Source organism: Mobula hypostoma, chromosome 12 (assembly GCF_963921235.1).
Source record: "Mobula hypostoma chromosome 12, sMobHyp1.1, whole genome shotgun sequence".
Lineage (NCBI taxonomy): Eukaryota > Metazoa > Chordata > Chondrichthyes > Myliobatiformes > Myliobatidae > Mobula > Mobula hypostoma.
Window position 1 is genome coordinate 33,389,921 of NC_086108.1, and position 72,089 is coordinate 33,462,009.

Genomic DNA, 72,089 nt, shown 5'->3' on the forward strand with positions numbered 1-72,089 from the left:
GAATCTGTTGGGGTCACCTATTGCATCCGGTGCTCCCGGTGCGGCCTCCTCTACATCGGTGAAACCCGACGCAGATTGGGGGTCCACTTTGTCGAGCAGCTCCACTCCGTCCGCCACAACAGACAGGATCTCCCGGTAGACACCCATTTCAACTCTGCTTCCCATTCCCATTCAGATATGTCCATACATGGCCTCCTCTACTGCCATGCTGAGGCTAAACTCAGGTTAGAGGAGCAACACCTCATATACCGTCTAGGTAGTCTCCAGCCCCTTGGTATGAACATAGAATTCTCCAACTTCCGGTAATTCCCTCCGCCTCCCTTCCTCTATCCCTATTTCACTCTACCCCCTCCCCCAGCTCCCTCATGGTTCCGCCTCCTTCTTCAACCACCCATTGTTTTTAGGGCCATGACGTCAATGCTTCCCGTCCCCCACCCCTTTGTCTTTCAAATTACTGGTCTTTCAACTGAAACTACAAGCATTCTTCAAATCCTTCCCCATCTTTCATTCTTCAGTCCTGGCGAAGGGTTCCGGCCCGAAACGTTGACTCATCATTTGTAACTGATGCTGCCCGACCTGCTGAGTTCATCCAGCATACTGAATGTGTTACTCCAAATATTTTAGCTGTTTTAATACTGTGATGTGGATTTTCTGGTTGAGGCTTCCTGTCTACTAAGTTAAATAAGTAATCATCAGGCTACAGACGATTGGAAACAGTTCTTTCAGTTCATCACTAACCCTACTCTAACACATATATCCTCCCAAAATTCCAAACCGACTCCCTTAGATCAGGTGTTCCCCACCTGGCATCCACGGACTCCTCAGGTAATGGTGGGCGTCCATGGTATGAATAAGGTTAGGAACCCCTTCCTTAGATTCTAACGCTTATCCACACACTAGGGCCAATTTACCTGTACTTCTTGGGAATGTGGGAGGAAACTGGAGCGTCCAGGAAAAACTCAAATAGTCACAAGGACAACGTGTAAAATCTATACAGACATCACCCAGGTCAGGATGGAACCGAAGTCACTAGAGCTGCAGGGTAGCAGGCTAACATCTATGGCCTAGAACTTAGATTCAGCTGAGTCCTTGCCAACAAAAAAAAATGGCGCTACTCCTAATTTTTCCTGCAACCGGAAGGCCACCTACTGGGAAATATAAAACAAAATGAAGTCTGAAAAGGAAATTGGGAATAAAGGAAGGAATGCCTTTGCAGATTAAGTAAGAAGTTGAATAGCAAGTTCCATAGAAATGAAACTCCATTGCTTCAGTTGCTTGGTTTCTGGGCTGGAGAGGTTGACTTGCAATCCAGGAAGCATTAAATAATTTGTTAGCACATTCCAGCTCCATCGGTGATGGAGTAATTGGAAATGACTGTGCCAGGCAGCTACTTCATGAAATTTAAAGAATTTTAAAGGTGGAGTTGCTGCTTTCAAAGTGAGGACAGTGACATGGCACAAAAGGTCCAGCAGATTGTGGAGTTTGTAACTCAAAGGACAACCCTTCATTGCAGGGTGTTCCAGATTAAAGGCCTGGGCAGAAAATCTGGGCCAATCCTATTTACGCCTGTGTTGCCTCTCTAGCGGGTTTCTTACTAACTTCCTGAATGACTTTTTGAGTGATTCCACCATTTTCTGTCATTTCAGTTTTCCAGCATCTACAGTTTTTGACTCATATCTATAATTCAGTAAAGAAAATTGAGCCTAACTGTCTGCTGGCAGTTATGCCTGAGGCTGATATAATATTCCAGCAACCAACCTCCACCCATGGGGCTGTGACACACACTGGGAAACCCAGATGCTGCGCCAAATGTGCAGCAGAATCTTAGTGTATTTGTGCTCAGTTTTTAGACATATTTACATGCACTGTCAACTATGATTCCTTCCACACAAACCATAAAAAGCTGAAGGTTTGTCCAATATATTCAAAGAAGGTATGCTGTCTTTGAGCAGGGTACAGAGCAGAACGACCCTGAGCTGTTCTGACTCACCGAACGAAATAATGGATTCTACATGGTTTAATCAACTTGCACTTCTTTCTGTAGCAAGTATTGTTACATGAAACTGTTCTTGTATTTTCACTTGAATACAGGAGGGGTTTTCTGAGTTGTTTAAAATGGTAACAAGTTATGACAGGTTTGAAACCATGTTCCTCTGCACAGCAGTCAGAGATAGGGGAAATAAGATTAGATTAGATTATGAGGACACGCAGTCCTCATTTATTGTCATTTAGTAATGCATGCATAAAGAAATGATACAATATTCCTCCGGTGTGATATCACAGAAACACAGGGCAGACCAAGACCGAAAAACTGACAAAACCACATAATTATAACATATAGTTACAACAGTGCAAGCAATACCGTAACTTGATGAAGAACAGGCCGTGAGTACGGTAAAAAAAAGTTCAAAGTCTCTCGAAAGTCCCACATCTCACATAGATGGGAGAAGGAAGAAAACTCTCCCTGCCATGCCCGACCATAGTCCGACTCTGAGTCGTCCGAAAACCTCGAGTCTCCAACCAGCCCTCCGACACCGAGCACCATCTCTGCCGAGTGCTTCGACCCCAATCCCGGCCTCCAGCAGCAGGGAAAGCTGAGGATTTTGGGGCCTTCCCTCCGGAGATTCTCGATCACACTGTAGCAGCGGCAGCAAACTGGGCATTTCAAAAGTTTCTCCAGATGTTCCTCTGTGCTTCTCACGGCTGTCTCCATCAAATCAGAATTGTGCCCGGTACCCTATTTAACAAATATGATATCATTTCACCGGAGAGGCTGCGCGCGCTGCGTTGCGCTGCCATCTTCTCCTCTAGCTTTTAGATATAATCTAAAAGCTAGAGCCACCCCCCCTCCCTCCGGAGAAACTCAACAAGCCAAGCAGCATCTATGGAAAAGAGTAAACAGTCGACGTTTTGGGCCATGACCCTTCGTCAGGACTCCTGATTAATTAGTGAGTCACGCTGAACGGTTTCAGCCCAAATGTCAACTATACTCTCTTCCATTGACGCTACCTGGCCTGCTGAGTTCCTCCAGCACGTTGTGTGTGTGTTGCTTGGATTTCCAGCATCTGGAGTTTTTCTTGTCTCTGGATAGCTGGAGATTTCGTTTTAGAGTTTGTGAAAGTTAGATGTCTATTAGCAACAGGGATCTTAGACTTAGGGCAAGAACTCTGCGGCCAAGACTTGGTTAGGGACCTGGCAATGAAAAGGAGACTTAAACAATCAATAGGCTGAGAGACAATGTGCTCTCCAGAGCACCATGCTCAGTCCAGGCTTCAGAACTGTATTTTCCTCTAGTTTTCTATCCCATTGCTGGGGTTCAATTAATCAGTCCTGGGATTGGGAAGAGCATCAGTCCTTTTCTATTCAGTGGAACAAAATGGGGGCAAGATGAGTGTGAAGTGAGCTTGTCTGTCCCAAGGTGACCTCCCACTAACCCCCAAACTCTGTTGGGACCCAGTGTCAGAGGGCACAAGAGACATTGGCCCTGGCACAACGATAGGGGTCAAATCTGGTCCTCTGGGGCAAATGTTATCCAAGGTGGATGTAATAAGTGCGGCAACTATTTTCTCTAATTTTTCAGTCAAATTCTGCAATACTTGTTTAATTTGAATCTGCTCCCATGGAGCTGTTGCCCTTGACATTTTTTGCGTCCTTCACTGTGACGCGTTGGATGGACCCATTGCATTTTCTAAAAATGTCACTGATCGGCAATTCCTTCTCACTGTCGGGTTTGTTTCGGTGTCTAATGTACCGTGCTTTCCTTGCTTCCGCGAAGGCCTCAAGAAAACTGGGCATGGTGTGCATGGTTCTGGGCAACCCATCCGGAGCATAGAACTCGGACCCATCGGGGGAGCTTTCCTGTGCTGCTTGGTTTCCCCTTTCGCTGTCCGTGAATGAGATGGCGGGCTTGGTGACAGGCTGCTTCAAGGTTGACGGACTGGCACTCTCAGTCCTCACTTTTGCATTCAGCTTGGGTGGCGTCAGGGCTTGGACCTCTTCTGCCGCAGCGTGCTTATCGGACTTCTCCTGTTCATCGCTGAACCCACTGAGGAACTCGTTGATCTGTGTCTGCAGAGCGTGAGAGACGCTGGGTGGTATCACAATCCTGGCAGCTTTCACCGGGGAGTAGTTCTGCGCTCTACAATTGTAAGAGAAAGCTGTGAGGAGGAGGAGTAGGCCATCCTGCCATTTGGACCTGCTCTAACATGCATTAAAGTCACGAGTAATCATTCTCCTCAGCACCACCTGCCCTTTCCCCACATTCCTTTAATATCTTTAAAAAGACTTAATTTGATGAACCCAATGGATAAGCCCAGGAAAACAAAGAAGTCCTAGGATTCATCATGCCCTAGGGGAGGAAATTTCTCCTCTCAGTCCTAAACAGCATGTCGCTTATTCTGAGATGGGAGTCCTGGTCCTTGTGTCCTCAACCAGGAGGAACATCCTCCCTTCATCTGGCTTGTCAAACAGTGTAAGTCTTGATGAGATCTCTTCTCATTTCTCTAAACTTCAGAGAGTACGGTCCTGGTTCACTCAGTTTTAGATCACACAACATCCGACTCCCCATCTCCCCCACCCAACAATCTCCCCAATCTCTGTCCTCTACTCTCTCTACAGAAAGTATTTCCCATCTTTGGGCAAGCAGAGCAAAACTGTACACAATACTCCAAATGCAGTTCTGTACAAATGCACTTAGGAATCTTTATCTGATCGGTCAGGATTCGGATTTCCAAGTACCAGGTGACACTTTTTTTGCTTGTGCCAATACAAATATGGTACCTTTAAATTCTGCTTGTTCGGCATTTGAAAAGATCAGTTATATAATGTCCTGTGAGAGGAAATACTAAGTAAGTTTAATGCTCCAATTTTCTCCTGCTGGGGTGGGTGAAGGAGAAGATTGCTAATGTAGAGCTTGATGGACTGAAAGATCTCAACTGGAAATATTGGATATGAAAAGTACATAAAAAGTGTTGAGATACAAGAAATTGCAGATCTTGGCCAAAATAAACACAAAGAGCTGCAGGAACTTGGCAGGTCACACATCATCTGATGCAGGATCTCAGCCTTGAAAGTTAGCTTTCCCATACTTAGCTTTTTCATACTTCTCCTGTTGTTAAGGATGTTTTCAAATATTCTGCAATACAAAATGGGGTCCCTAAGGTTTAGTGAGTCCTGCGATCAGAGACAGATATCAAAGTGGCTGCCTAGATTTACCGGGCCTTTTGAGAGACAACTTTTGCCTGGAAATTCAGTTGCAATGCTATTTTTTTTCATACAGCATAGTTGAATTAGATATATTATAATTACCACTCCTATAACTGCACTTTGAAAAGACTAAAAACATCCTAGTCACTTGGAAATGAGACCACTGAAGCTTTGATGGAGTGGGAATGGTAGGTTGTTGTTGTGTATTTAATATTTCAGAAATATTTGAGAAATCTTGTAAGTATATTGTTTCAATGAGCATTCTTTGTTCTGTATACAATTAATTATGGTTATATGTAAAAACAAATGAATTTCATATGTCGTGATGACACCACGTGATATGTACACACCTCATTTAAAGTAAAGAACTAACTAAGCTCGCATCCCTCGGCTCTCTGTTCCCCTTTAAATTAGTTTAATGTTGGAAGATACAGTAGGGATGAGGTATTTTAAAAATGAACCCGAAATGGCTACTGACCTGTTGAAGTGCAGCAAGATATTCAAGTTAAAAGAAAAGCACAGAAAAGAACAGTCAATGAAAAAAAAAACAGTGCTGCGTGTGCAGAGGGAGTTGAGTTAAAAAAAAAAGGTAAAACGTGGAAGAATTGGTGGGTTCATCAAGGGTGAGTACTAGGTGATAATAATCATGCAAATAATTCAGAAATGGCTGGTTACATCGGAAAGATTGACATGTTCATTTGCTCCACAGATAACTGGCTCATGTATAGTGAGCTAATTGAACAGTATATTGAAGGAAATGAAATAGCCAATGAGAAACAAGTACCAATTTTGCTGAATGCATTAGGTTTAAAGACATACAGTTTACTTCGACGTTTAACTGCTTCAACCAAACCAGCCAAAGTGATCTTTGCTGATACTGTGATAGTAACGTAGGAATATTTAAATTCAAAACTATTGTTAATTGCTTAATGGCTTTCGGTTTCATAAGCAGAATTAAAAAGGAGAGACTATTTCAGCATATGTGGCTGAATTGAAGAAATTGTCTGAGCATTGTCAGTTCAGTGATGGGCTTAATAATGCATTGAGAGATCGTTTAGTTTGTGAAATCTTACAAGAAAGCAATCCAAAATGGGTCCTAACTGAAGTGCAACTTACATTTAAAAGAGCAGTTGTAATTGCTGTATCAATGGAAAGAACAGACAGAGACGCAAATGAGTGGAAGTTAGGACTGAAAGTGAGTGTAAACAGAATTACAACATCTAAACAGAAACCAGCCTGGCTGAAGAAATCAGGTTATCACTGCGGCAGGGGCTCACTTTCACCAGATCACTGCAGATTTAAAGGTGAAACTTACAGAAAATGCAACAAGGTAGGACACATTCAAAGAGTATGATGGGCAGACTAAAATAAATAGATTGTGCAAGAAAGGGAAAAAACTAAAACGTCATGTTACAGTTTCAAAAAGAACACTAATCCACATGCTGTTGAAGAAAAATCTGATTAATAATGAGAGTAACAAAGGACTGGCTAGCCTTGAGATTTCCAGTGTGAAAACTAACAATAGACAAGCAATACAGTTTATTTCTGAAGTGAACAGCAAATTACTTAAAATGGAATTGGACACTGCTTTGGCCATTTCAGTCATTTCACAAAATGAGTCTGATCGGTTCTTCAAAGATTCTGAACTGAAAAGGAAAGGTATGTTGCATCTGGAGTTTCTCTGGTTACGGACGATTTCCCTCCACACCTCTCTGACGTAGTGGGGAACCGTGTATGAGGCAAGTTACAGCAGTGGTTTGCCATTGCCTTCTGCCAGGTGAATTTCCAAAGAGATCACCAGCTCATAACCCAGCACGGATGGAAAGCGTGCAGGGGAGCCAGCTGGATTCGAACTCAGGACCTTTCATCCCAAAGTCTGGCACTGATGCCACTACGCCACCAGCCAGGTCACTGAACTGAAGCCTGTGGCTATCCAACTAACTAGTTATATTGGACAAAAGATAACTTCTCTGGGAATGACATTCATAACAGTGAAATACAACAACTAACAAGCCACATTAAGTTTATATGTGGTAAAAACAGAGGACCAGCATTGTGGTCGCATGATTGGCTGAGACAACCACAACTTGATTGGAGATCCGTACACCAATTGCTTGCCAATCCCATGCAATGAAGCCAACTGAAATCGAATTAAGAAAGATGCTGTATGATGCCACACAAGCGCTCAAGGATGCCATTATAAAACTCAAATATATCAAAGGTAAAATAGTCTTAAATGAAAATGTCACATTCAAGTTTTCAATGTCATCCGCAATAAAGTGAGTTAGATCACATGGAGGCTGCAGGAATTCTTTCCAAGCTTGAGTGGAATGCATGGGCAATGCCAGTGGTCCCAGTAGCCAAGAAGAATGGATCTGCCAGGATCTGTTGTGGTTTGAAGGTTACCATTAGCCTGGTACTGAAAGTACATCAATACCCTCTTCCCACGATAGAGGAGATCTTTGCAAACCGTTCTGGAGGGAAGTACTTCAGCAAAGTGGACCTAGCAGAGGCCTACATACAGATGGAGATGGGAGAAGAGTCCAAAGTGTTTCACACCATGAACACTCTCAAAGGGCTTTATCACTGTAATACACTTATTTTTGGAGTATTATCTGAATCTTCACTTTGGCAGAAAGCTATAGACCAGCTGCTACAAAGCTATCTAGGCAGTCAATGTGACCTGGATGATATCATGGTTACCGGTAACGATGATAAGGAACGTTGTCAACACCTCAAGACAGTGTTAAAAAGAGTAGAAGATTGTGGGCTCAGAGCACTATGTGACAAGTGTGAAATCTTTAAACCAAGCATCACTTACTGTGGTCACATTATTAACGCGCAAGAATTACACAAGTGTGCTGAGAAAATTCAAGCAGTGGTGGATGCCCCAAGGCAAATGGATGTGTCACAGTTGCAGTCCCTTTCAGGATTTGTCAACTACTGTAACAGGTACTTGCCAAACTTGGCTACAGTGCTCCACCCCTTGAACTCATTACTGCAGATTGGGAAGAAATGGCAATGAACAAAGCAGTACGATGTGGCTGTCGAAAGCTAAAGAAAATGGCGATGTCAGGCACTATAGTCACACGTTATGATTCACATGTCCAGTGTAGCTTGACTGTGATGCCTCACCTTATGGTATTAGTCGAGTCATGGCATACGTGCAGTCATGAGTGATGGAAGTGAATGCCCCAAAGCCTTTGCATGACATTTCCTTACAGTTGCAGAGAAGAATTACACACAGACTGACAGAGAGGCCTTGAGTCTCGTTTGGGGTGTTAAATGTTTTAACTAGGACTTGCATGGGAGAGAGTTTACCCTCATTACTGATCATCAACTAATAGTGTCCATTTTCAATCCACAGAAGGTGTTCCCCTAAGAGCAGTAGCCCGAATGCAGAGATGTGCTCTTTTTGTCGGAGGACACAATTACAAGATTAAATTCAAGAAGGTGAGAGGCCTAATCATGGAAATGCTGATGGATTGTCCCACTAACCCCTGGAAAAGAAAAGAATGGAAAAATTTACCAAAAAAAAATTCCTCTTGACGTATTTTCCCTTATGCAAGTTGGAAGTCCCTCTGCTAGGGCAGAGATGATCCAGTAGGAAACTAGAAGAGATTCCACACTGCCTCAGGTCTACATGGCCACCCAGAATGGCTGAAATGTGCAGCAGAAACTCCAGTTCCCTCATTTTCATCAGCAACGAGATGAACGTGCCTATGATGGGACTGCCTTATGTGGGGACTGAGACTCGTTACACCATCCAAGCTGAGAGGTAAGGTGCTGGAGGAGCAACCTGCTGGTCATCTAAGCACGTCTAAATTGAAGACATTGGCTCAAAGCTTGCCATGCACAGTTCAGGATACCAGCACATCCAGAAGCTGCCAAGAGCAGTACCATTCCATCCCCGGGAATGGCCCACATTGCCCTGGCAGAGGATTCATGTGGATTTTGCCGGACCATTCATGGGCACAAATTACTGGATGCAGCTACAAAGTGGCCAGTAGTACTCCCAATACCTCCACTACAACCTCACACACTGTTCGTGTGTTGACAAGCCTTTTCACATGCACTGATGTTCCAGAATACTTAATCAGTGACAATAGGCCACTGTCTGTGACGGAACAGTTTCAGGCATTCCTAAAAATGAATGGGATAAGACATATTACATCTGCACTACGTCACCCAGCTACAAATGACTTGGCAGAAAGTCTTTCCTGAGTCTAAAGAATGCCCTGTGAGATATGTCAGTACCGGCACTGAATCAAAAGCCCACCAATTTCCTCCTTGCATATTGCAATGCAGAACACTCCATAACCAACAACTCACCAGCTCTGCTGTTCCCGGCCCATTCCTTGCATTCATGCTTGGATTCTTCAAACTCAGTCTCTAAAGGAGGACGCAGGACAGGACATACAGCCGAGATAAGTTGAAGTCTCCTCTACAAGAAGGTTTGATGTTTCACTCCTGGGTAAGCAGTCCTGGTGAGGGACTACTGAGGTGATCATAAGTGGGGGCTCGGAAAGATTAAGGACAGAATTGGACCACACCTCTACACAGTGGAGATTGCATCTGATATCACTTGGAGGCAGCACATTGATCAGTTGAGGAAAGAGTCGATCATTAGAGAAGAAAGATGGCTACCGCTGTCAGAATCACTTACTGCAGTCTCTTAGTCAACTCCTACAACCACCACGGAGGAGGCCCCAAAATGTGAGATTGCTTCACAGCCACAACTCTCAGTGGCTAAGCAGAGTAATATCCTTGTCAGGAAAGGCAATATCCCACAAAAGTAAGAAATTAAATCTTTAGGGCTGAATGGAACAATTTAGAATTTACTATGCTGTGGATGTCTGTATAGTGGTGGTAATGTATAGAGTATTGTGTATATGGTTGAGATGCATTCTATATTGAGGTCAAGTTTATAACTAAGCAGGGAGGTGTGTTGTGTATTAAATATTTCAGTAATATTTGAATAATCTTGTAAATAGTTTGCTGGATTCAGCATTATTTGTTGTTTACATCATTCATTATGGTCACATGTCAAAGTATATGAATTAAATACATCATGACATTACCAGGTGACCTGTGGACATCTTGCTTAAAGTAAAGAACAAACTAAACCTTGCACCTCTCAGCTCTCTTGTTTCACTTTGAATTAGTTTAAGTTTTAAAGTTACAAAACATGATAGTGCTCCATCTGACAACCACACAAATCCAGCAGCAATCCAATTCCAGACATGCAAATTTTCCTCTAGGATCATGCAGCAGCTGCAATTATTTTGCATGTCTAGAGTACAAACAATAGAAACTGCAGCTGCTTTTCCCATTGGTTAGCTGGTTGGTGTCCAGTTTCAAACATCCTGGGTATATAGAGAGCATATGTGGGAGGTTTCTTCTCTCTTCCTTTGTTTAAGGCAAGCGGTGCACATGACCATTGGGAAGGTATGCTCTGTGTGTGCTTTTAACTATGTATGTTTGTTGAATGTGTGTTTGATAAATATTCAACTTTGCAGTTTCTGTAACTTGGGAAGCATGAATGTTTGTTCAAATTTTTACTGTTTGTAAATAAATTATTAATATATTTATTCACAGTCAGTGTTTTCTGTCTCACTTGCCAGACACCATTCTCTGTAAACTCTAGACACTGTTGTGCATGAAAATCCCAGGAGATCAGTAGTTCCTGGGATACTCAAACCACCCCATCTGGCACAAACAATCATTCCATGGTCAAAATCACTTAGATTACATTTCTCCCCCTTTCTAATGTTTGGTCTGAACAACAAATGAACCCTATGGACATGTCTGTTTGCTTTTATGCATTGAGTTGCTGCCACATGATTGGCTGATTAGATATTTGCATTAACGAGCAGGTGTACATGTGTACCTAATAAAGTGGCCACTGAGTGTAGTTCCCATGTAAGGAGGAACATGCAGAGAGATGATTAAAACTGCAACGATCTTGGAATTACATATATTTGAGGAGATTAGCGTAAAAGAAGCAGGACATTTCATTTCTAAGGTGCCTTTTATTATCATAGAATTAGCTTAATGTGCTGTGTCAGACAGGAAGCCTGTGGTAGGGTGATAGTGTGATAATTGTTTGATGAAGAATCAATAATCAGTGGCAAATACTGAGACCTAGTGTAAAAACTGGGGCAGACTAGAAAGCTTATCTTCCCAGCAACATGCCATTCAGGAAAGAAGAGAAAGGAAAAGAGGTTAGAGAGACAGCAGTATTAATCAAAGAAACTACTGCAGCACTGGGAAGGGATGCTGCAATTACTAGATTCTGTTTGGTTAGGAATCTTGCAGGAACTCTTACGCTGCAGGGTCTCTATGTAAGACCACAGTGGGAAGAAGTGCAAAAATAGTTGGCAAAATTGACAAGTAGAGACTCAGTTTTATAAAGTTACTCACAAAAAAAGAAAGCCAGCAACTTCTAGGGAGATAGGATGAAAGAGAGTATTGAACCGCAGCAGGTCAGATAGTGCCGATGAAAATGAATAAACAGTTGACATTTTGGGCTGAAACCCTTCTTCAGGTCTGGAAAGGAATAGGGAAGATTCCAGAATAAAAATGTGGTGGGAGGGGAAGGAGGTGAGCTACAGAGTGATAGGTGGAGCCCGGGAGGTGGGGGGCGGAGTTGGGGGGAGAAGGTAAAGGGCTGGAGAGGAAGGACTCAAATAGGAGAGGAGAGTGGACCATGAGCAAAAGGGAAGGAGCAGGGGACCCAGGGGGAAGTGATAGGTAGGTGAGAAGAGGTAAAAGGCCAGAGTGGGGAATTGAAGATGGGAGAGAAAGTATTTTTTTACCAGAAGGAGAAGACAATATTCACCTTCCAGTTAAAAGCCTCCAATCTGATGGCATGAATATCAATTTCTCCATCTGGTAAAAAAAAATTCCAGCCTCCTTCCCTCTTCTATTCCCCACTCAGGCCTCTTACCTCTGACCTACCTGCCTATCATCTTTCCCCAGTGCCTCTCCTCTTTCACTTTCTCTTGTGGTCCACTCTCCTCTCCTATCTGATTCCTGGCTTCACCTATTACTGTCTAGCTAACCTCCTTTCCCTCCACCCCTCCCACCATTTTATTCTGACATCTTCACCCATTCCTTTCCAATCCTGACATATCAACTGTTTATTCAATTCCGCAGATGCTGCCTGACCCGCAGAGTTTCTCCAGCATTGTTGTATGTGTTGCTTTGGATGTCCAGCATCTGCAGAATTTCTCGAGTTTAAATACTGAACCTCGTTTAAATCCAATATTCTTTAAGTAGTATGCATTCCTGGTTGCTTTATTCTAAAAAAAATGGTGAGAAGATATCGGAGAAGTTGAAAAGTAGAATGCTGATACCAGAACTAGAAACATGGACTTGTTAGGCTGAGCTGCCTTTGTTTGCTCTGCATTGTACATAGTTCTATGTAAGTCCATGTAATAGAACCTCATTTGTCTAATGAAAGAAGTTTGAGCAAGCTAGGGCTTTTCCCTTTGGAGTGAAGGAGGATGAGAGGTGACTTTATAGAGGTATATAAAATTATAAAAGGCATAGATTAAAGAGATTTTTAAAGATTAGCTTTATTCGTCACATGTCCATTGAAACATACAGTGAACTGCACCCTTTGTGTCAAATCAAATCATGGAGGATTGTGCTGGGCAGCCAGCAAGTGTCACCATGCTTCCAGTGCCAATATAGCATGCCCACAACTCACCGTACATCTTTGGAAAGTGGGAGGAAACCAGAGCACCCGGAGGAAACCCTTGTAGTCACGGGGAGAGTGCACAAACTCCTTGCAGGCAGTAGTGAGAATTGAACCCCGATCAGTGATCGCTGGTGCTTTAAAGCAATGCACTGACACTATGCTACATGCTGCCACACCTTGAATATCAATAGAGTGGACAGCCAGTACCTTGTCCCAGGACAGCAAAGGTGATAACTAGAGGGCTTCCTTTTAATCTGAGTGGAGGAAAGTTCAGAGAAGATGTCAGCGGTAGGTTCTTTACACAGAGTGGTATATGCCTGTAATGCACTGCCAGGTTGTTGGTGGGGCCTGATATATTCTTTCTTTCATTATGTGCTGTGTCGTATGACGTAGGCAATCTTGGTCTTTCCACGACAATGATTGATTTTGGCAAATTTTTCTGCTGAGGTGGTTTGCCATTGCCTTCTACTGGGCAGTGTCTTTACTAGACAGGTGACCCCAGCCATTATCAATACTCTCCAGGGATTGTCTGCCTGGCATCAGTGGTCGCATAACCAGGACTTGTGATATGCACTGGCTGCTCTAAGACCATCCACCACCTCCTCTCATGGCTTCATGTGACCCTAATCGGAGGTCTAAGCAGGTACTGCACCTTCCCCAGTGGTGGCCTGCAGGCTAGCAGAGGGTCGGAACACCTTACACCTCCTTTGTTAGAGATGTATCTCCACCGCACCACCCTCTGACAGATTTGGGGCACTCTTAGATAGCCATATGGATGAAAGAAAACTGGAGGAGTGTAGGCTATGCAAGGGGGAAGGGTTAGAGTGATTCTAGAGCAGAGCAAAGGGTTGGCACAGCTTTGTAAGCCATAGGGCCCATACTGTGCTCTATATTTCTATGTGCTATGCTTCTGTAACTACAAGATATGGTAATGGGGAAATTTAATCATCCTAATTAGGAACAATAGCAGTTTAGTAACAAAAAGGGAATGGAACTCCTGGAAGAAGGAACTCATATTCGATGTGGTTATGTGAAATGAAATGGAACAAATTTTAATGAGAGATCACTTAGGGGACATTGATCATTATATATTTAAATGCAGCATATAATTGTGGAAACATGCAAAGAACTGTCCAGTACTGTATACGATAAGTTAACAGGGTGAGGTTAACTTCAGGGGATCAGAAAAGGATCTGTCTCTGGCTTTAGGCAAATTGTTATCAAAAATAGGAGGTTTCCAAAAATGTTGATTAGATACAAAAACTACATATTTAAATTTTTTGTTGAGGACGTAGCTTGTTTAACTCGTGAGAGACATGAGGGAAATGCATCCAAAATTAAAGTTTCTTGAATGATGTAATTGGGAATAAGAATGGGAAAAGGAGGCTCCTGACAATATTAAGATTCATACTCAAAGAGACAACTTGAAAATAAAAAGTACAAATTACCTCTGCAAATGGAATAACGATAGTGGCAATGAGAGAATAGTTTGGTGGCAAACATGAAAAGCAACATAAAAGACTTTCCTTAAACAAACAGCAAGAATATGGTTATAGTGCAGATAAAGGAAAAACAGAACTGATCAGAGATCAAAGAGGAGACATGGAGGCCAAGGACAAAGCAAAGGTACCCCAGTATTACCCTGAATTGTATCTGCACAGGGACAGAAAACAATTCAAAGTTACAGTTAAAATGAAGAGCTGGTAGTGAAACTTCCTCAGCGTCTCGGTCCAAAACATCGACTGTACTCTTCCATAGCTGCTGACTGGCTCGCTGGGTTCCTCCAGCATTTTGTGTGTGCTGCTTGGATTTCCAGCATCTGCAGACTTTCTCTTGTTTGGTAGTGAAACTGGATTGAATATGAACTGATAAAATGTGGCTATTCTCAAAGTAGAAAAGTCAACTTGTCTACACTAATGTATCCCATGTCACTGAATCTGGAAAGTATAGAGGGTTTGGCTGAAACCAAGAAACATAGAAAATAGAAGCAGGCATCCCATATGCTAATATATCAATACCTTACTCCCTCTCTCTACCCATATTTCTTGATGTGTTTCTGTCTAGAAATGTATCTATTTTAATTCATTCTTTAAAACATCCAGAAAAATGAGAATGGTTCTAGAAACTGGAGCATGGCAATTTATAGATGGAAAGATGGATAAACCTGACAACTACAGGCCAATCAGCATAACAAAGCTCTTTTTTAATCTATTTATTTGCACTCCTGAACATCACTGCCATGGCCAGTAACTACTGTTCATCCCTTAATTTTCCATGAATGAATTAGCCTACCACTTTGTAGAGATCTGTTTTTACTTTGACACAAAAGAGTCTTCTTCTGTTGATCAGTGTCAAAAAGAGCCAAATTAAATCAACTGTGATTCAATGTTGTAAAACAATAAAACATGAAAACTTCCGGGGGGGGGGGGGGATGTGGTGAATGCTTTTTCTAGGCACTGTAGATAGGCACGAAAGTCAGCATTGACACGATGGGCCGAAGAGCAATTGTTATATACTTTTCAACTCTAATAGTCTAATAAAATGGTTAAGTTTATGTTTAATAGGTTAGTTGGCCACTGTCAGTTGCCTATAATGTGCAGCTGAGTGGTAGAATCTGCGGGAAATTGATGGGAATGTAGGAAAAATAAACTGGGATTATTGTAGAATTAGGTGTTTGATGACTTGGACTTGGAGAGCTGAAGGGCCTGTTTTGGTTCAGTATGATTCTCTGACACTAAATATGTGAAAACAAGCATACAGGACAAAACAAATTGCTATTTGGTTAGGTAGTAACTAATAAATGTATGTCAGCATGGATTTCATGAAAACAATCCCGCCAAGCAAGTTTTCTAATCACCCTAATGAGTGACGGTACCAGTGGCCATTTCAGATGTGTGACCATCAAGGCCTGGGGCAATAATAAATGGGCACTGGAAATGTTTCACCTGTGAACAAACCCTTGTCCACGAGATGGGTGGGAGATGGAGCAATCAAGGCGTGGAGACCAGTGTGCAATCAGTGGGTGGCCAGCGGAAGCAGCCATCTAGACCCAGTGTGGTCCACGCTCATATTTACTCATGGTGGACCAACCCTGTCATTGTCAACCTTAACCGACATGTGTGGAAATGTCAGTCCCAGTTTCCACATCAGATGAGCGGAATATACAGGCTGAAGAATCCCTTTGGCTAAGTACCTAAAAATCCTTAGGTCTGAAACTAAAACAAATCCTGCTAACATTATTGAATTACAGGTTCAAAATGTTGAGCGCAAAATCAGGTAAATATTTTGCTACCTGATTCTTTCTGATGCCAAGATGAAGCTTCTGTCCTTTGCAGGTGGTTTGACGAGTGAAACTTTGTTGCCGAAGTCAGGGCTTTCCTTAACTGCAGTGTTAGTATCTGGGCGTAGCTTTCCGAAACAGCTTACTGCCTTCTTCTTAGAATACCCTGGGGAAAATCCAACAAGTTATGAACAGATAGGGAATAATCACCAGATGACAGGCTCACAACCTTGCATCCTGTCCTCAGATTCACTTGGATCATATGTTGACGCCTTTCTCCCTTCCCTGGATCTCTCTGACTCTATCACAGGTGATAAACATCTGGAGCTGTTTACTATAAACCTACTACTTCCTACAGCTACCTTACCAAACACAGATGCTGCTCAACCCTCTGGGTTCCTCCAGTAGTCTTTTAGTTGCTCCAGGAAGTAGAAACATTCCATGGACTGTGCTGAAAGAATCTCAGGTGAAGTTGGGAGAGACTTGGACATTTCAGCAGACCCTTGTTTGTCATACGTATAAGAAACGTAGGACTGGTAGTGACCGCAGTAAACGGAACCAATAGCTGAAATGGCTTAAGGAAGAGGAAGCATAAGATGGTCTGGTCAGTCAATGCAAGGGTATGGAAAGGGGACACCTAATGAGGGATGTACAGGACACTGATCTCCAGGGTCGAAACCTCTCTGAGGTGCTAAGGGGCTGCAATTTTTGTTAAAGGAACGTACAGTAATAAGTAGTAGCTCTAGCACAGTATTTCAATATCCATTATAAAAAAGTGGAACACAGGTTGAAAGTAAAATGAAAATTTAGAACTGATATCAGAATGCACTTGTTGACACATTAGTGAGCAATGCCTGGCACAACGCCAGTCACAGACCCACTAAGTAAACAATTAAACAGTGTAGTGGAGAAAGATTTTGCTCGGCATTCCTTCGGTTTAATTACCTTGCTATCTGAACGATACACCCACTGGGCAAGCAGTGGGATGTGGCAACAATCAGGCCATTTCACATACTCTTGAATTATTTCAGAGCAGTGGTGTATAACTTACATATCGTTCAGGGGTTAGCTGCATGATGTAATGGGAACTCCAGATTGCTGAGGGAAGGTATTCCACTTGGTTTCCAAATCTTATAGTTCAGTAATGATTAAGGCTTGATTAGAATCACCTGAAGGTTGTAAAATAAATTCCTGTACTAGCAACTTCCAAATTATACATGTACAGTTTAAGTTTTAAAAAAATATGGGGAAGAAGTGGTTAAATGCGAGCATGATCTGGCTTTCAAATTTCTGGAATCTTCAGGATGCAATGTGTCAATAGTAAAGGAAGAGAATGCTGGACACACTCAGCAGGCCAGGCAGCATCTGTGGAGAGAGTAGAACAGTTATCTGTCTCCCAGCTGCAGAGTCTGAGAGTGCACACGAAATGGAACAAAGAGGTGTAGAGAATGTAACAGAAGGGAAATTAAAGGAAGAGTGGTGTTATATCTTTGTAAGATAAAAACAGTAAGACAGTTGGCATGTGGTTGTTTAACTTTGCCACTAGAAATGAACCAGAGTGAACTGTCTCTGCCCAGTGGCAACTTCAGGACATCCAATGTGTGAATTTCTCTATCTTAGCAAGGGCAACCTACCATTTTTTATCGTGATAAGATCTCTCTGGACACGTTGCTGTTCCTTCATCATTCTGTTGATACAATAAAACCTCGCCTCCTCCAAGTCGTGAAGTCCATTCCTGAGTCTAGTTTCTGCACGCTTGGATTCACGCCTCTCTGTCTCCAGCCACTTCGCTACGTCTCCCTCCAAAGCGTGCGACTTAAGGCGTTGCATTTTCCCTGCTGAAGCTGCAAGAGAAGCTTTAGCAGCCAGAAGCCATGCTGGCAGATTAACACACATATAAAAGCTATCCTATAAAAATATCAAATGCAATCTTGATCACAGTGCAGCAGCAGAATTTACCTTCAGCTTATTTGGTGATCGAGACTACAGACACGGTGTTTTTGAAAAGAAATGAAGGAAATGTGGGAGCAGTGTTAGTCCATTCAGTGCCCAGCATTCCAGCATTCAGTTGCCTTGTGGTTGATCTGCAGCCTACCTGGCTGAATTGCCTTTGTTAGGTTCTGTGCAGCCAAATCAGTGAATAAAAATCAACCAAACTGTAGACAGATTCATAAGCAATACAGTGAGAAAGCAGTTCCTATAACCCACCGATTCCACACTGACCAACAAGCATCTGCTCACACTCAGCCCACATTAATCCTACTATTTATTTTCCCTGCATTTCTCAGCAATTTCCAGATGCGACGTCTCAACATGAAACACTGGCCAGCACTTTAACTCCACAGATGCTGCTTGACCTGCTGAGTTCCTCTGTCAATGTGAGTTTTTGCTCTCATCAATTCTCGACCGACACGCCCACTCGCTTACACACTAGTGGCAATTTAAAGTGGTCAATTAAGCTACTGATATGCAGACCTTAGGAACGTGGGAGGAAGCCAGAGCCAGCGGAATGGTCACAGGAGAACGTGCAAACTCTGCACAGTCAGCACCAGAAGTCAGGATTGAACCCGCGTCTGTGGCAAAGGCACTGAAATTACTCGGATGAGGCAGTAGCTATGGAGGGGTGCAGATCCAAGTGTGCAGCAGACACTTTGTTTCTCCCTCCACAGTGGCTGCCTGAACTATGAGCTATTTTCAGCAATTACATTTCTGACATTAAAGTCAGCCAGTCTCACCTGACGTTTCCGAGTGATAGCCTTTGTGGATCTTTTGTTTTGGGAGACAGCTGTAGGGAATTGCTTCTACAGATCATCAATATAGGACCTCGCTTATAACTTCAAGCTATCCTCCCACATCCAGGATTCCTCAAGCCCAGGGAGATTCTCTAGGATAATGCTCTCCATCATCTTAACAGTTCCAAGTAGATCATTCTAACTTCCTAAGACCAGGCAAAGGGAAATCGCCTCAAAGTGTCACTTGCTCTGAGCTTAATTTGGTTTGGTGAAACTGAACTGCACCATCTTAAAGGCCAGTATATCCTTCAAGTTTACAACTTGGTGCTTTCAGCCCCTTGTACATCTGTTCCTTTGAGAAGGCCAACACTCTACCGACCGTTTCAGTTAGAGTAGGATCTTTAACTGGAGGAAGAAAGGAGGGTTTTGTGTCTCTTTTTTTGGGAAGGAAGTGGGGAAAGCCCCAATAATTCTCTGGGGGCTACAGTAATCAAACAGAGTGAATTGACTGGGAATAGGAGGAAGTGGGGACATTGTAAAGGCCCAAGAATTGAGACCAATACTCACCTGGATGAAGGAAACTGACTGGGATTCAGATTGGAGAGCAGTGGCACCATGAAACCAGAGGCTTGCGCTCAGCAAGGACAGTGAACTGACCAGGAGGAGCAATGTAGGAATGGCAGAGGAGATGGAAGCTTGAAGCTGCACTCACTCAAGAGGAGTAAACTGACCTGGACCAGGAAGGGAATGGGGATGGTAATGAGGGCTGAGACCCCCCCCCGCCCCCAGTCAGCACTTATCCCTAGTGAGCTGACTAGGTGAAGGAGGAGAGCACACCTGAAGCTCTGAGACAATCTGAGACAGCACTCCCTTCAGAGGAGGGCACTCCATGTGGCTGGGAAGTAACAAGACAGTGACATCACAGGGCAGCTTGTGGCTGATTATTTGGTAAATATGACAGGTTTACTTCTATCTCAAGGAATTGAACTGGAAAATAGAACGGAAATTACATTATCTCGTTAAGAGTCGTCATCATTTTGTGCTTTGTTGTATGACGTGGGTGGTCATGGTCTATCCACGACCATGATTGCTCTTGGCAAATTTTTTCTCCATGAATGGTTTGCTATTGCCTTCTACTGGACAGTGACTTTACAAGATGAGTGACATTAGCCATTATCAGTACTCTTCAGAGGTGGTCTGCCTGGCGTCAGTAGTCGCAGAACCAGGACTTGTGATATGCAGCAGCTGCTCATAACAAGCGTCCACCACCTGTCCCCATGGCTTCACGCTACCCTGATCAGAGGGCTCAGCATGTGCTATACCTTGACCAAGGCTGACATGCAGGCCAGCGGAGGGAAGGACTGCCTTATCTCTCCTTTGGTGGAGACATATCTCCATCCTGCTACCCAAGTATTAACAGTTCCAATTAGATCATTCCCAATTTCCTAAGACTCCTCAATGCATCGTTTGTTCCGAACATAGTCTTATTAGTTCTGGCATTATTTGATGACTCAGAACTCAACCACCTTGACGGTTAATATATCCTCCAAGTTTACAACCTGGTGCTTTCAGCTCTTTGTACCTTTGAGAAATCCAACACTCTACTGACCTTTTCAGTCATTTGTAGGTAGTTAGAGTAGGATCTTTCGCTGGAGGAAGAAAGGAGAGTTTGGGGTCTTCTTTGGGAAGGAAAGGGGAAAGCAAATTAACAAATCTAAAATAATTGATTAATGCAGTCTGGGGCGAATCGAACCTGTGACTAAAGAAGAAAGGATTCAGATACCATCTAGAACAGGGGTTCCCAACCTGGGGTCTATGGAGCCCTTGCTTAATGGTATTGGTCTATGGCATGAAAATAAAGCTTGGAAACCCTGGTCTAGAAGCACTACCTACAGGAGAGAAAAAAATGAGGCTAGCCAGAGTTCCCCAGAAGAGGCAGAGGGAACAATGAAGCAGAGAACAGAGAACTTGATTAATCCAAGTGTAAAATCCAGGTAAATACAAAGAGATCGGAGCCAAATATTAATGGAGTTAAAAACTGACCAAGGTACAAATGACATGCTTGATTCAAACACATCTAATTCTCATACCAGTTTAAATTATACTTTAGTCTTTGTATGCTTTAGATCACAGTTTCATGTTTGACAGTTCTCTGTAAGTGTAAACTTGTTACAGAGAGCACCAGACTGAGGAACTCTCAGGGGTATACAACAGGCACTATGGTACTTAGGGAGCATTTGTAGAAGTTGAATACTGGTGAGTTTTCAGCTACTGCTCACTATCAAAGCCTGCTGAATTTCAAAACCACATCAAACCTGGGCTCCCCTCAGATCCCATCTCAGCTAAATGTCCAGCTGTGCGGCACCTGCATTTTATGTTACAACCGGGGCCTGGGACTGTTGGAAGGAATGTGGGGCACTTCACCCCAGTTGTTCACCCATCCTTGCAACCTTCCCCGCAACTGATTAGTAAAGTGATCAATAAAAATGAAGCTAATAGGACCGGTAGTCAGAACATTTGAATTAAACATCAGTCAACCACATTTATACATAATGGGGACAATCTATAAAAGTAAACATTTCAAATAATTAGTAAACAAGGAGTTGACACAAAGAGGAATGGAAGTGCAAATATTACGCTGGGGATCCGCCTTCTCCAGGAACCTGTACTTACCCAGGCGCGGGGAGAAATAAAGGATACCGAAGCGCAGCTCGACTCCTTCTCGCCGGTGCTACCCGGGATAAGTTGGGGCAGATTCAGCGGGGTGAGCTCCGTGTGCAGTGCTTTCCCGGCCGGTCCAGACCCTTTCATTCACCCGCAGCTGCCGACGGCAGACCTGGTCCGAACCAGCTCCTCCCCGGCTAGCGGCTTTTTAAGTTAACCGTTGCTACTGGGAACAAGGCATCCGTCAAACTTTGACAGCGGCCCTTTATTGCTTCCTTAGTCGAGCTCACGCTATCGAAAGTAGTGTGTGTGTGTGTGTGTGTGTCTCTGCAGCTGGGGTGGGGGGGGCGGGTGTTGTGGGGGCTGGGGAAAGGTCCAAGTTTTTGAACATGACACTCGAGGACTCTTGGTTAATAAAAGCATAGTAACTGCAAAAGTTAAAAAAAAAGCAGATTTGTTTTTGCTGCAATAAGAAACAGAAAATGCGTCAGTCTGCAGGGTAATGAAACATTAATTCTGTTCACTTTCCGTGGTGCTGTCCGACCAGTTGAATGTTTCCCGCATTTTAGAGTCAGTTAGTCATAGAGCACGAAAACCATGCATACCAGGGTGCCCACCTGAACCACACCGATTTGCCTGCGTTTAGCCTGTGTCCCGCAACCTTCCGATCCATATACACACAAATACAGTTCAAATGTTGTATTTGTACCTGCCTCATCTCTTCTGACTTTCTGATTTTACTTCAGATTGGTAATGTCTGCAGTTCCCTTTTGGTGTTCAGTGTGTGCTGTATAAACACTCCCCTCAGCAAGAGGTGTCGAGAAGGTGGCACACCTGCTGGAACCACCGCCTCACAACATCAGGGTACGGCCTTGGGTGCTGTCTGGGTGGAGTCTGTACACTCTCTGCGTGGGAGAAATGTGGGGTTTCCTCCTATTCGCCTCAAAGCTCAAAAGTGTGAGGAGGATTAGTGTAAATGGGTGTACTTGGTGGGAGGGGTATCACCCCTGCTGAAGGGGCTTGTGGTGTCCATTCAGGGGGAGTTCGCTCACCTCTGGTCCCCACCTGACACTCAGCATGTGACCGGCGGACTGGGTGGATGAGATTCAATGGCTAGGAAGGTGGTTTTGCAATGCTCCGTGAAGAACAAAGGGTATGATAAGACAGAGAAGACGTCAAGGTCATCCTCTGCAACCCAGTTTGTGACGCTTGTTGGACTTCTGAGGTCAAGGGAGTGGAAATACCCCAGTGCAATGGCTTTTGCTCTTTAAGAACTCTCCGGCACAGGTTTCCTGACATCATCAGACATGACGCACAACTGTCACCAAGTGTAAATGAGGGGCTGATGGCTAGCTTAACTTAATGTGCCAAAAGGCATGTTTTTGTGCTTCATAACCAGAACTCTAAGAACTTTAGTTGCTCACAAAGCCTAGTTCTGCCATTTCAGATCCTCAGCACTTGTCATATGGTGGAGGATAAAGGCAGGCCCAAATGCAGGACACAGACACTGAAGAACTGGGAACTGGACTGGACTAGAGTTAGGGACAGGACTGAACACAGACTAGGAGCTGGGACAGGAACACAGACTTGGGCTAGGACTTTGGCTGGGAAAGCGGGACCAGGATAAGGAACTGGGAACTAGGAGCCTGGATTTGGACTCCGAGCCAGAGACTGGACAAGGACCCAGAACCTGGGTCTTGACTCAGTCTTGGACCCCGGAACTAGGCGAGGACATGACGTGGCTACAGGACTGGACATGGCTTGGGTTCTTCAAGGCTTGGCTACAGGACTAGGCGAGGCCTGGGTTCTTCAAGGCTTGGGTACGGACACCAAGCCAGAGACTGGGCAAGGACCCAGAACCTGGGTCTTGACACGGGCTCGGACTCCGGAACTACGCGAAGACATGACGTGGCTACAGGACTGGATGAGGCTTGGAATCTTCAAGGCTTTCCTGGGCAGGACGGGGTACTCCTTCTTGGAATGCAGGGCCAGGATCCTTTCTAAGACGCCGGGCCGGGATGCTTACTAGGACACTGGACTGGGATGACTGCTGAGGTAAACCACAGAGAAAACTGTCAGGGATTCAGATGGAAAGGGGAAGGGAACAGACTGGCCTCAGGGTAACGGCAAAGACCGGCCTAACTTACCCCACGGAGGCAAGAACAGGAAGGGAGCTCAATCCGGGTTGGCACCGAGTCTCGGGGCGGCCAGCAACCTTGGCAGGCTACGGAAACAGCCGAGTCCATATCCAGCTCAGAGTGGCAGACGGCCACTCAGCTGGCCCCGGAAACAGCCAAATCCATACCACGATGACTGCTCCGACTAGAGACAAGGCTCCATGAAGCGGTGGTCCTCCAACCAGGCCTAGAGATTACGAATTGCTGCTCTAGCCTTTCACCGGCGGGTTGCTCCAAGGGGATACTGACAGGACAAACCAGCACCCACACTTCTTCTTCTTGTGTTGTTTTATGGCGGTTGGCAAACCGGCTTTTCGGTGCATTACCGCCACCTGTTAGGCTTGTGTTGTTCCAACCAAATATGTCCTGGAGTACTCTACTTTAGATAATCTAGTTCAGCCTGCAGATCTCTACTTGCATCACTCTGTAGTAGCAATTCCTCGTGAATGCTTTATGCGCTCATTAGATAATGCCACAAACTGCTATTCTTCCCTAATTTTGTCACATGGTTTTCAAGTAGCTGCATTACCTCAATTACATTGATTTCATCTGCATCATTTGTAAGACTAAAATCTTGTTAAAGAATATTAGTTATCGCACATTTAACTTTTAAAATTGCTGTTTTTCAAGTCTTACTGCTTTTTTCAGGTTTTCCTTTTCTTGGATTGTAGCCTGCAGTTGTTTACTGAGATCTCGGAGTTCTTCTTCATTTGTTTCCACGTTTTCATTTTATAATCTGAATGTAGATAATTCACTTTGCAACAAATTCCTTTTCCTTTTGTAACTTTGTAATAAGCTCCTCCATTTTCCAATCCCTTTTCCAACTCAGTTGTTCTTGTTGAGTACTTCTGTTTGTTGGAGTTCTGCACATTTACCCTGGGTTTCAAACCATGTTTCTTGTATACATAAAATCTGAGGTTTTTCCTTAAGTTCTGATACATATTTCTTAAATTCTTGACCATTTGCGATAAGTATACTGCCATTAAGATTCCATCTCCCCTGCCTGTGATCTGCTCGATCCTCCATTCAGCATTTCTTTGACTTCTTCCCACCTAATCCCTGTAATACCAAGATATTTTTCTGCAGACTTGACTATATTTTTAATTTTTTTCAGTTCTTTTTCTTGTTTGTGCTGAACAGTTAATTGCATCTACCATAAATGGTACGAAATTCTTTCTACTCATTATTAGTGTATCCTTATTTTTCATATTACAGCCCTCACAGTTCACCAGTTTATTATTCCCTGTATCTGTTTGCTTGATAGCCTTCTTTTCAGCAAATCCTTTCACTGCCTCTGCATAACTGATCCTTGAGTTACTTTTACAAATTGTATCTCAGCTGCCTTCTTGCTATAAATGTACCCTCGATAAGCTGCACTGTGTTCCTCGCTAGCATTTCAGCCTAGCTCCTGCCTCACATTTCCCGTATTCATTTGCTCCAGCACATCTCCTACATCTTTGTTTTCCTCTGCAGACCGCCACAATGTGCCTGAATTTCTGATATTTATAGCATCATAAAGGCGGTGGTATATATATATTTTAACCGCATAACACAGATACCCTAATTAAATGTTAGTCAGCAACTTCTCTTCATTAAAGTTAATCATTACCGATAAACTATCACACTTTTTCCCATTTCTTGTAGCTTTCAAACATTTGTCCTCAATAATTTTTGCTCCTTTCACGTTCTGTTTAATTTCATCCATAGTAACTTTTGTTGGTTTCCCCAAAATAACTCCTCTAGTTCCCTTTCTATTGTTGGGTATTGAGTTTTGTAATTTTTGCCATCTATTTTATTTAATCTTATCACTTTGCCTTGCGAACACTATACCAACAAATCACTAATAGCGATCCATTTCGTAAAATCTTTGCTCTTTTGATCTTGCCTATAAATTTGTTGAATACCTTCGTCAAATGATTCGGGTTCCAATCTCCAAAAGACGCCCCGTCTTCGCACAGTTTTATAATTGCTTTAATCTCATCTCCTTTCCATTGTTTTGGTGTCCTGTTTTGATCATCCGCTGATTCCTCAGAGTTTGAAATCTCATACCTCTGTTTTCTTTTCTTACTCTTTCCATTCCGTTCCTCTTTCCCGCCATCCTCCATCTCTAGTTCACTTCCACTCTCGCCAAAAACTTCCTTCAACAGCTTGGCTCTTTTTCTCCGATTTTTTTTTTCTTTTTTCCTCCAGTTTTCATCCCCAGCATCCACACTTGAGCCCAGGGCCACTTATATTCCCAGCTCCAAGACGAGCATCAGATGCTGATGATTAAGCCCAACTGAAACAAGGGACAGTCGGAAGACCCGGAGTCTGTGGACTGGACTGTGAACTGGAATGCTGACTTCACAGACCGGACCATGACAGCACTCTTGTTATAAGCCCAGAGCCTGGACAGGGAGTACTCTATACACACAAATTCCAAAGCAGTAGCATTGGATGACGAGGCTATTAAACACAGCAAGGTACTGAGTTTCATTTTGAGAGAAATGTAATTCAAAATCAGAATGGCTTCCATAACTTGTAATTAGTTGTCCCTCTCCGTTAGGCTGAAAGCCTTCAATGCACAATTTGACGGAATGAATGATATGACATTGACGAAAGCTCCTTCTCCCCCCTGAGGAATGGGCTCCTGGTCTGGCTGCAGTTGAGGTGAAGCGGGTCCTAGCCAGGGTAAACCCACGAAATGCTGTAGGGCTGGACGATATACCTGGGCAGCTGCTGAGGGGTTGTTCAGCCAGCTAACAGAAGTCTGGACGGACATGTTTGATATCTCTCTGTAGCAATTCACTGACCCTGCAGGCTTCAAGGCAGCCACCATTATTTCAGTGCCCAACAGAGCGATTGTAACTGGTCAAAATGATTATTGTTCAGAGGCACTGACCTCAACAGTCATGAAGTGCTTTAAGCAGCTGGTTATGGATCGTATAAAGTCCCACCTTCCAGCTACATTGGACCCTTTCCAGTTCTCCTACCGCTCAAACTGGTCCACTGATGATGCCATAGCCTCGGCCCTCCACTCCTTCTTGTCCCACCTAGAAGACAATGCCTCATACACCAGGATGTTGTCCATCGAGCTCAGCGTTTAAGAAATCACCCCTCAGAAGCTGGTCCTCATTGGGACTCAACACTCCCCTCTGTAACTAGATCCTGGATTTCTTGATGGAATGAACCCATACAGAGCTCAAGTGCTCCCAGGGGCTGCAGTTCACGTTGCTGACTCATGATCGCGCCAACAGGCCCAGTTCAAATTGAATCATCAAGTTTGCTGATGACACAATGGTGGTCGGCCTCATCAGCAACAGGTGCAGGTTGACAGCTCTCCATTGCACATCAATGGCTCTGCTATGGAGAGATTGAAGAGCACAATGTCAAGCCTGCACAGGCAGGCACCTCTCAGTCTCCATTCAGCTAACAGGAGTCACCAGCCACTCATTCCCAAGTCATCACCTGCAGCCTATTAAAACCCAGCTCTCAACCACAGTTCTTGTTCACCCATTGAGCCAGCCAGCCTCAACCATTTTCCCTAGCCTTCAGTCACTTTGTTTCCTTGTTTTGTTAAGTACAGTTGTCCCTCTGTATCCGTGGGTTCCACATCCACGGATTCAACCAACAGCGGATCGGGATTGGAAAAAAAACCCCGAAAGTTCTCTCTCCAGCACTCATTGTTTGCCTCGCGTCTTGTTCGGTCGCTACTTGTGTTGTGTGCACCCTTTGTTTCTGTGAAAAAATGGCTCCTAAAAAGCAATTAAGTGGTCAAAGCAATTCCTCAAAGGCTAAGCGGAAGCATAAAGTACTGTAATTTAGAGATGATTAAAAGTATTACTCGTTGTTTGAGCATTGTTTGCCTCGCATCTCGTTCTTTCGCTACTTGTGTTGTGAGCGAGACGAAGGAGTTTAAGGCTAGTAAGGGATGGCTGGCTAGCTATGTAAAGCACGACAGCCTCAAGAACTTAAAGATCACGGGAGAATTAGCATCGGCTGATGCTGAGGCAGCATCAGCGTTCCCAGAGGAGCTATGATTGTTGTGCCTGTACTGAACACGTACAGACTTTTTTTTCTTGTCATTACTCCCTAAACCAGGGGTCTCCAACCTTTTTTGCACCGCAGACCAGTTTAATGTTGACAATATTCTTGCGGACCGGCCGACCGGGGGGGGGGGGCGCGGGGTGTGGGTGTTCAAGTAGGGTTGCCAACTTTCTCACTTCCAAATAAGGGACAAAAGTAGCAGTCAAATACAGGACACTTGTGTTTACCCCAAGAAATACTACCATGACCATGAAGCCTTGAACGGGCACCTGTGTGCGCATGTGTGACGTATGCATGCGTGTATGCGTTGATTTTTTTCAACAATTCGGTTTTGGCTTAATCTTCCCGATTCTGTTAAGTGAATACACTGTACATACATTATTTCTACTTTATATAGGCTGTGTATTTATCATATCATTCCTGCTTTTACTATATGTTAGTATTATTTTAAGTTTTATGTGTTATTTGATATGATTTTTTGGGTCTGGGAACGCTCAAAAATTTTTCCCATATAAATTAATAGAAATCGCTTCTTCGTATTACGCCATTTCGGCTTACGAATGGTTTCATAGGAATGCTGTACCTTAGCGGGGGAAATATGGGACAAGGGCAGTCCCGTATGGGACAAACCAATTTAGCCCAATATACGGGATGTCCTGGCAAATATGGGACGGTTGGCAACCCTATGTTCAAGTTCAACAGTGCATGACAGGGAATGAGGAAAGGTTCAGCTGACTCCTATACTCAAATAGTATCGTTTCCTCATGGCCCGGTAGCACATGCTTTGCAGCCCGGTACCGGTCCGCGGCTCGGTGGTTGGGGACCACTGCCCTAAACAATACAGTATAACAACTATTTACATAGCATTTACATTGTATTAGGTATTATAAGTAATCTAGAGATGATTCAAAGTATACGGGAGGATGTGCGTAGGTTATATGCAAATACTACGCCATTTTATATACGGGACTTGAGCATCCACGGAATTTGGTATCTGCAGGGGGTCCCAGAACCAAACCCCCGTAGATATGGAGGGCCGACTGTATCTGTTCTCTTTTATTTTGTGGCCCCTCGTGGCTTGTTATTTTGCAGTTTATTATTAAAGTTAACGTGAACCACTAAATCCTCCCCACTGGTCTGAGTTTGGGTCAAGCCTCCTCTACATTTCCTGACAGAGCAGGTGAATCAATGATTGACCCAGTAGAGATTGCTCGCCTATAGGAAGTCGTCCGTCGACAGGGCCACATGATCCCAAAGCACCAGGAAACCAGTGACCATCTGTTCCTCAATCTCAACCAACTCTCTGTCTTGATACAGCAATCCTGCGTCAGTCAACCTCTTCCTTCGAGCCCCAGATTCCAGTGTCTGACCACTTCAACAGATCCCCAATCCAAAGCTGCAATTTCCTGTCCCAGCGTGTCTGATACTATGAACTCCAGCTATCTCTGTATTCTGTGGACTGAGCCACGATTGTTTTCATCATCTCTCTCCTGACCGGGTGAGCTCTAAGCTGAGTCGCCAAAAACTGGGACAATAAAACCAGCATTTGCAATAAATATGAGGAACTCACTGCTGAGATGCGCCTGGTTTTCAACCATCCAGGAAGTGGGAGCATGGAAACAGATCAGATTCTTTCCCTGTGTCAAGGCTCACACCTCGGGCTGGAGTACACTGTGGAATTCAGGACCCTTGCAGCAGAGTCTGGTTGGAGTGCGGAAGCGATGTTGGCCCATTACAATCACGGCATTGGGGAGCACTTGCAAAATGAGCTGTCTACACACTTAGAATGCTGGTGCAACTCAACAGGTCAGGCAGCATCTACGGAAATGAATAAACAGTTGTCATTTTGGACTGAGACCCATCTTCAGCATGGGAAAGGAAGGGTCAAACTATTTAACCTCTTCAGCACGCCGGATGATTGCATTTCTTACTTTAATGGCTAGAAGATCCATTTTGCTGAATTGGAAAGAGATTAACCCTCCTACTGTATTTCATTGGTTTTCACAAACTATGGTGTGTTTGAATTTGGAGAAAATTAGAAGTGCGGTTTATGACCCTTCCATTAAATTTGAAAAAACTTGGAGGCCATTCATTCAGCATTTTCATATGACGTAATTTGACCATTTCCAAACTTATTTTATTTCTCTGTACTGGTGGTTGAGAGGAATGGAGTCGTCGACACTAAGGTTTTCTTCTTTTCCATTTTTAAGTTGCTAGAATTGCCCAAGTCTTTTAGTTTAGTTGACTAATCCTGTTTAGTTTAGTTTTTTTTGGGATGGGGTTTGTTTTTTTTTCTATTTTTTTTCTTTTTCATGACTTTTCTTCAGTTATTTTTGTCCTGTATCATCTCAATGTGTACTTAAGAATGTATAAATAATTGTAGTTTTATACATATAAAAAAATGGAAAAGGTTATATGTGTGAAAAAAGTACATGATAATTGTGAATTCCTTATCCAAATAAAAATAAAATTTAAAAAAAATACTCATTTTAAGTACAACAATGTATCTCCTACTATTGGTATTATTGCTATGTTATGTTCTAACTTCATGAAACTAATAAAAAGATTGAAAAAGAAAGAAAGGAAGGGGGAAGACGGCAGAATAAAAAGGAAGTGGGAGGGGAAGGAGGATAGCTAGAAGGTGATAGGTGAAGTCAGGCAGGTGGGAAAGGTAAAGGGCTGGAGAGGAATCTGATAGGAGCAGAGAGTGGACCATAGGAGAAAGGGAAGGAGTAGAGGACTGAGAGGGAGGTGATAGGCAGGTGACCAGAGGTAGGAGGCCAGAGTGGGGAATAGAAGACGAGGGGAGGAGGGAAATCATCAACCTCCCCCCATGCACAAAAAAAACAAATCACACAAATGGCAACAGGAACATCAACCGCCCCATTCACCAAAACCAAATTGCACAAATAACAAGTACATCAACTACCCCTCCGCCCACACAAAAAGACAAATCACAAAAATGGTAACAAAAACACCAACCCCCTCATGCACAAAAAAAATGACAAAAATAGCAACAGGAACATCATCTGCCCCAAGCACAAAAAAAACCCAAATTGCACAAATGGCAATAAGAACATCAACCCCCCCATCACACAAAGAAAATAAATCACACAAATGGCAACAAGAACATCAAACACCCACGCAAAAAAATCACACAAGAGGGAATAAAAACATCAAACCCCCATGCAAAAAAACAAATCCCACAAATAGCAATGAGTACATCAACACCACCACACGCAGAAAAGCAAATCACACAAATAGCAACAAGAACATCAGCTGCCCCATGCACAAAAAAGAATCACACAAAGAGAACAAGTACATTAACCCCCCACATGTAAAAAAAACAAATCACACAAATGGCAACAAGAACATCAACACCCCCCCCCATGCACAAATAAAGACGTCCCACAAATAGCAACAAGATAGAATGAGCAAAAACATAGAAAATAAAACACAAAAATTGAATTCCATATTCATTTCAGCTCAGTGTTCTTTAGTCCAATCCACAAACCGGCGATCCAGAACTTCAGCACCATCCTCCGACCGCATTGGGGGACAGAGAATCCACTCGAACCAAGTGGCTTTCCTCTGGGAGCAGCGAGTGGGATGGAGAGTGAGAGGGAGAGACAGAGAGAGAGAGCGAGAGAGAGTGAGAGGGAGAGACAGAGAGAGAGAGAGACAGAGAGAGAGAGAGAGAGACCTTTCTCCAGCCGCGGCGAGCGAGAGGCTGGTAGTCAGCGCTGAACACCCGCTTGCCTTCCACACTCACTTCGATGTTTCAATCTTCCTTGATGATTTGATCAGTGAGATTGATAAGAAATGGTGTCAATCATGGGCTCACGTCCCATCCCTAAGTTTCTCGGCCTCAAGGCCATTCGCGTACCGGAACCTCCTCGGAGACGGCAAAGTGACAGATCACTCCATCATCCCGAAAACCCACCATTGAACTGTAGATGACAGGCTCCAGCAGTACCAGAGCCACATTTAAATAAAAAAAGAAGCAAAAGAGACAATCTCATGGGCCATCTGGAGAGAGTTGCTGTGGTAGTGTTGTTTGCTGGTGCTATCTTCTCTTAACTATCTTCTATGCTATCAATCTATTGTACGAGCATTTTTATTTATTATGCTCACATACGAGTCTTCCTGATTTTGGCACTGAAATCCAAGGTGTCTGAGGTATGGACTGATGGGACCACCCATGGCTTCCTCTGTGCCTGTGCAGATCAGCATTGCAGCCAGGTTGACTTGAAATTCCTCTCATTACTATTTGTCACTGCACAATTTAGCAACCCAGCAGAGAAAAAAAATAATGCTGAATTCAAAGATGTCAAAACAATCATCTGTTTGCAATTACTGTTGTTCTTGCTTTTCTGATTAATTTAGCAACTCATTTGGGTCATTGAAAAATGTAGTCACAGACAAAAACATTGCAGGTGTAAATATTTGGAAACTCTAATTGAACAATTTGATTGGTCAGATTAGCCTGCATGTATTCTCGAAATATGCATGGATCTCAAGTAACTTCTTGTACTGGCAAATTTCTGAAAGGCTTCTTTAGGTCTTTGTTACCTTAAAAGTTGACTGTTTAAGTGCTCTTTTGGTCAGCTGCCCGCTTAAATCTTCTACTCACCAAAATCATGACTGCCTACCATCCATCTCACATCAAGTCCAGTTCTTAACTTTCTTGACTACTATGGCTCCAGGTCTGGAAACTCAGTTCCAAAATTCCCACCCTTGAGATCACATTTCATTATTGATTTACTCCTTACCATTGCTGTAATCTTCTTTAGTCCTATAACTTTTAAGTTCCTCTGCTCCATCAATTGCTGACACATGGCCCTGAGGTTCTGGAATTCCCTTCCTAAAACTCCCTAATTCAAACAGTTTCCTCCTCTTTTAGGTCCTTCCTTAAAACAGAATCTTTTTACCAAACTTTTGGTGATACATTAATATATGGCTTGCAGTGATATTGCTCTTGTGAAATGCCAAGGAACATCTTATATTTTCTCTTGTGTGATATGTCATATGGTGAAGGATTCTTACTTTGGTTTCAGAATCAGAATCAGGTTTATTATCTCTGGCAGATGTTGTGGAATTTGTTGTTTTGGGGCAGCAGTAAGTGCAAGACATAAAAAATTACTGTAAGTTACAAGATGAAATCTAAAAAATAAATAAATAAAACAAAAAGAGAGCAATTAATAAGGCACAATCACAGGCCTGTTAATTGGTATTTAGTAACAATATAATAAAACTGGTGTAATAAATCTGGTGCGACACCAGATCTATTGTCGCTAAAAGCAATACTGTCTTGCTCGAGAAGGAACTGTTAGTACGATAGGAGGTTTATCAGTAGAATTTAATGATCCTGAAAGTAAGAAGAATCTGTACTTGTTTTACAACTTATAGTTTAAAGCATGGATAATCTTGGCAAGAAATTAAGAGAAATCATAAAAGGACATTTTCTACCCAGCAATCTGCAACGTGGTTTCTTTATGCTTTGAACAATGCTTTGGTCCAGTTCATTTCAGGCTGTTTCAACATGCTTCACAACATCATATGATTAATCTTTAAATAAGATCTCCTACGCTCAGTTAATGCTATACTGAATTAATTATTTTTCTCCAATTCCTCTTGGACATTATGATTGAATCACAGCCACTCTTTCAATACCAATTACCTTAATAGTAATTTAAATTATATTGTCTTAATCCTCATTTGTAGCTTTGCAACATTCACAATATTAATTATATTTATACTTTTTTGTAATGATATACAGTAACTTGATTATTTTTTTCTCCTATTTTACGAACAATTGACAATAGGTAAAACTGAAAACAATATTACAATAAGCACAAAAACAACTCTGATTTACTCCATTTTAAAATTTAAATTAATTTCTGATACCTTTATTACTTTATTTTAAATAATTTATATAAGCCACATATATAATGTGTGGGAAATTCTGTCATTGAAAGGATACATAACTTTACAACTTCTAATACCCATGAATTATGAAGTCTACCTTCTGGTATTGTCCTGGGTATGACTCTAAACTGCAACCGGTTATGAGGCTCTGATTGGGGACTTCCAGAGCTTTGGGGAAAGTGGAGTTACCTCTTAGTTATTCATTGCTCCCAGGGCCGCTCTGACCCAGAGCGATAGCACCTGCAAGAGTTTCTGCTCAGGATACGAGCAAAGGCCAACAGCAGATCCGGCAAGTTCAGTAACTGAACTTATGACGGAGAAGGCGGATGAGCTAGGACCTGAAATGTCAACGGCTATAGTACAGGCGGATGAACACTTGGGAAGAGAAATGGCGATTTCTTTAGTTTGCCGGACGGTAGGCAACAGCAAACCACCGTTGCTAGATACTAGGTTTCCCAGAATTTATTTGCAAAGAAAACCATGGTCAAACTCACAAAATGTATCGCACAACAACAGCATCAAGAGGATCTTCAAGACAATACTGAGGATGCTTCGCTTGGTAGGGTTGATTCTGGTCAGCAGGAGATCCCCGACTGTCATCAAGCTACTGCTCATAAAATTCAAGTAAAACAAAAGAAAATTATTGCCACTTGGAATGTAAGAACCCTATATCAAGCAGGAAGATTGGACAATGTGATAAATGAAATGGAACGACTAAAGATCAACATCATGGGAATTAGTGAAGTTCGTTGGATAGGTGATGGAACATGTCAGAATAGAGATAAAACACTAATTTATTCTTGTGGAACATCCCATACTAGTGCAGTAGGAATCCTTATGGATGAAAACATGGCAAAAAGTGTTTTAGGACTGAGCAATATCAGAAAAGATCCTAGATGAAGATTCGAAAGACCTCCGCCTAATCAGAAATCTGTACTGGGAACAAACTGCCGCTGTAAGAATAGATGGAGAAGTGAGTCCGTTTACGAAAATCAAGGGAGGCATTAGACAAGGGTGTGTTTTCTCCCCTGATTTATTTAATGTGTACAGTGAAACAATACTACAAAAAATAGGAGACATCTTGGGAATCAAAGTTGGCGGTGAAAACATCAATAATTTCAGATATGCACTGTGTTAATTGCAAGTACGGAGGAAGAATTGCAAAACTTAATTGATATAGTTGTTGAAGAAAGTGCAAAAATGGGTCTATCTATGAATTGCAAAAAGACAGAATGTATGGTGATATCAAAAAAGATGGAGAATCCTATCTGCAAGCTGAGAATAAATGGGGAAGATATAAAACAAGTACAGAACTTTTGTCACTTAGGAAGCTGGGTGACGTCAGATGGCAGGTGCGACATGGACATCAAAAGAAGAATAGGGATGGCAAAAGACACCTTTATGAGAATGAAGAGTATACTGACCAATACTAAACTAGGCATGACAACCCACCTCAGAGTACGAAATGTTACGTTTATCCAGTTAGATTAGATTAGATTATGAGGACACACAGTCCTCTTTTATTGTCATTTAGTAATGCATGCATTAAGAAATGATACAATGTTCCTCCAGAATGATATCACAGAAACACAAGACAAACCAAGACTGAAAAACTGACAAAAACCACATAATTATAACATGTAGTTACAACAGTGCAAAGCAATACCGTAATTTGATAAGAACAGACCATGGGCACGGTAAAAAAAAGTCTCAAAGTCTCTTGAAAGTCCCATCATCTCACGCAAATGGTAGAAGGAAGAAAAACTCTCCCTGCCATGAGCTTCCAGCACCGCAAACTTGCCGATGCAGCACCCTGGAAGCACCCGACCACAGCCGACTCTGAATCTGTCCTAAAACTTCAAGCCTCCGAACAGCGCTCCGACACCGAGCACCGAGCACCATCTCTGCCGAGCGCTTCGATCCCGACCCCGGCAACAGGCAATAGACAAAGCCGAGGATTTGGATCCTTCCCCTTCAGAGATTCTCAATCGCATAGTAGCAGCAGCAGCGAAGTGGGCATTTCAGAAGTTTCTCCAGATGTTCCTCCATGCTTCTCACATCAGTCTCCATCAAATCAGAATTGTGCACGGTATGTGCTTACAAATACGATATCATTTAGGAGCAGCCGCGTGCTCTGTGTCACGCTGCCATCTTCTCCTCCCCTCTAAAGAGCAGACCATGGGCACGGTAAAAAAAAGTCTCCAAGTCCTGATAGACTCATCATCTCATGCAGGTGGCAGACGGGAGGAACTCTCCCTGCCATGAACCTCCAAGCACCACGAACTTGCCGATGTAGCACCATTGGAAGCACCCGACTGCAGCGGACTCTGAGTCCGTCCGAAAACTTCGAGCCTCCGACCAGCCCCTCTGACACAGCCTCTCCGAGCACCATCCTCTGACGAGCGCTTCTACCCCGCCCCGGCCGCCGAGCAACAAGCAAAGCCGAGGACTCGGGGCCTTCCCCACCGGAGATTTCGGACCACACAGTAGCAGCAGCAGTGAAGCAGGCATTTCAGAAGTTTCACCAGATGTTTCTCCGTGCTCTCATGTCCATCTCCATCAAATCAGGATTGCGCACGGCACCCTACTTGACAAATAACAAACATCACTACTGGAGTGGCCGCCGCGAGCTGCGTCGCGCCGTCATCTTCTCCTCCCGCTGTTGCTTTTTTTTATATGGCTCAGAATGTTGGACAATATCTAGTAACATGAGGAAATGAATTGAAGCAGCAGCAATGTGGTTTTTGAGGAGGATGCAGAGAATATCATGAATGAAACGAGTATCTAACGAGGATGTCATGAACAGAGCAAACACAAAAAGAGAAATAATGTGTGAGATCATGAAAAGGCAATGTAACTTCATTGGACATGTGATTAGGAAAGAGGAGTTAGAATGCATGGTAATTATGGGAAAGATTGAAGGGAAGAAAGCAAGAGGAAGACAATGACAAATGATGATGGAGACAGCAGCCAGAGAACTGGAAATGAATACCAATTAATTGATCCACTTGACCCAAAATAGGAGTGTGTGGGCCATGGCAGTCAAAGCTCAAACTGGGCATGGCACCTGATGATGATGATGATGACCGGCTGGTAGCATTATTAAGGCTGATTTACACTTCTGCATCAAATGGACGCCGTAACCTACGCAAGTGGCCTACGTGCGTTGTGAGCACTTATACTTGTGTGTTGGTGTGTCTGCATCGCTCTGCAATTCGAGCACGTTGTGCATGCACACACACCTGCCAGTGCAAGGCTTCATGGTCATGGTAGTCTTTCTTGGGGTGAACAAGTTTAAAGCGAGCGTCTTTTTTCGTAAAAGCGAAATGTGTCCTCCATAATTTTGGAAGTTTATAAAGCTTTATGGAAAGCATTTCAGCCAGAGTTCCTTCCCTGCCCTTCGGTCATCCAGTGGGAAGCTATTGCAGCGTAGGAGGAAATGTGATGCTACCAAGAGGACCAATCACAGTTGCTGCGGTCTGCGTTACCACGACGCGTAGTTACGTTTTGGGAGAGGTGCGCATCAGGCTACAGCATAGGCGTCCGTGTAGGCTCTGCATAGGGTTTGCGGCAATGCTGTACCTACAGCATTGATTTGACGCAGAAGTATAAATCAGCCTTTACAAGATAACTTTTAACCCAAGCACTGTCAGGCGACAGAAAACTTTCTCTGTTGTTTTACGTAAATAAAGATTCCATCCAGGATTATTCAGGCCAATTGTGGTGCCGTGGCTTTAAAAGCCAGAAGAAAGTGAAAGTTCTACACATTTTTGAAATGGAGGGTGGGAATAAACTGAGAAAAAATAGGTATAGATGGCTCAGTTATCAGTATATTAGAAGATGTTGATCAAGTTTAATGGCACACCCAATGCCTCATCATCTTTTACACCGCTATCAAATCACCTCTCATCCTTCTTCTCTCCAGAGAGAAAAACACTTAACTCACTCAAACTTTCCTCAAAAGCTATGTCCTCTAATTCAGGCAGTGTCCTGGCAAATTTCCACTGCGCCCTCTCTAAAGCTTCCATATTCTTCTCATAAGATCAGATCTGAACACAACACAAAGTGTGGTCTTACCAGAGTTTTATAGAGCTGCAATATTAACTCTTGACTTCAATCCCCCAACAAATGAGGCCAGCACACTAGATGCCTCCTTAACCATCGTATCAACTCAAAGATCCCTTTGTTCCTCTACACTGCTAAGAACCTTGTGCTCTTCCATCAAGTTCCATCTTCCAAAGTGTATTAATTCACAGTTTTCCAGATTGAACATCTGCCATTTCTCCACCCAACTCTGCATCCTGTCTATACTTTATTTAAACCTCTGACAACCTTCCAGACTATCCACAATACCATCAACAAACTACAAACTTACTAACCCATGCCTCCACCTCCTCATCCAAGTCACTTCACTTACAAAAATCACAAAGAACAGCAGTTGCAGTACTGATGCCTGTGGAACACCACTGGTCACCGATCTACAAGCAGAGTACACTCTATCTACTACCACCCTCTGCTATCTGTGGACAAGCCAGTTTCCCATGGCTCCCTTGCTTCATAACTTCCCGGTTGATCCTTGCTAAAATCCATACATTCCACATTTACCACTCTACTTTCGTCAATTTATTTTGCCAACCCCTCGGAAAACCCAATTAGACTCATGAGACATGAACCGTCCCTCACAAAGCCCTGATAACTACCCCTAATCAGACTATGCTTCTCCAAATGCTTGTATATCCTGTCCCTAAGAATTGTCTCCAAAATTCTGCCTTTCACTGCCTTTCAGTGAGGCTCTGTATGCAGGAATATGGACCACCATTGCTGTCCACTCCATTGACTGCGATGAAATAGAGTATTTAATCATCAATTTATGCCCAAGTCCATGTATAATGGCAACACCCTAAATGTCACAATTTACCACAAGTGTTTACTTCGGACATTTGAGAGACTTAACGTGTACCCAATTTTTTTTTGTCGTTAGCATGAGATAAATTGATATAACTTAGTCATTCATGGGAAGCAAGTACTTTAAAGGCAAGGCTAGAATTTACTTTTTATTCCTGCTTAAGTCCTGAAACTGGGAGCACAACTAACATCACCATATTGGTGGGTCTGGAGTCACAACTGATTAATAGGCCAGACCAAGTAAGGATAATACCATTCTTTTTCTGAAACACAGAAACAGTTTGGTAGTTTGCTGGTCACTTTAACTGACAGAAAAGTTATTTCATATTTTTGTAATTACGTGAGGGATTTGAACTGTGTCTCCAGATCAGTAAATAGGGACTCAGAGTACCAAAGCAGTGATTTAATCATGGCTCCCTTGTACACCACCCAATATATCTTGTCAAATGATTATGAAGCTTTTCCCAATGCTCGACCTCCTATCACCGCGTCTCTTTCTCTTCATTGCACATAAAGCCATTTAAGTTGCTTGCAAAGTTTAAGTAAGTCTCAGCTGCATCTCCATTGCCTGTGATACCCTAGCCTGGCTTGCATTATTTCAGTGTGCTAATCTGGCACCACGTGATTTGTTTTGCCGTCTACAATTTGCACTTATAAACTTTAATCTGATAGAAATAGTCCAGTTTTGAGGCTGAAATTAATGGCAGGAGTCACAATCATACCACTTTAGTGCAAGATTAGGACCCCTAAGCACACTCTTCGAATATCTGAAAAAGAAGGTTTCAACCAACAATGGCTTTCAAGTTTATAATATTGCGAATTAGTACATGAATATACTGTTCCCAGTCACTAGAGTGCTGTGCATAAAATTTTCTCACCTCATTTTTATTCAAGAAGTGAGTGACAGAGGGAGGACTTTTATGCAACATTCATGCTCTTCGAACAGGTTTTCAGTAGCCAGCTGCTAGGTGAAAGAGATCAGAATGTTCCAGCACAATATTTACTGACCAACTGGTCAACAGTAACCATGGAGATCAATACATCTGCACAATGATTAAGTGTCCCTCTAATGTTTTAGAAGTTCAGGCTTGAAAGAATAGCTTTAATTTTGCAAATAAGCTACTCTAATATTGAAAATGTAAAATGTATTTTACAAAGTAATTAATTTCTCAAAATATAATATCAAATTTTTCACAGGTTGTTTTTGTTTAGATTGGTTTGCTCAAGAACAATGTGAAAAATGGAAGCGGCCACACACGGTGCAGTTAACAATAATTGCGAAAATTCTAAAGCTGAGCTCATGTGTATGCATGACATTCTTCCACTTGATGGAGATATTGATCTTTTTATATAATTTATTATATTTTCTTGGAAGAAAGCCCATTTGACCCTTTGTCCATGTCGCCTACGCACTCCCTTATTTTCAGTTGACCTATTCTCTTTCAAAAAAAACTCTTCAACTCCCCCTGATTCTCTTACCACTCAACTATGCCGGGGTAATCTATGGTGGGCAATTAACCTACTTACCGGCGCATCTTTGGGACATGGGAGGAACCTAGAGGATTGGGAAACTGCAAACCCGAGACAGATAGCAGGAGATCTGGACTGAACGCGAGTAGCTGGACATGTAAGACAGCAGCACCACGGTGCCGATAGTGGCTCAGACTTCGGGGCAGTAATTAGGTTGTATTATTGTCGCTTCTGCTCATGTATAACTCGCCCCTGATACTGACCTCCCTCAACCACTGAAGGGTACTTGGGGCACATGGCCTATTAACTGAGAGGTGCTTGCAGTATCACAGGTGAAGTTTGTGTTGGTTGAGTGAATTTCAGTAACGTGCTGCTGTTATGATGCAACTTGACCTAGTTTCCCCATGTACCAGGTAATTTGCTCACTGGTGTATCCAGTGCATCAGCTGCTCTCAGTTCAGCTGAGCTGGGAGGTGCTGAACTAACTTCAAAGCTTGCTTGTTTCAATCTGGCTAACTACTGTACCCAGAGTGGACCTAAGCCATTCAGATGAGGAAGGATTCAATTCTCCTTCCTCTTCGTGAATCTCAGCCAGAACAGGAGTGAAAAGGATTGCTTCAGCCCAGGCTTTCCACCGCTGACCATGAGCTAATGAGTGTGTGCATATGTTGATTTTGGGTGAGGATAAGTTCCAAGCTTCAGACAAACAAAAAAGCTACTAATGATTTGCTTAACTCATCTAGTCTAGGGTCATACACTTGACAAAGTTACAGGAAACGCAGCCAGCATTTGTTAAGAGAAGTGTTGTGATCCAGAATGCGTAGCTTAAAGGACTGGTGGAAGATGATTTAATAAAGCTTGAATTATGTACAGTACTGTCCAAAAGTCTTATGCACATATAAAGCTAGGGTGTCTGAGACTTCTACTTAGTACTGTAGTAATTTTACGAATTGCACTGTACTGCTGCTTCACGAAAAAAGACATATTTCTTGACATATGTGAGTGATGATAAATCTGATTCTGATATGGGTCTCTGTTGTGGATTGAGAGTGGGAAAGGGGCAGGGAGAGGGGAATCATGGTTGGGAAAAATGGAAGGGAGAGGGGAGAGAGTGGGAATCACTAGAGAGACATCCTGTAATGATCAATAAACCAATTGTTTGGAATCAAATGACCTTGCCTGGTGTCTCAGTGCTGGGTGTGTCAATCCCCCTACCCCTGGCAATTCTTCACTGCCACCTGCCCCATGCCCCTCCCATGGCTTCCCACCTTTGTCCTTCACAACATCTTTGCTCCAACCAGTTTACAAACTTGCTATCTGCTCCATGTTTTAAAATAAAATACTACACAAACATCTCAGGCACCCTAGCTACATATCTGTGCTTAAGACTTTTGCACAGTGCTGTAGTTAGCAGTGAAACCAAGACTTTACCATTAAGCTTAACAGAATCTCCTCACAGAGATCCAGGCACCTCTGAGGGACTGTTTCTCATTACTTAGGTTGATTGATGACGTATCAAAAGGAATGCCCCATGTCCAACAACCATGATGTCTTCAAACCTGACAATCATCTTGAAAAATGAAGATTTTGAAGAATGCAGCTTGCAGCGGCCACTCCGGTGGTGATGTCTGTTATTTGTCAAGTAGGGTGCCATGCACAATCCTGATTTGATGGAGACGGACGTGAGAGAATGGAGGAACATCTGGTGAAACTTCTGAAATGCCTGCTTTGCTGCTGCTGCTACTGTGTGGTCCAGAATCTCCGGAGGGGAAGGCCCCAAGTCCTCGGCTTTGCTTGTTGCTCGGCGGCCAGGGCAGGGTCGAAGCGCTCGGCAGAGGATGGTGCTTGGTGTCGAAAGTCTGGTCGGAGGCTCGAAGTTTTCGGATGGACTCAGAGTCCGCTGCAGTCGGGTGCTTCCAGTGGTGCTGCATCGGCAGGTTTGTGGCACTTGGAGGTTCATGATGGGGAGAGTTTCTCCCTTCTACTGTCTGCGTGAGATGATGAGGCTATGGGGACTTTGAGACTTTTTTTTTACCATGCCCATGGTCTGCTCTTTATCAAATTACGGTATTGCTTTTCACTTTTGTAACTATATGTTATATAATTATGTATATAATTATACCTAATCAGTTCCCCTCTACCACCACTCTGCTCCGTCTAGCAGAATTAGTCCTTACTCTTAATAATTTCTCCTTTTGCTCCTCCCATTTCCTCCAAACTAAAGGTGTAGCTATGGGCACCCGTATGGGTCCTAGCTATGCCTGCCTTTTTGTTGGGTTTGTGGAACAATCTATGTTCCGTGCCTATTCTGGTATCTGTCCCCCACTTTTCCTTCGCTACATCGACGACTGCATTGGCGCTGCTTCCTGCACGCATGCAGAACTCGTTGACTTTATTAACTTTGCCTCCAACTTTCACCTTGCCCTCAAGTTTACCTGGTCCATTTCCGACACCTCCCTCCTCTTTCTAGATCTTTCTGTCTCTGTCTCTGGAGACAGCTTATCCACTGATGTCTACTATAAGCCTACTGACTCTCACAGCTATCTGGACTATTCCTCTTCTCACCCTGTCTCTTGCAAAAACGCCATCCCCTTCTCGCAATTCCTCCGTCTCCGCCGCATCTGCTCTCAGGATGAGGCTTTTCATTCTAGGACGAGGGAGATGTCTTCATTTTTTAAAGAAAGGGGCTTCCCTTCCTCCACTATCAACTCTGCTCTTAAACGCATCTCCTCCATTTCACGTACATCTGCTCTCACTCCATCCTCCCACCACCCCACTAGGAATAGGGTTCCCCTGGTCCTCACCTACCACCCCACCAGCCTCCGGGTCCAACATATTATTCTCCGTAACTTCCGCCACCTCCAACGGGATCCCACCACTAAGCATATCTTTCCCTCCCCCCCCTCTGCATTCCGCAGGGATCGCTCCCTACACAACTCCCTTGTCCATTCGTCCCCCCCATCCCTCCCCACTGAACTCCCTCCTGGCACTTATCCGTGTAAGCGGAACAAGTGCTACACATGCCCTTACACTTCCTCCCTTACCACCATTCAGGGCCCCAAACAGTCCTTCCAGGTGAGGCATCACTTCACCTGTGAGTCGACTGGGGTGATATACTGCGTCCGGTGCTCCCGATGTGGCCTTTTATATATTGGTGAGACCCGACGCAGACTGGGAGACCGCTTTGCTGAACATCTACGCTCTGTCTGCCAGAGAAAGCAGGATCTCCCAGTGGCCACACATTTTAATTCCACATCCCATTCCCATTCTGACATGTCTATCCACGGCCTCCTCTACTGTAAAGATGAAGCCACACTCAGGTTGGAGGAACAACACCTTATATTCCGTATGGGTAGCCTCCAACCTGATGGCATGAACATTGACTTCTCTAACTTCCGCTAGGCCCCACCTCCCCCTCGTACCCCATCTGTTACTCTTTTTTATGCACACATTCTTTCTCTCACTCTCCTTTTTCTCCCTCTGTCCCTCTGAATATACCTCTTGTCCATCCTCTGGGTCACCCCCCCCCCGTCTTTCTTCCCGGACCTCCTGTCCCATGATCCTCTCGTATCCCCTTCTGCCTATCACCTGTCCAGCTCTCGGCTCCATCCCTCCCCCTCCTGTCTTCTCCTATCATTTTGCATCTCCCCCTCCCCCTCCAGCTTTCAAATCCCTTACTCACTCTTCCTTCAGTTAGTCCTGACGAAGGGTCTCGGCCTGAAACGTCGACTGCGCCTCTTCCTATAGATGCTGCCTGGCCTGCTGCGTTCACCAGCAACTTTGATGTGTGTTGCTTGAATTTCCAGCATCTGCAGAATTCCTGTTGTTTGTTATAATTATGTGCTTTTGTCAGTTTTAGTCTTGGTTTGTCCTGTGTTTCTTGTGATATCATTCTGGAGGATCAAAGAGTTGTTTTTAAGTAAGTTGAAGTCCCAACCAATATTCTTCGGTCAGCTTCCTGTTGCAAACAAGAACCAGTCTTCAGTTCTTAATGTAAATTGTGAGCCATAATCAGTCTGAAGTTAAAAGGACAGATTTACAAACAAGCAGCACTGTGTGTAGAGCACAGGACTCTGACCCACAGCACAGGGCTGACTGCACAAGAGGTGCAGTGTAAGACAATGGGGTTGCATTAATTGAGCCTGAATCAAACTGGACAGCATTGGCTAAGTTACTTGGTTCAAGGCAATTTGCAGACCTGACTTATATTATCACTTAGCACATCAAATAGCTGATCTGTCTTATAAACGATTTCCAAATTACAAACAGTGTCTAAACAGTGACTTTAGAGTTAAATATATTCTTGATAAGCAAGTGGATAGAAGATTGCAGCAGCTAGTTAGGAGTGTGGAGTTGAGCCACGGTGTTGTTGAATAGTGAAGCAGATTCAGGGGCTGAATTGGTTAGTCCTTTTCCTAGTTTTTAGGTTTGTAAGTTTGTACAATAATGAGAAACATTTTCAGAAACCTTTTACGGCAGATACTTGAGCAACACACATAATTCCTATTTAGCCAGAGGGCAGTGCAGTGGAGACCAAGTCAGTGCCTGTACTTAAGGCAAAAGTTCATCGTTTCCTGATCGGCTCAGGCATCAAAGGAGATGGCGAGAAGGCGGGTATATGTGGTTGAGTGGGATCTGCGATCAGCTATGATGGAATGGCAGAGCAGACTCGATGGGCTGAATGGCCTAATTCTGCTCCTATGTGTTATGGTCATATGATCTAAGACACTGATGGAACTCAGCAAGTCAGGCAGCATCTATGAAGGGAATAAAGAGTTGACATTTCAGGCTGAGACGAGAAAGGGGCAGAGCTTTAGAATTAGAAGGTGTGGGGGGAGGGAAAGAAATACAAGATGTCAGGAGATAGGTGAGACCAGGTGAGCAGGAAGGTGGATGGGGGAGGGGTGACGAAGTAGGAAGTTGGGAGTTGACAGGTGGAAGAGATAAAAGGCTGAAGAAGGAATCTGAGAGGAGAGGACAATGAAGTATGGAAGAAAGGGAAGGAGGAAGGAAACCAGAGGGAAGTGAAGTGCAGGTGAGGAAAAGGGGTGAGAGGATAACCAGAATGGGGAACAGAAAAAGAGGGAAGGAGGAGTGGGGAGAAATTGCCAGAATTTAGAGAAATCGATGTTCAAGCCATCAAGTTGGAGGCTAACCAGATGGATTTGTTCAGCTAACCTGAGTTTAGCCAGTTTAGAGGATCAGTCGAAGAGCCCATGGACAGACATGTCAGAATGGGAATGGAAATTTGAATTGAAATGGATAGCCCCTGGGAGGTGCAGTGCAGACAGAGCAAAGGTACTCAACAAAGCAGGCCTCAATCTACGTCAGGTCTTACTGATGTGGACAACACCTCACTGTGAGCTCTGGATACAACGGATGACACTGACAGACTCACAGGTGAAGCATCACCTGTTTGGGGCCCTGATGATTGTGAGGTAGGGTGTAGCACTTGCCACAGTTTCAGGGTAAATAACAGGGGTGACAGCAGTGTGGAGGTATGAGTGGATAAGAGTGTCACATAGAGAGTGATCTCACTGCAAAGCTGGGGGTGGGGTGGTTTGAGGGAAAGATGTGCCTGCTGGCGGGATCCCTTTGGAATGTTGGAAATTTTGGAGAATGACATGTTGTGTATGGAGGGGACAAGGGGGTCTCATTTCAGAAGGTGGGGGATGTGGTGAGGGCAGAGGTGTTGGAAATGGAGGAGGCATGGGTGAGGGCTGCAATGTGTAAAAAGAGGACATCTTGGATGGTCTGGAATGGTAAGCCTCATCTTGGGAACAAATGCAATGGAGACAAAGGAACTGAGAAAAGGAATAGCATTTTTACAAGTGATAGGGTGAGAAGAGGCAGAGTCGGGATAACTGTGGGAGTCAGTAGGTTTGTAAACTGTGTTGATAGATAATCTGTCTCCAGAGGGGAACACAGAGAATTATGAAAGGGAGAGGAGTGTCAAGAGATTGACCAAGTAAATTTGAGGTCAGGTTTGAAGGTTTGGGGTAAAATTGAAAAAATTGATGAGCCTGGCATGGGTAAAGGAAGCACCATCAATGTAGTCATTGACGTAGCAGAGGAAGAGTCAGGAGTGCTGCTGGTGTAGGCCTGAACCATGGGCCTTCCCACGTAGCCAGTGGAGAGGCATGTACAGCTGGGGCCCCATGCAAGTGTCCATGGCTGCAACAGTGGGTTTGGAGAGCGTGAGAGGACCTGAAAAAGACATTGTTGATGGTCATTTCCAGTTCTGCCAGGTGGAAGTGGGGGGCAGTGTAGGGTAGCCAGTTAGGTCTGTTGTCAAGAAAGAAGCGGACAGCCTTAAGACCTTCTTGATGGTGGATGGAAGTGTACAGAGACTGAACATCCATGTTGAAATAAGGTGGCCAGGGTCAGGGAATTGAAAACGGCCAGTGAAGGAGTGGAGCTTTGAGGCTTTGACTCAAGAGATTCTGGCAGTTTTGGCAGTTGGTCTGTGCAATCAAATCAATCAAGATTTGAATAGCTCAGCAGAAAGCAGGAGATTATACAATCAAGATTTGAATAGCTCAGACTCAGCAGAAAGCAGATGATTGGGCAATCGAGGTCAGGTGACCAAGCAGTTTGAAAAGCTCAAACAGATAAATGGAGGGGTAGCTCAAGCGGAGCGGCCTGTGGAAAGCGGCCAGTGAGTGAGTGGGCCAGTGAAGGAGTGGAGTTTTGAGGCTTTGACGGGAAGAGGCAAAGGACGAACTTGTTCCCAATTAGTCTTTACAATGCTTCCTGAGACGGTGATGTGCCTCTCATGTGAGATGTGGCAGTCTTGGGGAAACGCCCCTCTCCTGCAGAGTCACATCTGCCAGAAGTGCATACGGCTGGGCGATCTGGAAGACCATGTAATGAATCTGGAGCAGCAGCTGGATGACCTTCGACTCATAAGGGAGAATGAGGCAGTCATAGATGAGAGCTACAGGGAGGTAGTCACACCTAGGCTGTCGGAAGCAGGTCGTTGGGTGACAGTCAGAGGGGGGAAAGCGAAGGTGAGCAGACAGATAGTGCAGAGCACCCCTGTAGCCATTCCCCTGAATAATAAGTTTACTGTCCTGGATACTGTTGGCGGGGACGACTGACCAGGTGTGAGCCACGGTCTCAGGGCCTCCGGCACTGAGTCTGACCTGGTGATGCAGAAGGGTGGGACGGAGAAGAAGAGTGCTGTTGTCATTGGAGACTCTGTAGTCAGGGGAGCAGACAGGAGATTTTGTGGACATGAGAAGGACACCTGCATGGTTTGTTGCCTCCCGGGTGCCAGGGTCCAGGAAGTCTCTGACCGGATGCACGACATCCTGGTACGAGAGGGAAAGCAACCAGAAGTCGTGATACATGTTGGCACCGACGACATAGGCAGGAAGAGGGATGAGGTCCTGAAGTGTGAGTTTCGGGAACTAGGCAGAAGGCTGAAGAACAGGGCCTCAAGGGTGGCGTTCTCAGGATTGCTGCCAGTGCTACGTGATAGTGATGGTAAGAATTGGAGGAGTTGGCAGTAGAATGCGTGGCTGAGGAGTTGGTGCAGGGAGCAGGGTTTTAGATTTTTGGATCATTGGGATCTCTTCTGGGAAAGGGGGGACCTGTACAGATTGGATGTCTTGCACCTGAACTCAAGGAGGAGCAATATCCTTGCAGGTAGGTTTGCTAGCATGGTTCGGGAAGGTTTAAACTAATTTGCAAGAGGGATGGGACCCGGAGCGATAGATCAGTGAAAGAAGTGCATGGTGTAAAGCCAGATCTAACATATATAGAGGCTTTGAGGAAAGAGAAGCAGAATAAACGGTGTAAAGGTAGTAAGGTAGAAGGGCTGAAGTGTGTGTACCTCAATGCAAGAAGCATCAGGAACAAAGGTGATGAACTGAGAGCTTGGATACATACATGGAATTATGATGTAGTGGACATTACAGAGACTTGGCTGGCACCAGGGCAGGAATGGATTCTCAATATTCCTGGATTTCAGTGCTTTAAAAGGGATGGGGGGGGAGGGGAAGAGGGGTGGCATTACTGGTCAGGGATACTATTACAGCTACAGAAAGGGTGGGTAATGAAGCCGGATCCTCCTTTGAGTCAGTATGGGTGGAAGTCAGGAACAGGAAGGGAGCAGTTATTCTATTGGGAGTATTCTATCGGCCCCCTGGTAGCAGCAGAGATACCAAGGAGCAGATTGGGAGGCAGATTTTGGAAAGGTGCAAAAATAACAGGGTTGTTATCATGGGTGACTTTAACTTCCCTAGTATTGATTGGCACCTGATTAGTTCCAAGAGTTTAGACAGGGCAGAGTTTTTTAAGTGTGTCCAGGACGGATTCCTGTCACAGTATGTTGACAGGCCGACTAGGGGGAATGCCATACTAGATCTAGTATTCGGTAATGAACCTGGTCAGGTCACAAATCTCTCAGTGGGTGAACATCTGGGGGACAGTGACCACTGCCCCCTGGCCTTTAGCATTATCATGGAAAAGGATAGAATAAGAGAGGGCAGAAACATTTTTAATTGGGGAAGGGCAAATTATGAGGTTATAAGGCTAGAACTTGTGGGTGTGAATTGGAATGGTGTTTTTGCAGGGAAATGTACTATGGACATGTGGTCGATGTTTATAGATTTCTTGCAGGATGTTAGGGATAAATTTGTCCCGGTGAGGAAGATAAAGAATGGTAGGGTGAAGGAACCATGGGTGACAAGTGAGGTGGAAAATCTAGTCAGGTGGAAGAAGGCAGCATACATGAGGTTTAGGAAGCAAAGATCAGATGTGTCTATTGAGGAATATAGGGTAGCAAGAAAGGAGCTTAAGAAGGGGCTGAGAAGAGCAAGAAGGGGGCATGAGAAGGCCTTGGCAAGTAGGGTAAAGGAAAACCCCAAGGCATTCTTCAGTTATGTGAAGAACAAAAGGGTGACAAGAGTGAAGGTAGGACCAATTAGAGATAAAGGTGGGAAGATGTGCCTGGAGGCTGTGGAAGTGAGCGAGGTCCTCAATGAATACTTCTCTTCAGTATTCACCAATGAGAGGGAACTTGATGACGGTGAGGATGATATGAGTGAGGTTGGTGTTCTGGAGCATGTTGATATTAAGGGAGAGGAGGTGTTGGAGTTATTAAAATACATTAGGACGGATAAGTCCCCGGGACTGGACGGAATATGCCTCAGGCTGCTACACGAGGCGAGGGAAGAGATTGCTGAGCCTCTGGCTAGGATCTTTATGTCCTCGTTGTCTAAGGGAATGGTACTGGAGGATTGGAGGGAGGCGAATGTTGTCTCCTTTTTCAAAAAAGGTAGTAGGGATAGTCCGAGTAATTATAGACCAGTGAGCCTTGCATCTGTGGTGGGAAAGCTGTTGGAAAAGATTCTTAGAGATAGGATCTATGGGCATTTAGAGAATTATGGTCTGATCAGGGACAGTGAGCATGGCTTTGTGAAGGACAGATCATGTCTAACAAGCCTGGTAGAGTTCTTTGAGGAGGTGACCAGGCATATAGATGAGGGTAGTGCAGTGGATGTGATCTATATGGATTTTAGTAAGGCATTTGACAAGGTTCCACATGGTAGGCTTATTCAGAAAGTTAGAAGGCATGGGATCCAGAAATGTTTGGACAGGCGGATTCAGAATTGGCTTGCCTGCAGAAGGCAGAGGGTGGTGGTGGAGGGAGTACATTCAAATTGGAGGATTGTGACTAGTGGTGTCCCACAAGGATCTGTTCTGGGACCTCTACTTTTCGTGATTTTTATTAACGACCTGGATGTGGGGGTAGAAGAGTGGGTTGGCAAGTTTGCAGACGACACAAAGGTTAGTGGTGTTGTGGATAGTGTAGAGGATTGTCAAAGATTGCAGGGAGACATTGATAGGTTGCAGAAGTGGGCTGAGAAGTGGCATATTGAGTTCAACCCGGAGAAGTATGAGGTGGTACACTTTGGAAAGACAAACTCCAAGGCAGAGTACAAAGTAAATGGCAGGATACTTGGTAGTGTGGAGGAGCAGAGGGATCTGGGGGGTACATGTCCACAGATCCCTGAAAGTTGCCTCACAGGTGGATAGGGTAGTTAAGAAAGCTTATGGGGTGTTAGCTTTCATAAGTTGAGGGATAGAGTTTAGGAGTCACGAGGTAATGATGCAGCTCTATAAAACTCTGGTTAGGCCACACTTGGAGTACTGTGTCCAGTTCTGGTTGCCTCACTATAGGAAGGATGTTGAAGCATTGGAAAGGGTATGGAGGAGATTTACCAGGATGCTGCTTGGTTTAGAGAGTATGGATTATGATTAGAGATTAAGGGAGCTAGGGCTTTACTCTTTGGAGAGAAGGAGGATGAGAGGAGACATGATAGAGGTGTACAAGATAATAAGAGGAATAGACAGAGTGGATAGCCAGCGCCTCTTCCCCAGGGCACCACTGCTCAATACAAGAGAACATGGCTTTAAGGTAAGGGGTGGGAAGTTCAAGGGGGATACTAGAGGAAAGTTTTTAACTCAGAGTGGTTGGTGCATGGAATGCACTGCCTGAGTCAGTGGAGGAGGCAGATACACTAGTGAAGTTTAAGAGACTACTAGACAGGTATATGGAGGAATTTAAGGTGGGAGGTTATATGGGTTTGAGGGTCGGCACAACAATGTGGGCCAAAGTGCCTGTACTGTGCAGGACTGTTCTACGTTCGATGTTCTATGTTAAATACCTGAAATATTTGACAGATGGCAACACAGGTAGTACAGCCAAAGCTTCACAGCTCCAGGGATTCAAGTTCAATCCCGACCTCCAGTGCAGACTGTCAGGGGTTTGCACATTTTCCTTGTATCCATTTGAGTATCCTAAAGATGTTCTAGTTTCTTCCCTCATTCAACGATGCAGATGAATAGGATAATTGTCCTCTGTAAATTGTCCCTAATTCATTGGAGAGTTATTGAACATGGGCAAAGTTGATTGGGAATATGAGGAGAATTTAAAAATGAGATCCCTGTAAGGTTAGTGTAAGTGGATATTTGATGATGATATGGCCTCAGTTGGCTGAAGTGCCTGTGTGAGTGCTGTAAGACGATTGATTACAACAAAAAAAATTACCAAATAGCGCGGCCTGTTTAGACTAGCCAAAGCACTGAGAGAACGTTTGAGACTTCGATGTTAAGCTGTCTGTGTATAGAAACCAAGAAATATCTGCATTTTTGCAGTGTAATGATGGTGATACAATACTTCTATTGAAAACTAACCAGTCTGAAACATTAACCCTGTTTCCCTCTCCATGGATGCTGCCTGACCTTCTGAGTATTTTCAACATTATCGATTTTTATTGCAGATTTTTAGCTTCTGTAATTTTTAAAAACTTTATATTAGGAACTTTTCATTAAATCTATAAAATGAAATCAGAGATATAAAAATTCATGTTTAGGTCATGGAGAAAGGGCGGGGAGTAAGAGTGATTGAAAACTAAGTAGTCTTTTCAAAGAGTTTGTTAAAGGACAATTGGCTTTTGTTTTGATAGTTCTCTGTCAAAAGGGCAAAAAAAGAAATGGATGAGTGAAATCTGAAACTTAAAAAGGAAGGGCTGGGTGCAGTCAGCAAATTGGGGAAGACTCTGGAAAGAGTGAGGTAACTTTGAACTTTCAGGTTGTTGACTTTTCAACGGAACTATGCATGTCATTATCCTAGGGCAAGAATTAAGAAAAAGAATCCCACATAAATCACTATAAAAAGTTGAGAAAAGAAATACTTAATTGACAAGATAAATCATTTGAATTGAGAGGTGATGATATGTGTTTAGTGGTAGAGAGGTTGTAAGAAGCTGTGTTCAAGTCAATGTCTATTGGCCAGAGTGCCTGCTAGGAATGTTTCCAGATGATACGTTTGTGTTCACCCTTATCACCAAAGGCACTGGCTCTTTAAAGTACATGAAGTACAACTCCATGAAAAATCCCTTGCTGTGTTAATAGCAGAACTCTTGGCATTCATGCTGCTGATCATAGCTATTGAGCTATTGAAAAACCTAACAAGTTTCTGCAGACATGCAGTGGAGAGCATTCTGAATGATTGCGTCACCGCCTGGCACAGAGGTTCTAATGCACAGAATAAAAAAAAAGCTGCTGAGGGCTGTAGGCTCAGCCAGCTCCATTATGGGTATTCGCCTGCCACCCATTAAGGACATCTTCTAAAGCTGGCGCCTTAAGAAAGTAGCATCCATCACTGGGCACCCTCACCACCCAGGGCATGCTCTTTTCTCATTACCAGCATCAAGGGGGAGGTACAGGAGCCTGAAGACGTGCACTCAAAGTTTCAGGAACAATTTATTCCACCTCTGCCGTCAAATTTCTGATAGTTTCATGAACAGTACCTCATGATTTTGCTCACTTTTTGCACTATTTATACATTTTCATGTATTTCTTATTGTAACATAATAATTTTAATGCATCGTACTGTACATCTACCACAAAGCAACAAGTCTCACAGAGATAATAAACCTTATTCTAATTCTGTTCTGAATTGTACATTTTCTCACGATCTTACTGGGACTAACCTGGAATTCAGAAAAAACACAGGAGACAAATGGATTAGATATAATAACCCTGTGATTCTGAACAATTCCTAGTAACAGCTTTTCTCCATATGAACAATTCCAACCTCCATCTGAACAACAGTGACCGCAGGAAAACTGCCCTTTCTCTCACATTTAGTCAGAGATGGCACAGTGGCACAGCAGGTAGAGTTTCCGCTTCATAGACAGAATCAGTGACTTGGCTTCAGTCCTGACCTCTGTAGTTGTCCGCATGGAGCTCACACACTTGTCCTGTGGCCACATGGTTTTACCCTAGGTGCTCCGGAGAATTGCGGAATTATGTTCTGTCATTATTGCCAGCGAACTGAAACAGGAAAGTGTCCAAGATTTAGACTGTGCCAAGTCACGAACAGAAGAGCTTCAAATTCCCCCCACATCTGCAAGATGTGTGAGTTACAAGGTTAATTAGCCACAGTAAATTGTCCCTAATGTGCTGGTGACTGGCAGATCCTGGGAGGAGTGGAGGGGAGTTAAAGAAGAATAAAACAGCATTAGTGTTGACTAGTGTAAGGGGTGCTTGATGGTCGAGGTTGAGTCTGTGGGCTGAAGGGGCTGTTTCCTTGGTGTATGACTCTGGTTCTAATGGCATAATCAATTGTCTTACTCCGACATGTGATCAGGTGGCAATAGGGTACTGCCGAGCTGGCACATTTATTGCTGCAGTGTTTGGTGAACAGTTTGGGCATGCAGTAACCACCCAGTGAGTGGAGGTGGAGGCTTGGAAAATTGTGGGAATACCATTGAAACTGCCACATTGCAATTGTGACATTAATTACCCTGAATTGTCTCTTCTGGAATTGTGGAATTATGTCCTGCCATTGTTGCCAGGCAACGGAACCTGGAAAAGACTCAAGATTTAGAGTCAACTCTTGAACAGAAGCTGCTTCAAATTTCGCATGCAATATAATCTGTTGCCAAATAAATGCAAAATCAGGAAATTAAATTATGGATAAGTCAAATCAAAGGCCCTCCATTTGTAGCATCATGCAATTTTTGGCAGTTCAAGAAGACATGCCTCCACCTCTTCTAGTCAATAAATAGGGCCACAGCCTAATTGTGATATAAAATAGCTCAACACAGAGAAATAAAAAGAGAAAAACAAAACCAGCCGTCTCACAGCTTCCATCTTCTCTGCAACATGCAACTAACTTGTTTTTCCTCTTTTCAAGTTCTGACAACTTGACATGTTAACTCTTTTTCTCTTTCCACAGACTTGATGAGTGTTTCCAGCACATTCTGGTTCTCTTTCAGTACATGTGAAAAGGTTTAATACTCTTTGAAGTATTTTCTTACTCCAGTGAGTCACATACAGTATTCTCCAGAGCACAGATAGAGCAATGTAAACTTCTAGAAACAGATGATTTGGGTTGGGTGAGAGGCTAATAAAATTATTTTTGGTATATTGCAGAGTCCAAAGGATCAAGGTTGCCCTCCTGATACCACAACTGTAGTCCACCTCTGCCCTGCAATCCCCTCCCAGATCTTTGTGATTGGTTCCTGGAATTGACACTGCCTTGACAAGTTATATGGGTACAAAATTCTCTCTAATTCTGGACTGAGAAAGAGGAGGGCAGGGGAATAGGAGAGGGAGGGTGAGAGCTAAATAGGATTGGGGAAAGCCAGAGGGTGGGGGAGAGAACTGGGGGAGGTGGAAGCGAGAGGGAAGGAAGTGAGAGGCCTCATGCAAAGGGATGCGAGAGTGTGTGTGAGGAGGGAGTAGTGAGAAAAGAGAGCAAAAAGAGAATGGAAAAAAGAGAGACTTGATGCTCCATTTTCAGGAAACCAGATATCAACGAAAATGAAGTATTGAAGGATTAAAGAAGACTGAAACAATTAAAGAAATGAAAGACTGAGGAAAATGAACACAGCAAGACTCAACACACGACAATGAGACATTTGATTAGAACATCACTTACTGTGAGTTAGCTGTAATGGCCAGGATACTGTAAGTTTCAGCTGATCTTTTACGTCCATCCAAGAGGGAAAATGTGGCCCCAATTTAACATCTGAACTGAAGGAAAGCAGTATGGCACTGGTCTCAGCCCAGGATACCAGCTGTAACTGGAGCCTTCAATTAAAGCCTGAGCCAAGGCCGTGGCGTTAAGTCTAGCGCTATAAATTAGAATACTAAGACCTAATTAATAAAAGCCATGAAATAAGTATGTATTTCTTTCTTTTATATCTGCTTTCCCTTTGAGAATGGAGCTGAGGGAACTTAGCTTTATTGTTTAGTCAGCACTCTTTGGCCAACAACCTGAAGCAGTAATTACTTGCTGTGTTTGTATTCATCGGTGATTACGAACAGAGTGGCATAGTGTTTTCCACCGATGGGACTAGACCAGACCAGCTGGCAGAGAAGGTATTTTTTTTTTGCTTGAACAGGCTGAATTCAACCCAGGATCCGGCTTTGAAAGAGCTTTGTGCCAATCCAGTTGAATGCGATAATCATGACTTATATTAAAGAGAATTTATAAAGAGCAGGGGATTATATGATTTTCCTTGAATTGTGTTCCCTGTGTTTGACTTACAGAGACACAGAAAAAACATTATTTGATTTAATTGGAGTGTCTGGGATTATTCTCCCTGACAGGTGAAAGGCAATCTGTGAGAGAAGTACTCAGGATGAAGGGGACTGGAACTAACTGCTTAACTCTTTCAAAGAGCCTTTTTATTCACAATCCGCAGGTCCCCATTTTAGAGTTCACGCTTCCAAGGTCCCAAAAGAACAAAAGGTACAGTTTACAAATAAATATTCTGACCTCTGCGTCATATGAGTGCCCGAAACACAAAGACCAATCAAATCATGCAATCCCTTCTTTGGGATATCGACTTGCTACAACAAACATTCAGAACCAATATCCTTTATAGAGAATGAGGAAAATTTTCATTGGCCAGAGGTTGTTGAATCTGTAGAATTCATTGTCACAGACAGTTGTGGAAGTCAATTCATTAGGTATACTTAAGGCAGAGGTTGATAGGTTCCTGATTAGTAATGGTGTCAAAGGTTATAGGGCAAAGGCAGGAGAATGGGGTTGAGAGGGAATATTAAATCAGCTATGGTCTAATGGCGGACCAGACTCGATGGGCCTAATGCTCTAATTCTATTGCTACATCTTATGATCCTCTGTTATTCATGTCACTAACACAGAGCACCTCAGTAGTCCTTCCCACAATAATAATTGTAGAAATAAATTTTGCTGCATAATTTGGCATTTTGTGCTCTCCAACAGCCAGTCACTTATACTGTAAAATTATAATTACATTAATTAGATTGTATATTTGAAATTTGAATGGGAATTGGAGTGAGCTGTACATTTGAATGGGAATTGGAGTGAGCAGGATACTTGGTAGTGTGGAGGAGCAGAGGGATCTGGGGGTACATGTCCACAGATCCCTGAAAGTTGCCTCACAGATGGATAGCATAGATAAGAAAACTTATGGGGTGTTAGCTTTCATAAGTCGAGGGATAGAGTTTAAGAGTCGCGATGTAATGATGCAGCTCTATAAAACTCTGGTTAGGCCACACTTGGAGTACTGTGTCCAGTTCTGGTCATCTCACTATATGAAGGATGTGGAAGCATTGGAAAGGGTACAGAGGAGATTTACCAGGATGCTGCCTGGTTCAGAAAGTATGCATTATGATCAGAGATTAAGGGAGCTAGGGCTTTACTCTTTGGAGAGAAGGAGGATGAGAGGAGACATGATAGAGGTGTACAAGATAATAAGAGGAATAGATAGAGTGGATAGCCAGCGCCTCTTCCCCAGGGCACCACTGCTCAATACAAGAGGACATGGCTTTAAGGTAAGGGGTGGGAAGTTCAAGGGGGATATTAAAGGAAGGTTTTTTACTCAGAGAGTGGTTGGTGCGTGGAATGCACTACCTGAGTCAGTGGTGGAGGCAGATACACTAGTGAAGTTTAAGAGACTACTAGACAGGTATATGGAGGAATCTAAGGTGGGGGCTTATATGGGAGGCAGGGTTTGAGGGTCGGCACAATATTGTGGGCCAAAGGGCCTGTACTGTGCTTTACTGTTCTATGTTCTATGTTCTATTAGGGTGGTCAAGGCAATGTAGTTTTGGGACAGAATTTTCACTTTCCTCTCAACTGAAATCAATTTATTTCCGTGAAGGAAGGGAAATATGTCTGGTATAATATCAGGCAAGAAATCTCACCAGCGGATAAGACCTAATCCGGAGCACAGCAAATAGATTCACAAATCACTTCACATAAGATGAAGGTTTGAAGATACCCGCAAGGGTGGGACTAGAATGCTATCACTGGAAGTATTCTTAGTAATCCCCAGTGGCTGAGGAGTTAATAGGGTGGTTATGTTGAATAGCTTCCACTGGGATTCCAGTGATGCTAAGATTATGCTCAGTTGTGAAGTCTTTAATGATTGGTCATCAATAATTGGACTTGTATTATTAAGGGTCATCTTTACAAAGGCTGTTGGAATTGTTGCTGCAGTTACTGATCCATAGGATAAGTATGGCCATAAAAGGATAGAACTGGAGGAAATTTCAAAATGAGAGGCCTTCCACTGGCCAGGTCGACCATGGATGTTGCGTCCTAGTTGTTTATGTTCAGTCGATACGCAAACCAGTATAGTACGATGTGGAGAGCAAGCTGTTGCCCATGTAGCAGGCTCCCCCTCTCCATGCAGCTGATGAATCCAAAGGAATGGCAGAGACTGATACAATTTGGCACCAGTGGCATCGGTGGAGTTGCCAGTCAGCATTGAATTCATTGCAAAACTGCTTTAGAGACTCCAGCTCCAAGTTTTCCCTCAGGATTTACTCCCAAAGCCTTCCCCATGAGTGGGTATAGCTGCAAGGCAGAGGAGGTTTGAAATCAGAGTTTTCCTTCTCCAAGATGTGCTGCCAACCACGACTGACGAGCCCCATCTGCCCATTGCAAAATAAAAGTTTATACTGAACAGAAATATCACACTGCACTTTCTCTGTAACTGCAATATTTTATTCCGCATTCTGTTAATATTTTGCCTCAATGCACTGTTATAATGAATTGACGTGCGTGGACAGTGAGCAAGACAAGTTTTCCACTGCACCTCAGTACATGTGACAATACTACATATTCATGTTACGTGTCAGCAGACGTGGGAAAGGGTAGAATGGTGATTAGGAAGAAGCTTAGCTCCTTCCAGTGCAAGTTTCTGCTCTTCCTAATGTCTCAAGATAGGAAGGCTTTGGAATATCAAAGTAAACAGAGCAGGGAATAAGAGACATCGATGACCTCTCGAGGAAGGTAGAGACATGATAGGTCTGTTCCTGGAAGGAGGGCCTCTAGAGACAGGAAAGAGGAAAGAGATAAAGGAAAGAGATGATCTCTGAAGGGCAGAGAGGATGAGGGATATATATATATAAAATTCCAGTGAATTGGACCATTTTACTTTTTGCAGGAAGTACAGAAGCCTTCAGTCCAACAGACCACCAGGTTCAGGAACAGCTATTACCCTACAACAATCAGGATTCTGAACTGTGTTTGATGCTTTCACTCACCCCAACTCTGAACTGACTCTACCATCTACAGACTCAATTTCAAGTTCAACTCTTTACAACTCATGTACTTTGTATTTTTTAATTTGCACAATTTGTCTTCTTTTTCACATTAGTTGTTTGTCAGTCTTTGCTTACGTATAGTTTTTTAAAAATTCTGTTGTATTTATTCAGTTTTTTCTGTAAATGCCTACAAGAAAATGAATATCAAGGTAATACAGTATATCGTAACATACTATATATACTTTGATAATAAATTTACTTTGAACTTAATTGAAATATCATACCTCATTTCCAAAATACATATGAAAAGGTAAAGCTTAGGAAAGGTGTATGGACCACAATATTATGACAAGCAGCCCACTTCTCCCCTCGAGATGAATGAATCATCATATGAAAACATTTCTGTTTTGTCTGAAAGTAGACGAGTGCAAGTGATTTCAGTTCAGCAAGGACCTTGCGCACACTTGGATTTAGTTGGTGTTTACATTCAATCGGAAGAACGCAGCAGCATACACTGGATGAAATCCTCTGTTGATAACCATTAGGAACTAATATGCAGTGTTATAGTACTGCAGAGGCATTAGTAGTGTTCTAATTTGTTCTGCATTTCATTTAAGTTTACTCTGAATTTATTCCCACCACTAATTGATGTGAGCTATTCCGGCAAATTAACCACATCACCACCACTGTTCCTCCAAGATTATGCAGTTAGATTTAGGAATTCTTTATACCAGGCCTAAGTAGCAAATGATTTTGAACAACTTAATTTTACACTTAAGATTAAATGGGTAGAAAATTGTCAGTTTTTTCTACCTTTCCAGCTTTATGTTGCTATATTTATGTGTGAGGAGAGGATATTAAATATTGTAAGGTCCAATAGTTCTTTGCTTTGCAGATTTCCAGCATGGAAAATCATGCACACATTAAAAGCTCTTGCTATCTAAACTGCCATTGCCTCAGTTCCAGAAGCTCAGAGACTGGACCGACAATGAAGCATCAATTAATTAGGTTTGGGTTCATTACAGGTTGTTCTGTAGTCAATAATGATTGGACAATTTATAAAAAGCAACCAGCGCTGTGCTTTTGACCATCTTGGATTATTACACTATGATTATAATAAGGACTAAAACAGGACAAGGCAGCAAACAACATTCATGTGGAATATTTTTATTTTTTAAAATGAATTCTTTTGCAGGCTTGATTAAAACAATAGTTATGTCATCATCTGAAATAATAGAAGGCAGCTGCAAATAATTGATGCATTTCCTTGAACTTTTATCCCATGTTCTGCCTACCCTTGCTATCTGCAGGGGGAGTGAGCAAATGAGATGACGTTCAAACAGAGGAGTTTTTTTCTGCTGTCATTAACAGAGCCATCAATAGCACTCAGTAGTGTGTAGACAGATAACATGAAAGGTAGGTAATCCATCAAGATCTGTATGGGAAGGAAATTTAAGGAATTTGAAAATAATTTAAAAGGACTCTTGAGAAATGGCTGAGGGTGGGGTGGTTGAGAAAGCACTGTGGAAATTAGGAAGCCCACATAGGGAGGATGAGATGGCAGTGGCAGAGGACAAGAGGACAGACCAAATCCGTGAGTCCTTGTTTTGGAATTTGAGGTCGAGGATGGGAAGAGGTGGAGAGAAACATATTTGATGTATTTTGGGCAAACAGGACTTTGGGTTGGTCAGCAAAATCTCAAAGTAGCAGAAGGAATTTGCTGTAGAATATGGTCACATCAGATCCAGGAGGAAAAATTTAGATTAGGAGAAAGTCCAGACTTATTCCCCCCCGCCCCCCCCCCCCCGACTCCTCCACTGAGAACAATCTTCCATTGTTCAGGGCTTTGAGTGAATCAGATGATTCACTCTCATATGGATACCTGTGGTTGAATTATTATTATTATGATTATGAAGACACGCAGTCCCCTTTTATTGTCGTTTAGTAATGCATGCATTAAGAAACGTTAAAAATGTTTTTCCAGAATGATATCACGAAAACACATGACAAACTGACTTAAAAACTAACAAAAAACACATAATTATAACATATAGTTACAACAGTGCAAAGCAGTACCGTAATTTGATAAGTACAGACCATGGCACAGTAAAAGTCACAAAGTCTCTCGAAAGTCCCATCATCTCATGCAGATGGTAAACCTCCAGCGCCGCCAACTTGCCGATGCAGCATCCCGGAGGCATCCGACCACAGTCCGACTCCGAGTCCGTCCGAAAACTCCGAGCCTCCGACCACCTCTTTGACACCGAGCACCGAGCACCATCTCTGCCGAGCATTTCGACCCGGCCCCAGTAACTGGTGATACACAAAGCCGAGGATTTGGGCCCTTCGTCTCCGGAGATTCTCGATCGCACAGTAGCAGCGGCAGCAAAGCAGGCATTTCAGAAGTAACTCCAGATGTTCCTCTGCGCTTCTCACGGCTGTCTCCATCAAATCCGGATTGTGCACGGCCCCTAGTTAAACATATCGATATTCATTCGGAACGGCCGTGCGCACTGCGGCGCGCCGCCATCTTCACCTCCCTCCTTCCCGATTTGTAAGAATTACAAATCTTCATAAGAGCAAGCAGAGATTAGTGGCACCGAATAATTTCCTGCATGGTAAACCAAGTAGCAGGAACTTGATTCTTGGCTCACCTCAAGTATTAATCTATATTAAGCATTCATTACTTTCATGCTTGCTTGAATGCATGTCAGAGATTAAGAGAGAAAAGTAACATATCTTCTTGGTAAATGCAATAGGTTAGCAGAGGGGTGGGTAGGTTGGATATACTGTAGGACTCCACTATCCATGATGCCTTTTTTGCTTTCAGGAGAGATTAGCCTCTTTATTCTCTCACAACTGGAAAGTTCCTCAAACTGCCAAGCCAATTTTCATGGGTGTCTAACAGCCTTTAGCATCTTGAAATTACCCAGAGATTTGACTATGGGCCAACCAAGTCATATCCAGTGCTGTCTTCAATTAATGACACTCCTGCAGAGATTCATAAATCTGCCAACAGGAATTAGAAACTTGTTTCTCCACCATTAATCCATTGGGCAATAGGTTGACTCCTCTACATCAGGGGTTCCCAGCCTTTTTTACGCCATGGACTCCTACCATTAACAGACGGCTCTGTGGACCCCAGGGTGGGAACCCTTGTTCTACATGGTCACAAATTAGATAACAGTTATTACCACTCCATCATCAAAGGGGATAACTTCACTCAACTTCACTTGCTCCATCATTGAAATGTTCCCAAAACCTATGGACTCACTTTCAAGGACTCTTCACCTCATGTTTTCAATATTTATTGATCATTATTTCTTTCTTTTTCTATTTGCACAATTCGTAGTCTTTTGCACACCGGTTGAACGGCCAAGTTGGTACGGTCTGCCATTGATTCTGTTATGGTTATCATTCTATGCATTCATTGAGTATGCCCATGAGACTTTGAGTCTCAGGGTTGAATATGGTGACATAAACAGTGTATGCTTTGACAGTAAATTTACTTTGAACTTTGAAGTCTGGGGCAATGCTGTTCAGCCTTTTAAAAGACAGAAATAGATTTTCCTGCCTATAAGACCTCCCCTTATCTTCCAGATGCAAGATGCTGAGTAAGTCTCATTTTATACTGAATGCTAAATTAAGAGGCTCATTCACCAAACATCTTGTACAATGCTCCAAAGAGATGTAAGTAATAATCAAAAACTGTTAAAAAGGATGAAAAACTGGGTGAATCCTCAAAAACAATGACTAATGTTGATGGCCCTGAGTGACTAGTGTAAAGCTTTTCAAATGCACCATATTTCATTCAGCAGAACAGATTTTGATGTGAATTATCATAGAAACATAGAAAACCTACAGCACAATACAGGCCTTTCAGCCCATGAAGTTGTGCCGAACATGTCCCTACCTTAGAAATTACTAGGGGTACCCATAGCCCTCTATTTTTCTAGGCTCCATGTACCTATCCAAAAGTCTCTTAAAAGACCCTATTGTATCTGTCTCCACTGCCGTTGCCGGCAGCCCATTCCACGCACTCACCACACTCTGCGTAAAAAACTTACCTCTGACATCTCCTCTGTACCTACTCCCAAGAACCTTAAACCTGCGCCCTCTTGTGGCAGCCATTTCAGCCCTGGGAAAAAGCCTCTGACGATCCACACGTTCAATGCCTTTCATCATCTTATACGCCTCTATCAGGTCACCTCTCATCCTCCGTCGCTCCAAGGAAAAAAGGCCGAGTTCACTCAACCTGTTTTCATAAGGCATGCTCCCAATCCAGGCAACATCCTTGTAAATCTCCTCTGCACCCTTTCTATGGTTTCCATATCCTTCCTGTAGTGAAGCGACCAGAACTGAGCACAGTACTCCAAGTGGGGTCTGACCAGGGTCCTATATAGCTGCAACATTACCTCTCAGCTCCTAAATTCAGTTCCACGATTGATGAAGGCCAATACACTGTATGCTTTCTTAACCACAGAGTCAACCTGCACAGCTGCTTTGAGCGTCCTATGGACTTGGACCCCATGATCCCTCTGATCCTCCACACTGCCAAGAGTCTTACCATTAATAATATATTCTGCCATCATATTTGACCTACCAAAATGAACCACTTCACACTTATCTGGGTGGAACTGCATCTGCCACTTCTCAGCCCAATTTTGCATCCTATCAATGTCCTGCTGTAACCTCTGTCAGCCCTCCACACTATCCACAACACCCTTTGTATCATCAGAAACTTACTAACCCATCCCACCATTTCCCCCTCCAGGTCATTTATAAAAATCATGAAGAGTAAGGGTCCCAGAACGATCCCTGAGGCACAACATTGGTGACCGACCTCCATGCAGAATATGACCCCTCTACAACCACTCTTCGCCTTTTGTGGGCAAGCCAGTTCTGGATCCGCAAAGCAATGACCCTTGGATCCCATGCCTCCTTACTTTCTCAATAAGCCTTGCATGGGCTACCTTATCAAATGCCTTGCTGAAATCCATTAACACTACATCTACTGCTCTTCCTTCATCAATGTGTTTAGTCATGATCAATAGTTAAAACAGGAAAAGCTGAAAACACAGGCGGCAACTGTGGAAAAAGCAAGTTAATGTTTCAGTTAAAGCGACCTGAAACTTTAACTCTCTTTCTTAATCCACAGATGCTACCTGACCCGATGAGTGCTCCTAGCATTTTCTGTTTTTATTTCAGACTTCCAGCATCTGCAGTTTTTGTTTAATTTACATATTGTGCTTGATATCTGCTTTTTTCCCCACCCACTGTAGTTTTTTGTGTGTCTGTCTTTGTGTCATCATTCTGAGGCAGATGCAGAATAAGCCTTCGAGATCAAGCGTAGCAACATTCCTGTGCACACGTCAAAGCAATAAGGAAGTTCTTGATGTTTTAGACTGGTGTTGCCTGACAATACAAAGTCAGTAATCTCTCAGTAATTCAGTTATGGAAAGTTAGGTCACATCTATAGTTGAGATATTTCAAGAATTTGAAGGGTGCTGCATTTTCCAATGTGAAAAAAAACTTTCCCATAACAAGCAAGCATGCAAAATGTTGAAGTCTATTACTGTAGAGCATGAAATAGTGCAGCACCTGGAAATGGATCTTCATTCCATGATATTGTACCAAACTAATTAAACTAGTATTTAAAAGCCTAAGCAAACTAACCCCTTTTACCTATACAATGCTCAGATCTGTCTATTTTCTGCACATTCTCATGTTTACATTTATCTATGTCCACCACCAGCCCTGGCAGTGCATTCCAGATACCCACCACTCTCTATGCAAAAAATTTGCCTTGTGCATCTCATTTGAATCTTCCCTCTCTCCTTAAATGCATGCCCTCTAGTGTAGGATATTTTGACCTTGGGGGAAAAAGATACCAGCTGCTTAATCTATGTCTTTCTTAATCTTATAAACTTGTATCAGGTCTCCCCTCAGCCTCTGACACACCACAGGAACAAACAGCTCAAGGGCCATAAGAGGGTAAGTGGGCAACCAAAGAGTAGGGTGCACACTCTATATGTACTCGACCTACACACAATCTGTTGGAAGGACTCAGCAGGTCAGACAACACTGGTGGAAGAAGAGACACAGCAGTATTTCAGGTCAGACCTCTGCATCAGGACTGAAAGTGGAGAGGCAAGGTGGCCAGGGAAAAGAGGGGAAAAGGGAGCAGCAAGACAGGACTCAGCGGCAACCTGAGACTGTGAGTGTTGTAAGATGACACCCGGGTAGGAGACATGAGTTGGGGTGGAGTCGAAAGACTGTGGCAGGTGAATGACAGATGGAGGCAAGCAGAGAGAGAGAAAGAGAGAAAAGGGAAAAAACAGATGGAGCAAGGTGGGGGAGGGGAGTGTGAAGATCAGAGACAGCTACTGGAGGGAGATAAGCAGGAACACAGGTGCTGGATTCTGATAAGTAAAACAAGAGGGAATGAATCTACCTCCCAATGTATTAGAAGAGCAAATGCATAATTGCTTCATACTAAGGTTTTTGAGGAAATTGAAATATTGAGGGAAAATGTCTGTGGGTTCAATGCACCTTTTCCAAAGTAAGCACAGGAGAGCTCTCAGACATCCAACAGGGCAGACCTCAGTTGAGGATTCCCAGGCTGAGACCCTGCCACTGATGCCAAGGTTGTACCTGTTTGTGTCCCAAGGGTTTGCTAGCAGCATCTGCTATCACCCTTCTGCAAGCTGGCATGATGCTAGCCGGGCTCTCCTGTTGAGCCTCTCTGCTTTTCATAACCTCAGGTCAAGGCCCTGTCCAATGACATCCATGTGAGCCCTACTGGACCCCAAGCAGGAACTAGGCACGAGGCCTAAGAAATGTTACCTTTTACTATTGTATCCAAGCAATTAGTTTCAATAATCAAGTCATCACTAAAGGAAGAAAGAACATGTATTTATACTGTGCTTTTAGTATGCTTGAAAGATTACTTTTGAAGTGTGGGCACTGTTTTAATGCGAAGGAGCAAAAATGCCTGTGCTGACACCTGTCCCACCTCCAACATCTTGATGCACATAACCCATATGATAAGGTGCTGTTGTCTGGCCAATCACTACTACCCTGTCCCTCACAAGAACTGTAGAGTGCACACTCTATTTATACACCATTACTATTTGACTTTTTATTATAATCTGTAAACATAAAATAGACATTTTTGACAAATTTGCTCCTTATTAATAATGATTTGATATGGGATTAGATACTCAGTTAGGCCTCAGCAAAACAGTGTTTTCAATGTGTAGTACAGAAAGACTAGCTTGCAGATACCTGAAATAATTGCCAAAAGAGCTGAATTTGCCTATTTTTTTACTGGAAGCAGTGCTTCTTTGAAAGGGAACTGAATCACAGACAGAAACCTTGGGATTTTTGCATTAAACAACAAAAGCACAGAAATCCTAGAGGTGCTGTCAGTTTTAATACAAAATTCAGATCCATGTCTTGGGCAAGATACCCTGCTTTGGCACTCCCTCAAATCATCAAAATTGGTCTTAATATTCCCAGCTATAGTTGATAAAAACAGAAAAAGTCAGCGACCTGACAGCAGTGAAGATAACCAGAAGACGCAACAGAAATTGGGTTACAAACCAAACATGCAGCGGATTGTGTGAAAAGAAATTAACATTTCACTGCAGAAATGGTAATGTGAAAGCCTGAACTAGTCTGTAAATAGAGTAAGAGTTGCTGTTTCTGTGGTTACTGGCAAAATCATCTGTTGGATTTCAGAGCCACCTAAGGAGCACATGATACAAAATTAGAATTCGCCATTTCTAGAGCAGTACAGAGTATCACCAACAGAAACAGTGATCGGAATGAAAAGGAAGCATGAGGAAGATGAGGACTTCATGAATGAATCTTTTCAATGCTGCATTCAGGGACGGCACTGAATCAAGTGGATGGACACCCTGGTCATCTGTTTCGCAAGAGGGGCCCTGCTCATCTTTAGAGCACATATTTGTCAGAGCTTTTTAGAAATGATTTACAACTTAATCCAAGTGCTACTATCCTTGCTGAAAGCCATGAGGTTCATGGCTATCCAACCGCAGGTATCCTGTAGTCTTTATATGAGGATGAGCTCAAAGCTGAAATGGATGCTGTGATGTCCAACATGGAAGTTGCGTAAGTACACCACTATGGAGCAAAAATTTCAATGTGTCCAAAACACAGCGACTGATGTGGTGGAACTAATTCTGCAGGCACATCGAATGTGATAGAGAATTTCTTCATTGACATTTGCCTTTGCCAAGAACTGGTTTCTGATACAGGTAAAGATTCACATTTTCCAGGGCCCTGTTGCGAGCCTTTATTGCTGGAGGGCAGTGGGTCATGGAAGCAGATTTTGCATTGTAGGTGTGGTCTATACAATGGTCTTATCAGCCACCTTAGAAACTACAGAACCAGGGAAGGAGCAGGTCATCCTTGTTTCCCAGTTTTGGTCTAAGGAAAAGCAGCAGCAACTCCATGGCAAAGCCGGTCTACCACCTGAAGTCACACCATTCTTCTTTATGGGGTATATCTATCGGACATTTGCTAATTGTGAGAGACAATAATCGAGGCTGTTTCTTTTATGAAGGTGATACATTTTTTATTTATACTGCAACTTCATCTAATCATAAACAATATTAGTTCAGTTGCCAAGACCTTTTCTGTGACCTGCATATCAAAACGTCCATTCATCAGAGTACTAAGTAACGGAGTACTAGAGTATTTGCTGACAGATGAACATAGCCTTCTGCTCAGCAGGATACCAGCCCTGGGACACCTACGCTGTGCCGAAGAACTCCCCAGTGGAGCGTTGCCAGCTTCTGCAGATCTTCCAGTTCACTGGCTGGGAAATCTGGGCTGTGAGCTTACACTAGATAAGCATAGCTGCCTCATTGAAATGAGTGAGAGAAATCGGCTGTCGGCAGGCAGGTAAAATGAAGCTTTTCAGATGATTTAATTGTTAGCTTAAATGTTTTCAACTGGTTTAAGTGCATGTGTTTTGGTTTATTAAAATTATTTTAATTTTTTAAAAACCAGTTGAAAGTGATTTTGAACACTTGTGAATGCTAATTCAATTGCTGTGACAGTTTTAACAGTGATGGGCCAGGAAGAGGGTGGGAGGGACCTTCCACTGGCTGTCCAAGCCCATTCTATCAACGCAGTTGGTCAATGATGCCAGCAGATCTCTGTACTGCTGTAGCCCTTGTAGAGCAGAGTCTGTCAACGACCGGCCCCTGGGTACATGAAGAGAAGAACTGTGGCGCAGGGGGGAATGATCAGTGACTTTGGACAGTGGATGATCTGCCAAAGTTCTGATGGTGTCTCAACTCAAGCAATACAAATTCTGACATTTGTTTTTATGAAGAAATTTTAACCATTTATTCTGAAAATTTCCAGTTCAAATCACAGCCTAGTGTAATGCAAAAGGTGGGTATTGCAACAGAATTCAAAACTGGAGCAAATACTGCACACAGCAGCCACTGGCCATGGTGTGTTTGATTTGCTGATGTACTCACTGTGCTGAATTGGACTTAAAGAACAAATAAAGGAGATGTTGTTTAATTGTGTAAGATCAGGACGAGAAACAGCATAACACGGAGGATATTCCCAGTGCGAGAAATTTTGGGCTATAACCTTTAAGTGGCTATAACGAATCGCGATGCTCTCTGACCCCCAACTCCCGGAGTTTGTTGCTGTTTCACAGCTCAACGTGAATTAATTTGATGTCATCAAGCCTGTTTGTGGATAGACAACCAACACTTCTAGTTACTGTAGAGACAGTGCAGATTATTCAGCTAGACTACGGTGGTATTTTAAATCATTGAAAGCTTATGAATAAAGAACGTTCTGTTTGAGCAATAAAAGATGGAGACTAAAATCACACAATTCTTGGTGTGTGTAAAAGAAAGCAAGCAATCAAAGCTGGCAGCTGTGCTCAATCAGATTAATGGCATCTACTGAGAATGTAAGCACTTAGGTGAATGGAACATGTGAAAAAGAGAGTCGGGAGCACGGTAGGAAAGGGGAGAGGGAGCAGGTGGGAAGGAGAGAGGAATATGGAGTGAGGGAAGATGAAGCTGAAGGGAAGGAAAATGGGGGAGGAAGATGGAAATTGGAAGTGAACCAGGGGAGGGGGAGTGATGAAGCGATGAGGGATAAAGGAGGTGGGGCAGAAAGGGGGAGAGGGAGAGTGGGGAGAGAAAGAAGGGAGGGGGAGGAGGAAAGAGGAGAAGAGAGGGACATTGGTGTAGGAAGAATGGTGGTGTGGGAAGAAGGGATGGTGAGGTGGGATGAGTGTGAGGTAGGTGGAATGGCAGAGTAGGAGGCAAGCAGAGTGGAAGAGAGATGGGGAAGGGGAAGAGGAAGAAAAGGGGGAGGGGAAGGAAAGAGAGAGGGAAGAGGCAGAGATGTGGGAGGGAGAGAGATTAATGGAGGGAGAAGAGAGGTGAAGACAGAGAGATGGAGAATGGATAGAAAAAGAGGAAGGATAGAGAGGGGGAGGATAAAGAGTTGGAGAAGGAGGGGAGAGAGAGGAAAAGAGAGAGGGAGGAGAGTGGAGGGGGAAGAAGAGACTATTTAATGCTTAGACAGTAACAATATTAAATGTTTGCTATTTTCTCACTGTGATATTATGATAGAATATCTTCTGTTCCCCCAATGCCCAGAGAATATGTTTGTTTAAGCATTACCCTGAGGATTTACTTGCATTTGTCTGCAGTGGACCTAACCCATTGGAAGTGTCTCTTGTTTGATTTTGCTTGTTATTTGGGATGTCAGATCTGACCATCTATGGAATGTTTCTTTACACAGCAAATAGTCAGGGCTTCTAATGCACCAGGGGCAGTAGAGGAAACAGATAACGTTGTTCCTTTCAAAAGGGAACTGGATGGCTTTCTGAAAGAAAAACGCTTGAATGCATACAGAAGTAAAATTAGCTGGAATGCTCAGACACAAATTCAGTATTGACTCAATGGGTGGAAACGTGACTCAGAGACCCTTTAAGCCCTCACAGAGCCCAATGGCCCAAGGGAACCGAAGGGAAGATGCCTAAAATAGCCTGTTTGGGGCTGAATAGCGGTGCAACCCCAACCAGTTTACAATTCGTCCTTGTAGTGATTGAAGTTAAAAGTCAAATTGTTCTTGGAGCTGGAACTGGGGTTAGGCATTGATGAAATATATAGTAGCATTTCCTTAATTTACACTGCATAAGAGTTGAGGTCACTGAAAGCTGTGAGAACAGCTTACAGTTCAAGACTCAGGTAAAAAATATTTACTGATAAATTTCACTGTTATTCTGTCTGAAGCTTCACCATCGTCTGATAGCTGCAATTGCTGTAAGCCATAAAATATTTTGGGCTCAGCCTACATGCAGGAATCATTACATTGTTCATGAAAAAAAACACAGAATTGTGAAGAGCACCTCATGGAACATACAGAACCCTTTTCTGCACACAGGAGATCGAGAACAATCTTTGTTTTATGAATATTGTTGTGAGGGTTATTTGCTTTTCTCCTTCTACAGAAGTCTATGTTGCATCAATGTGATTCTGTTCCATAACTCACTCCCTTTGTATACTTGTGAATGTGGCTTTACATAAAAATGTGGACTAACAACGTGTCAGTGGCAGTAATAATTTAAGTTAGGCACCACCCCATCAGTATGTTTCCAGTAGAACTCAAGCTTTATAAAGGCACCCTCCTCTTTTTTTTTTAACGTGTGTAACGATAATTCTTGTTTCACTTTTACTTGCACCTAGCTAAACTGTTGGAAGAGAGATAGCTGCTCTGAAGACTCGACAGTAATCCAATCACTCATATGAGAACATGTGGTTTCAGTTCCAATGCTATAAAGTTGGATTTCCCGAATGGACAGATTCTCGGAGGTGCTGACTGTATCTATTTTAATTGGTTTAACTTAATGGCAATGCTAAGATAACACCGAATGTAAACCTCAAGACCAAAAGGAGAACATTGGTGACTCTTCTGCAGGTAAGATTTATAATATTGTCTTTAATTCATCTAATAGTTCACAATCCAAAAATTTGCTAGAACAGATTACAATTGTAGTGAGAAAATCATCTTTCAACTAGAGGTACTGGAGTAGCTGTCTTCATGTTCAGTAGTTGGATTTTTAGGAAGGTCTTGCAAGTAAGACGCAGATATCAGACTCAAGAAATGACTAGGCTGATCTCATTTTATTAAAATACTAACATTCAAACTAGCTTAATAATGTTCAAACAGTAACTGAGCTCCAGCCTACTGTCATCTCAGAAAGAGGATAAAAGCTCAAAAGGGAGGATCCCATTCAAACGAGAAAGATTCTTATAATAATAAAGCGGTATGACTCTAGGAATAACTGAGCACAGTGCTACATAGTAAGTGACAAATGCACTTTTATCACAGTTACTTAAGTCTGGTCAAGTGTTAACCTGAAGCCCATTCTAACCTTCTGTAGGAACTTAAAAGGTCCACAAGAGCGCTGGAAGAGCAAGTGAGTTCTCCTCAGAGTACAGCAAAAAAAAACCCTCTCAAATTCTTACAAAATGGAAGGACACTTAATTATGTTAGTTAAGGAACACCAGTATCGTACTTTTTACGAGAATGTGAGAGCCTTTTGCTGAAGTGCCTGGGGAAAGCTTCTTTACTGGAAAAACAGGAAGTGAACACACGGTTGTACAGAGATAAATCCTGCTGTATCACCCTGTGGCAATGAGCTGCCAATTTTGAAAAAGCACTGACTTTCTACTTGTGCAGACTATTTACTGTGGTATCCATAGTGAAGTCCGATTGTAATCACCTTTCATGAAAAACACGGAATGCCAAGGGTTTGATTACCTCAAGTAAGTACAGGCACATAACATCAGATATACAACATTGACAATTAAAGCATAAATTAACGATATAAATTTTTAAAAATACAAGAAAGGACACAATTAGAATAAAAAATTCAGAGTCTGTTTTAGTACAAAGTGGTCATTGTTGCTAAACTGAGTTTTATCAATAGTGATTAGGTTTGTATATAGTGATGCAATATTAGCTCTGACCACACTCTAACATTGGACTCCTCATGGAGTTCATAATGAGAGGCTGAGGAATGGAAAGACAGTATCAGAGATGGTAACAAGATGGATTGCTATACAAGCATACCCGGGACACTAATCCCTTTAGGGAAAGACGTCTGCTAACTTGACCCGGTTTAGCTTATTTGTAATGTATTTACCCACAAATGCCAAATCAGTTTAGGGGCAATGAGGGACAGAAATAAATTCTGGCCTTGAAGTCACTAACCATTTCATTAAAAAATGCAGAAATGGTTTGCAGTGTAAATTTTAGGCTTTGGCACTATTTCTTATTTGGTAACCTCAACTCATGTGGAATATGATACCAGAGTAACATAAAATGGATGTTCAGTCTCAAGGCCACAAAAATTCAATCCAGTTTAAAGTCAAGCACTTCCAAAACACTCAGCATCTTGAACAGGCAAGAACAGCGATGTTCCACTGAAATACAGAAGCTGTTTATGATGCTATATAGCCCTGAATGGGATATTTTATCAGCAGGATTGTGCCTTCCCTACTTAAAGATAGGAGAATTTCACCCATGTACTAGAAGAGACATGAATTGACGGAGTAAGCTCATTTGTCACAAAGTAGATAATGCCAAGGTGCTACATCCATATTATTCATTACCTAGTCATAGGCTTGTTCAAAAAAGTTTTGGTGTCAAAAGCAAATAAATATGTGAGGAGATTATTCAAGCTTCTTTAACCAACCCCCATAAAATTCACATTTTTCATTTGATGTCAGCTGACATTTTCTTTCAAGTGTATATCACAATTGGAAGTATATTCTAGGTGAGCAGTATGGGAGTACAGGAGCAGTACCACCTCTGATCATGACTAAATTGGCCCAGTAGATTAACATCCTCAA

The 72,089-nt window shown here is 43.2% G+C and overlaps 2 protein-coding genes across 11 annotated transcripts in view; one reads left to right on the forward strand and one right to left on the reverse strand.

Moving 5' to 3' along the window:
• Nucleotides 1-581: 581 nt before the first annotated feature.
• LOC134355130 (coiled-coil domain-containing protein 190) lies at nt 582-34,303 on the reverse strand. Of its 7 annotated transcripts, none has more exons than XM_063064892.1 (5): nt 21,596-21,862; nt 18,150-18,310; nt 17,825-18,046; nt 16,203-16,356; nt 582-4,138 (listed from the first exon to the last, which is right to left on the reverse strand). In XM_063064892.1, exons 3-5 carry the CDS (start codon nt 18,018-18,020, stop codon nt 3,601-3,603), a joined length of 888 nt encoding a protein of 295 aa, XP_062920962.1. In that variant the 5' UTR covers nt 18,021-18,046; nt 18,150-18,310; nt 21,596-21,862; the 3' UTR covers nt 582-3,600. The 7 variants fall into 7 exon arrangements, with proteins under 7 accessions (XP_062920962.1, XP_062920964.1, XP_062920965.1 ...); XM_063064894.1 differs by having other exon boundaries at nt 17,825-18,067; XM_063064895.1 differs by having other exon boundaries at nt 18,150-18,346.
• A 33,767-nt stretch (nt 34,304-68,070) lies between these two features.
• Nucleotides 68,071-72,089, forward strand: part of LOC134355131 (leucine-rich repeat-containing protein 52-like) — a 17,313-nt gene continuing 13,294 nt past the window's right edge. For 2 of the 4 annotated variants that reach the window (XM_063064899.1, XM_063064902.1), the window contains exons 1-2: nt 69,308-69,419; nt 69,918-70,149. The gene's annotated coding sequence lies outside the window, so the exon portion shown is untranslated. Of the gene's footprint in view, nt 68,126-69,307; nt 69,420-69,917; nt 70,150-70,972; nt 71,001-72,089 lie in introns of those variants that run through there. The other 2 variants (XM_063064900.1, XM_063064903.1) reach the window with 2 other exon arrangements.

Coding starts and splice junctions, on each gene's coding strand:
- LOC134355130 (XM_063064891.1), bottom strand. CDS start 34,236: ATGCTGTTGTTGTGCGATACATTTT. Junction 18,068..34,211: donor GTTGTTGTGCGATACATTTT/GTGAGTTTGACC, acceptor TTAATCTGCCAG/CATGGCTTCTGGCTGCTAAA. Junction 4,139..16,202: donor TTGGCATCAGAAAGAATCAG/GTAGCAAAATAT, acceptor TTACAATTGTAG/AGCGCAGAACTACTCCCCGG.